Here is a 63055-nt window from a genome sequence, read left to right on the forward strand (position 1 = left end):
GTCCGTGAGTTCGAGCCCCGCATCAGGCTCTGGGCTGATGGCTCGGAGCCTGGAGCCTGTTTCCGATTCTGTGTCTCCCTCTCTCTCTGCCCCTCCCCCGTTCATGCTCTGTCTCTCTCTGTCCCAAAAATAAATAAAAAACGTTGAAAAAAATTAAAAAAAAAAATGTTTAAAAAAAAAAAAAGAATCAATCAGATAAAGAACTTAATAACTAAAATTAAAATTACACTAGATGGAATAAATTGTGGAGTAGAGAAAGAAAAGGATAGAGTGGAAACCAATTGACAATAAATTTCATAAAAAATAAATAAATAAATAACTTATACTAAAAAAATAAAAAGAAAAGGGTGGAGAAAATTTATGTGAAGAAATAATAGCTGAAAACTTCCTGAATCTGCAGAAGGAAACAAACCCAGATCCAGAAGGTATAGAAAGCCTCCAAGAAAATCAACCCAAGGAGGTCAACACCCAGGCACATGGCAATTAAAATTGCAAAAAGTAGTTACAGAGAGAATTTTAAAAGCATCAAGATAAAAGAAAACAGTTACATAAAAAAGAAACCCCATAGGGCGATCAGCTGATTTTTCAGCAGAAACTGCAGACCAGAAGCAGGTGGCATGATATATTTAAAGTGCTGAAAGAAAAAGACCTGCAGTCAAGAATACTACACCCAACAAGGCTATCATTCAGAACAGAGAGATAAAGAGTTTCCCAGATAAGCAAAAGTTAAAGAAATTCATCATCACTAAACCAATGCTACAAAGAAAAACCATAAGTAGAAATTAAAAAAAAAAAAAAGGAAGCACAAAAGCAATAAAAATAATTGTATCTATAAAAACAAGTCAAAGGATTTACAAAATAAAAGAATGTTGGGGCACCTGGGTGGCTCAGTCAGTTGAGCATCTGAGTCTTGATTATGGCCCAGGTCATTACCCCAGGGTCATGGAATTGAGCCCCATGTCAGGCTTCACGAAGTGTGGAGACTGCTTAAGATTCTCTCCCTCTTGCACTCTGCCCCTCTCTCCCCACTCATGCTCACTCTCTTTAAAATAAAAAAAAAAAAAAAATTAAGGATGTAAAGTATGTCACAATATACCTAAAACAAGGGGTGGGGGAGAGGAGTAAAGAATGGCTTCAAACTTACATGACCACCAACTTAATATAGACTGCTACATGCAGAAGATGTTATATACAAACCTAAAGGTAAACACAAATCAAAAACCAGTAATAGATATGCAAAAAATAAAGAGAAAGGAATCCAAGTGTACCAAAGAAAGCCAACAAACAATGAGAGAAGAGAGCAAGAGGAAGAAAGGAATAAGAACTACTAAAACAACTATAAAATAAAAAACAAAATGGCAATAAATATATACCCATCAATAATTAGCTTGCATGTAAATGTATTAAATATTCTAATCAAAAGACACAGGGTGATAGAATGGATAAAAAAGCAAGACCCATCTATATGCTGCCTACAAAAGACTCATTTCAGAGCTAAAAACACATGCAGATTGAAAGCGAAGGGATAGAAAAGCACTCAGCATGCAAGTGGAAGTGAAAAGAAAATTGGGGTAGCAATACCCTGAGACTTCGGCTCAGGTCATGGTCTCATGGTTCATGAGTTTGAGTCCTGCTTCAGGTGAGCTCGAGCCCCACCTCGGCTTCAGGTGAATATGAGCCCTGCTTCAGGTAAAAACAGGATCCCTGCTTCGGGTGAGCCCCACTTCTCTCTCTGTCCCTCTCTCTGCCCCTCGCTCACTGTGCCCTCTCTCTAAAATATAAAAATAAAAATAAAAAAATAATAAAACAAAGACTGTAACAAGAGACAAAGGACACTATATAATCATAAAGGGAATACTCCAACAAGAAGATATAACAATTATAAATATTTATGTACCCAGCATGGGAGCACCCAAATAAATAAAGCAGCTAATAACAAAAATAAAGGAAGTAATCAATAGTAATATAATAATAGTAGGGGACTTTAACACTCCACTTACATCAATGCGTAGATCATCCAATAACAAAAAATCAACAAGGAAACAGTGACTTTGAATGATACATTAGACCAAATGGATCTCACATATATTCAGAACATTGCATCCTAAAACATCAGAATACACATTCTTTTCAAGTACATGTGAAACATTCTCCAGAATAGATAACATATTAGGCCATAAAACAAGTCTCAACAAATTCAAAAAGATCAAAGTCATACCATGCATCTTTTCTGACCACAACACTATGTAACTAGGAATTAACCACAAGAAAAAATCTGAAAAGAACACAAATACATGGAGGTTAACGAATGGGTCATCTAAAAAAATCAAAGAGAAAATAAAAACATACATAGAGACTAATGAAAATAAAAACACAACAGTCCAAAGACACCTGAGTGGCTCAGTCGGTTGAGTGTCTGACTTCAGCTCAGGTCATGATCACATGGTTTGTGAGTTCAAGCCCCACATTGGGCTCACTGCTGTCAACGCAGAACCTGCTTCAGTTCCTCTGTCCCCCTTTCGCTGCCCCTCCCCCAGTCGTGTGCACACTCTTTCTCTCTCTCTTTCAAAAATAAATAAACATCAAAACACACACACGCACACACACACATACACACACACACACACACAATAGTCCAAAATCTTGGGATGTAGCAAAAGCCATTCTAAGAGAGAAGCTTATAGCAATGCAGGCCTACCTCAGAAGCAAGAAAATTCCTTTTTTTTTTTTAAGTTTATTTATCTATCTTGAGATAGAACACACAAGCAGGTGAGGGGCAAAGAGAAGGAGAGACAGAAACCAAGCAGGCTCCATGCCTTCGGCACAAAGCCCAACAAGGGGCTCGAATTGACGAACTGTGAGATCATGACCTGAGTCAAGATGAAGAGTTGGATGCCTAAATGACTGTGCCACTTAGTTGCCCAAGAAGCAAGAAAAGTCTTAAATAAATCACTCAGGAAAGAAATTGAAGATGACACAAATGGAAAGATATACCACACTCATATAATGGGAGGACAAATATTGTTAAAATGTCCATACTGACCAAAGCAATCTACAGATTTAATGCAACCCCTATCAAAATACCAATAGCATTTTTCACAGAACTAGAACAATCCTAAAATTTGTTTGGAACTACAAAAGATTCTGAATAGCCAAAGCATTCTTGAAAACGAAGAACAAAACCGGAGGTATCACAATTTCCAGTTTCAAAATGTACTACAAAGTTGTAGTAATCCAGACCATATGGTACTGGTACAAAAACAGACACATAGATCAACAGAATAGAATAGAAAGTGCAGAAATAAACCCACGATTATATGGTCAATTAACGGAACCAAGAATATGCAATGGAGCAAAAAGAGTCTCTTCAGCAAATGGTGTTGGGAAAACAGGACAACTACAGACAAAAGAATGAAACTGGACCACTTTCTTACACCACACACAATAATAAACTCAAAATGTATTGAAGATCTAAATGTGAGACCTGAAACCATAAAAATCCTAGAAAAGAACATATATATATATATATCTCCATCCTTTGAGGATGGCATTTCCAGATACAGAGTATTGTATTACAAGCACAAAATGAGCATCATGCTCAAAATAAAAAGAATATTCAACTGCCTCATTTGTCAGGTATAAACTTATTCTGACTGTCAATGAACAATCAATGTCTTAAGAGAGGAATTTTCAAAAAAGAAAATAAAATTAATGAAAAGACAAAATTTTCAACTTCAAAAAAGGTAAATCAGAATAACAATAAAGAACATTTTATTAATAAAAGATAGTTATTGGTGACAGGTTGTTTTAGCCTTTCTGCTATGTTACGTCAACACACAACTTTTTCTTTGAAGAACTGTCCCTTCCCTATTCCAGTGATCTTGGTAAGATTGACAGTCACAGTTGTCCTGTGACCCTCCATCCTTGGATGAGCATGTGATATGGGTTGGATCAGCCAGAGTCCTTCCCTAGCACTGACATTTGAAAAAAGTGAAAATGCTCTCTTCCCATATTTTTCAATGACATTGAAGAAACATAGGCCTGGAGATGCTTACTGGCCAACCTCTCCAGCTGTATGAAAGAATTCATTTCAGTAGAATAGAAGAGGCCAAGTTGGGCAACGCACAGGAGAGATAGTATAAAGGAGAGAGAAGGAAAAAGAAGGAAGAAAGAGATCTAACCTCAGAATATCATTGATGCTGCTTAGTAAATTCTGAAGCTTAGTTCAACTCCTGTTTTTCCCTTGGTATATGAATCAGTAAATTCCCTTTTATTGTTTAAACTAGTTTAGGTTAGTTTTTGTTATTTGTAATCAAGAGTACTAATACAGTGCCCTCCCCCCAATTTGAGTGACAATACCCATTATTTTGGAGAAATAATTATGCACAAATATTATTAGATTTTCTTTTGGTTTTATGTAACAGAAATATGACTACAGTTTCTTAACTAAATATGGATTAATTTAATCACATAAACAAAAATTCCAGAGGAAGGAGTCCAGAGCTGGTGCAGGAATTCAAGAAAGTCACAAGCTCCTAGCTTCCTATTCTACAAATTTTAACTTGTAGCTTTCATCCTCAAATTTTCAAGAAGTCTAATTTTAGTCAGGAAGAAGAAAGGAAGAAGAAAGAAGAAAAGGTGTGTGCCAACTGGTGCCTTTTAATTAGTAAAACAAAAATATTTCTAGCTCAGTGAAGCAATCTTAATACACCAGAACACAGTCATACGAACATACCTATCTGCAAGGGAGTCTGAAAAGTGAGGTTTTTATAACAGTACAGATTCAGATTCCTACCAAAGAAAGTCTTTTATTAATAAAAACGAGACTCAGTATTGAATAGGTACAAGTATGATTTATTTCAGAGGCCTTATAAGTTGATACAGCATTTGTGGAAAGCAATTTAGACTAACTGTAAAAATATTCATACCTGCTGATCTATACTACCACTTATGGAAATTTATTCAGAAATAATTCAAAATATGAAAAAGCTTTAATTACAAAGATACTTATATTGATGATTTTAAAAATTGGAGAAAAATCTGAATAACAATCTCAATATTCAAAAATAAAGCCATGATTGCAAAAATTATAGTAAGTTTGCAAATTACATATTGAACAGGCATTAAAAATTATAGTTCTTAAAATTATGAAGTAATATAGGGAAATATTTATGACATAATGTTAAGGAATAAAATTGACTACCTGATTTTAGATGCATTAAAATTTATATATACTATAAAAATTATTGAAAAAATACATCAAAATGCTAACAGTAGTTGTATCAGATGGGCTATTGGGGTTATAATTTAGTTTTCTTACCTCCAAGTTAAAATTTTAATTGTTTCTTTTACTTTAATAAATAAATAAAGTAGAACATTAGTTTCTAAATCTATTAGTTTTATCAGCTATATAACTACCCTTTTTGAAGTGACTCTCAGGTTTATAAGAATTCTCTGCAAATTGATGCTATTCTAGTACTTCTCCCATTGTTCAGGATAATATTAGGATCAAAATGGTACCAAACAGATATTTGTTCATAGATTATTAGATGTTTGTTCTTAGTATTAACAGTGTATAGGCAGAGGTCTCCAGGGAAAGAGAACCAATAGGATATATCTATAGAAAGAGAAAGAGATTTAGTATAAGGAATTGGCTCATACAGTTATGGAGGCTGGCAAATCCAAAATCTCCAGGGCTGATGCCCCAGTTCTAGTCAAAAGCTATCAGACAGAATTCTCTCTTACTCGAGGGAGGGTCAGCCTTTTGTTCTAGTCACACCTTCAACTGATTGGCTGAGACCCATCCACATTATGGACAGCAATCTGCTTTACTCTGTCTACTGATTTAACTGTTAAATCAGTTAGAATCTCTTTCAGAAACACCTCATAGAAACTTGCAGACTATTTGAGTGAATATCTGGGCACCCCCTGACCAAATCAAGTTGATAAATAAAATCAACTATCAGGTATAGTCTAAACCAATCATATTTCACATGTTGGACTAGATTTATGCCTTTTTAGATTATCTGTCCTTTTCTCTGTTTTATGTTTGTGTGTTTATACATTTTGCATTTGTTCAGCAAGACTTTACCTCCATACCTTTGCTCATTCTGCTCTCTGCACCTAGAATGCTTTTCCTGTAATTGCCACATTTCTAAATTCTAAATATCTTCAGGTCCTGCTCAAATGCCACATCTTTCAGAAAGCCTCCTCTGATTCCTTCTGTCTGACCACCCCCCACTGACCCATTAAACTAGGAGTAACTTTTCTTTCCCAACACCCATAGTGCCCTGATTCTGCTCCTCTAATGGTGTGTCCAACAACTACATTATTTTATAGATTTTATGTACAGGTTTTGTAGACTATAAATTTATTGAGAAAAGAATTCATGTCCAAGTCAGTCTTAAATCTCCTGATTACCATACATGGAGTAGATGTTCAACATTTATTAAATTAATAGATTTTTTTATTATTTTCTGTGCAGTAAGAGTCCATAATTTCTTGGACAACAAATAATTCAAAGGCATTTTCTAATGAAGTAAGTTGTCTCTTGATAAATCTACATATTGATTAGTTTGAGATAACCACACCTTTAGCTGATTAGATTTTCACTTTATAACAGCTATGTTCTTCTTCATATTTCAGTGTAATTTTAAGTATTAATTGTCAAATTCACTTAATGTAAAGTATAGAGAAATTGCTTTGGTTATTATAGTATTTTTCCTTTACTGCCACTTTTCTCCCCCGTGAAGCCTGAAGCTAATCCTTTTATCATTCATCCTTAAATATGTTTCTTTATTGCACTTACTCTTTCGGTTTAAAGGCACAAATTGCACAAAACTGTAATTTAGCTGATCAACCACAGAATATGTAGTTCATCATGCTTTAAAGAAGCCACATGATCTTTCTGTTACCTTATTTCTATAGGATCCCATAGAATTTGCAGATGTCCAACAACCAACAGTATCTGTTAATGCCTTCCTTGAATCCTTGTTCGCTACAATTAGCACATTTTACTACTGACATCTAACTAATCTCTCAGATTCATCAAAATTTTCAAAGCTTTTCTTGTTTCTCCCTCTAGTGGTCAATAACATTCATTGAAATGGAAACCCAGACTAGGGTGATCTTAAAGATGGGTGAAAGGCGGAAATGAATATTCAATTCTGTTGTAAACAAATGTGAAATGTATTCAAATCTATGTCTCATAATCTGAAAAGAGGTTTATTTGAGATACAATCTCTTTAGATACCACTGATACTCTCTATATTTATTCTTTGAATAATATATATTTCATACTAATAATTTTTAGACATTCTGTATAATTTCTTTTTCATAAAATGTGATTTTCATCTGATTTCTGAAATCATTTGATTTCACCAAATTATCTGATAAATTTGAGCAAAAAGCACATCATTAATTTTAATTTTTTTCTTTAATAAGATAATCCTTTTCCCTCTTCCCTTGCTTGTCATTGACTCTCTGCTAGTATGTATCTTCTTCCTTTCAAATTCTAATTTCTTGCTTATAACATGTTATGAAAATTTTGATTAGAAATAAATTTTAAAATTCATGATACTTCTCTGAAATAATGAGATGGTAGAATGTGAGATAAAGAGAATATATGTGTGTAATAACCTCTGATTTGAGAGATGGAACTATGGTCAAGTACTTCTAAACAGGAAAGCTTATTTTTTAAAATTTAATTTAATAAGATTAGTAAATAGTAAACCATCTTAAAAGGAACACTGTCAAACATAATGATATAAAAATTGGCCTGTTTTGCCAAGGTTCACAAAACCATACTCTTAAGAATGAGAAAGACCATTTTATTAAAGATAGTGTGACCACACAAGTTATCATTCAAATCAGGATGCTTTTGAGACTGAAAAGAACACTATTAATAACATGAGACAACAGGTATAAACCAGGATCATCCCAGGCAAACTAGAATTAGGTCACTCTAATGATCTCCAATTTATTAAAAACATAAATTAATTGATTTATTAAAAATGTGAAGGAAATTGTAGTAGTCCTTCCACTAAGAAGGTTATGATGAGTGAGTCACACAGTTTTATTTGCTTTAGATTAAAGGTTTTTTTTCTTCTAAGACCACTTAAGGACCCAGGATCCCAGTTCTATCCAAATCTTTATAGGGTAACCAACTCATAGAAGTTTCCCCAGGACTTTCCTAGTTTTAGAAGTGAAAGTACCTCGGGGCACCTGGGTGGTTCAGGCAGTTAGCGGTCTGACTCCGGCTCAGGTCATGATCTCACCATTCGTGGGCTCAAGCCCCACAACAAGCTCTGTACTGACAGCTTGGAACCTGGAGTCTGCTTCAGATTCTGGGTCTCCCGATCTGTCTCTCTCTGCCCCTCCCCCACTCACACTCTGTCTCTCACTCTCCAAAATAAAGAAACATTTAAAAAAATAATAATAAATAAAGAACTGAATGTTCCTCACCTCAGAAAGCTGTCTGACCAAGGCAAACCAGGCACATTAGTCACCCTAAATCCTTACAGCTGCCTTTTAGCAAGGCTGTATCTCCTCTTTAGCCCTTGAACTAATGTGGGGAAGGGCACTCAAGAAAATCTTCTATTACCAGGACTGACCCAGCTCTTTCCTGGTCTCTGACTTAGCTCCAGCCTGCTTCCAGCTGCCCCAAAGTTCAGCCTTCATTTCAAGGATACCACTAACTGTGACCATGGTGCCAAAGCTCACTGCCTCTTGACACTGCCTTTCTGTTCCCCATCTACCACTAACACACCCTTGCTCCCACTGAGGGGCCATCAAATCCCCACAAAGCTGTACTGCCTGGGACTGTATGTTGCCACTAAAAAGGCTCTCTGTTCTACCATCTACATCAGAGTTTTACAGACCTCATTTTTAGTGCAAGACTTCATCCTTTCCTAAGTTCTGGCATGCAGGAAGGAAATGAAAAGATTTGTTTTATCCTCAAGAAGAGGCTTTAACATTAGGCAATTTCCTTAAGCATGTTAAGTCACAAGTCAAACTAAGAAAAATTGTTAAAAGAAATATTCCACAATATTGACTATAAGAAGCTACCAAACCCTAGTCTAGCAAACTTTGAGAATAAATTTCTAAGGATGTCAAGAGCACATTTTTGAAGAAGGCTACAGACTTTTCCTTAGAAAGTAAATTAAGGGCCAGGTAAGAGCAACTTTGTCTATTATAGATGTTTGTATATATGATAATCAGCTCTGCCCGTTACAAAGGCTGATTCCTTCTCCAGTAAACAATCTACTCATTATCTCCACCTGATGACTGACAGGCACCTCAAATTCAACATGAGAAGAACGAAACCCATCCTCTTCCCCAGAAACCACTGTTCTATTTCTCCACTGTTCTTTATCAAAATAAAGTGAATCACTATCTAGCCAGATGCAAAAACCAGAAACGTAGGAGTCATCTTTGACTCCTCCCTCTCTATAACCCTCACTCAGATCTCATCAATCCCCCACCAAAATCCTTCTCAGACCCGTTGCCCTTGCTTTATCTTCACAACACACACCCTCATCAGGCCACCATCGTTTTTCTCAATAGACTCCTATGGGTATTCACTATTGCCCTTCACCAATCTATTTTCCACAATACAGGCACGTTAATAGTGACACAATAGGGCTGAATTGTGTCCCCCCCAAGATTCACATGTTGAAGTCCAAACACCTCAGAATGTAACTGCATTTGGAGATAAGGCCTTTAAAGAGGCAATTCAGTTAAAATGTGGCTATATGGAAGGCCCTAATCCAATCTGGCGGTATTCTTATAAGAAGTGGAAATTTCTATACATAAAGAGACCCTGGGGGCATACACACACAAAGGAATATCATATAAAGAGGCAGCAAAAGGGCAAAGACCATCTGCAAGCTAAAGAGGGAGGCCTTAGAGAAACTGATTCTTACAGCACCTTGATCTTGGACTTCCATCCTCAAGGACTGTGAGAAAATAAATTTCTGTTGTTTAAGCCATCCAGTCTGTGGTATTTTGCTATTGTAGCCCTAACAAACTCATACATATGGTATCTTCCCTCTTCCCACTACCCTTAAATAAAATGCAGTGTAATATGCATGGCCTATATAGCCCTATATGATTTGGCCCTATGCATATCTCCTGCCTCATCTCTCTCCCTAGCTCTTAGCCCTCTAGCCTTACTGCACTTTTCTCAGTTCTTTTTTTGTTAGGTTTCTTTATTTATTTTGAGAGAGAGAGATTCACAGAGAAAGAGAAGAGGAGAGAGAATCCCAAGCAGGCTTCGTACTATCAGCAGTATGGAGCCCAAAGCAGGGCTTAAAACTACCAACCAGGAGATCATGACACAAGTCAAAACAAGAGTCAGACATTTAACCAACTGAGCCACCCAAGGTGTCTCTTTTCTCGATTCTCAAACACACCTGGGACTTCTCACAAGATGTTTCCTTTGCTGGAAGTGCCAGTCCCCCACCCTCATTACCCATCTAAACTCAAGTCTCAGTTCAAATGTCACTTCCTCAGGGAAATCTCCTTGAATTCTGGTCTAGGTCAAGTTTCCCTAAACACCGTTGCCATTATTTGCTTCATATCACCTGTTTTTTACACTCATTCAGAAGGTCCACAAGAATTGAACTATTCCCATTTGTTTACTTCTCTATCTATGGTGCCAGCACAGCACCTGACAAATAGGAGGCCTTCAATAAATATTAGTTAACCATATAACAGGTTCTCTCTTTAAATATTCACAACCACCTCTGTTGAGGAATTGAGACATCAGCTAGCTTAGTTGGAGAAGCCATCAGGACAGCACCATAAGATGTCAATATGCAGCCCGTCTTCCCAGCAGTCTCTATTTTCACCAGCATTCATAGCTCAGAGTATCCTCCTCAAGAGATGTAATATATAGGAGGAACAGCTAGCAATAGACCTCAGAGTTCTTCTCGTAGATCCAGCCCTATGTGACTTAGGAGACATCATGGAGCTCAGCCCATAGGATCTGTGTCAATCCCAGAGCATCTGAGACTACTTCTATAAAATGGTACTCAGAGGAGAACTATGAACTAGTCTGGCGAATGTTACATACAGTGTTATGAATTGCAGCCAAGATCATTTACAAAAATAATTCTTGGAATGTTAAAGAGAGAATTTTAAAACTAGAAATGTAGTAGGAGGAACACACATTTTCAAATAGAAACCTGAAGTGTTCCTCATGTTCTGATAATCTTCCTTAAGGGGAAGGTCATTAACTGAGTTTTGTTTCACAAGGAAGGGAAAAAATACTTCCAGGGTGCTGGAAATAAAGGACTTCACAGAAATGAAAATTAACTTTCTGTTCTGAGAAATGATCTCTGAGAAAACCTCTGAGGGTCTGCTGGCCTTCCAGGTCTAGAACCAGTTATAATACATATTTTTGTTCTCGAAAAAGCATCAATATTATTCCATTATCTACCATCAGACATACAAATATCTCTTATGCAGGTCCCTGAACTACCTTCATTCTGATGCCTATGGTAATGTCTGAAACACATGAATCCTGGTCCTGACATAGGAAGCAATTCTGTGTGGAGGTATTGCTTTAAGGGGGCTGGAGACCACCTGCACTATGGTGGCTGGCTAGCAAATGTCAATCACCAGGCTAATTATATGAAATCTGAATTTCAATAACATTTATATCCTGTAGTTGCTTTTAAATTATTATATGACAGTTATATGCACATATTTTATCACATTTAAACCTCAAAATCATTTGAAATGGAATATTACATGATGATACAGATGTATATTTATTAACATAGTAGTTTATTCATATGGCAAACATTTATAACATATTATTAAATGGGAACACAGCAACAAATCTAGTGAGTTATATACTTGATTTTTATTTTTTATTTATTTATTTATTTATGTATTTATTTTTTGAGAGAGAGAGCATGCACAGGAGGGGGGTTGGGTGCAGAGGCAGAGAAAGTATAGGAGAGAAAAGGGAGGGGCAGAGAGAAAGGGGAAAGGGCAGAGAGGCTGGGAGGGGCAGAAAGGCTGGGAGGGGCAGGGGATCTTAAGCAGGCTCTGCACTGACAGCAGAGAACCCAATGTGGGCCTCAAACTCATGAACCATGAGATCATGACCTGAGCTGAAGTCAGACACTTAACTGACTGAGCCACCCAGGCACCCCTGAATTATACACTTTTTTAAAAGCTCTTTAAGATAAACAGGGGACATCTCCAACTTAGAGAATCTAAGTAATAATACTGAGGCCATATCTTATAAAAAGTAAAGCCAGGATTTGAATCCAGGTGTATCTGAAGCCAAAGATCCAAAGCTTTTTTTTAATGCTTTCTTAGGTTACTTCCTTGGTCACCCTTTATTTATTTTATTTTTTTTATTTATTTATTTATTTATTTATTTATTTATTTATTTTATTTTATTTTATTTTTGAGAGAGACAGAGATGGTGCAAGTGGGGAAGGGGCAGAGAGAGAGGGAGAGAGAGAACCCCAGGCAGGCTATGTGCTACCAGCACAGAGCCCAATGCAGGGCTCAAATGCACGAAGCTATGTGATCAAGACCTGAGCCAAAATCAAGAGTCAGAGACTTAACAAACCCAGGTGCCACCAGCCACCCTTTAAGTGGTGGCCCAGGCTTTTCAGGGGAATCCTTCATTTATAAAACAAGGAAGTCTATTCCATACTCCCTAAAGAGTTCATAAAAATGAGATTTTGGTAATTAGTAAACTTATCATCTCCAAATTGGGTATGGCTTATGTTGATTAAGCTACCATAGGCCCGAGTTGCCTTAGTTTTTATACTGTCTACATGTACAAATTGGGAGAAAAACATAAATGAGCCACATTTGACCTTGGCTTTCATAAAAGTATCTTAAAGGATGCAATTATGTAAGTGTAAGTACATTAAAATATTTAATTCCTTGGAGTGCCTAGGTGGCCCAGTTGGTTGAGCTCAGGTCATGATCTCACGGTTCATGATTTCAAGCTCCAAGGTGGGCTCTGCACAGGCAGCAATCCATAAACCATGGAGAAAAGTTGAAAAATCATGAGCCAAAGATTCCAATAAATGGAGATACACAATTAGAAGAGCAAGAGCAGATAAGAAATAGAACGGAGCCAATATGGAACTGACAGACATGGGCAAGACGTAAAGTAGGTCCAAGGTAATGCTCTTCCTCTTTTGTGGGAGGGTGAGGGGGGGCAGAGGGAGTTAGATGGTAATTTTTTTTTATTTTAATTCCAGTTAGTTAAAATACAGTTTCATATTAGTTTTGGGTATACAATACAGTGACTCAACAATTCCATATTATCACCCAGTGCTCATCACAACAAGTGCACTCCTTAATCCCCATCACCTATCTCACCCATCCCCCCACTCTCACCCCTCTGCTAACCACCAGTTTGTTCTCTTTAGTTAAGAGTCTGTTTCTTGGTTTGTTTCCCCCTCACACACTTCTCTTTTTTCCCCATTGCTCATTTATTTGTTAAATTTCACATGAGTGAAATCATATGGTAATTGTCTTTCTCTAACTGACTTATTTTGCTCAGCATTATACTCTCTAGCTCCATCCATGTTGTTGCAAGATTTCATTCTTTTTATGGCTGAATAATATTCTGTATTCATAGATAGACAGATAGAAAGATAGATGTCACACCTTCTTTATCCATTCATCAATAGATGGACACTTAGGCTGTTTCCATATCTTGATTACTATAAATAATGTTGCTATAAACATGGGAGTGCATGAATCCCTTTGAATTAGTGTTGTTATATTTCTTAGAATGGTAAATTTTTAATGCTTTTTGATGGTTCAACATTTGAAGCCAAGAATCAAATACATTAAGTATTTGACAAATACTAGATAAATGAATTAAGTTTCAGGCATACTCTGCATTTTCTTTAAAGACCTCCAAGTGATTCTGACATCAGCCAGAATGGAAACCACTGGGCTAATACCTACACTGTTGCTCCCCTTTACTGTCCCTTTACTGGGACATAAAGGGTGGTGAGAAATGATCTTGAAAAATGTAAAACCAGGCCAACAAATGAAGATTGTTGTCTTTTGCTAAGCCTTTTACCACACTTGTTCCAAAGCCTAGCGTTTGTTTTCCTCAACATTCCTAAGCTAGTCAGTTCAGGAATCATCTTTTTTAGTAACTATAAACACTGAAGACAATTATTTTGAATTATTTACTTTGTTTCCCAGTCTCAAACACTTTGGCATGTATTAGATACTCAATAAATATTCTTTTATTTTTAAAGTTTATATATTTATTTTGAGACAGGAAGAGACACAGCGTGAGAGAAGAAGAGAAGGAGAGAAAGAGAATCCCAAGCAGGCTCCACACTATTTGCCCAGAGCCTGATGCAGGGCTCAAACTCAGGAACCGTGAGATCATGACCTGAGCCCAAATCAAGAATCCGGTGTTTAATCGACTGAGCCACCCAGGCGCCCCCTCAATAAATATTTCTTGAATTGCACTGCTCAGAGATTTTTCTTCAGCCCGATGGGCTTGCTACAACTTACATATTAATACTAGTTATCATTAATTTGATACTTACCATTTGCCAGGAACTGTGCCAAGCCCTTACCTATAATATCTCATTTACTCCTCAAAAGAATACTTCAAAAGAGAGGTGCTTTCTTTCTTTTTTTTTTTTTTTCACATTTACAAATGAGAAAACAGAGGCAGAGAGGTTATACATATGTAAGTAGCAGAGTTATATCTAGGAGGGTTTTTTTTCTATCCTATCCTTTATTGTGTAGTCATATACACATCAGTATTTTTAGTGTACATTATTTCTGCCTCAACTCATTTATTAACTAATAATGAGATCTAGGACAAGCTCTCGAATACCTGTATGGGTCTTAGTCTCTTCACCTATAGGATCAGGAATTAGATGAAATTTACCTCTTGGACTATTCCAGCTCTAAAAATCAGATGCAAACATGAGTTCCTAGACTTTTGAGCATTTGATTTTGCAACACTATCTGCTTCTGCATTTCTATATATTTCATACTGTGATTATATCAAATCTGCATAAAACAGTTTCCATTTCCCTGAGTTTCCCTGGTTTCTTGAAACCACCTCACTTAATTTGAAATGAAAAGTAAAATGAATGCAGCCACATCAACAAAGCCACAAAAGAGAAAATACTTCCTCAAAAGCAGTGTGCATATTGCCCAAAGGAGTTAATGTCATTGGTTTAATTACCTATTTGAAGAAAATGCTCACTAATGAGAGTATTTCTGAGAACAGTTAAGAAAGAGTCAAATTTTAGGCTATCTAATGGTGGTACTAGTCCTTGTGCATTTGGTGAGAGGGGTGTTAACACTCGTCCTTGATATATTTGTTATTTATGAATTTTACTAATTGTAAAATTTAAAAATACAGAGTGAAAGGAAGAGGAGCAAGAACCTAATCCACACACATCCCCCTTTTTTAATTAATGAAATAGCATAGGACAGTGGAAAGAGCTCTCTCATTCTTTTGTTGCTGAAAACCTCTTCTGAGTCACTTAACTCTGCATCTCAGTTTGCTAATCTTCAAAATTAGCAGGTTTGAACTGAATAGTAGCTCAGGTTCCTTCTAGATGTGTGAATTAACCCAAAGGGCATGAAAACCTAGCAAGAAATCACTCTTAAAATGCAGTAGCAAGTTTGAAAACTTATCCTGAAGCAAAGATCAGTTCTTAGGTTGAAGGTCACAGTCCCAAAGAATTAAGAACTAAATTTAAGCCTATTTCTAATAAGTTTACAGTAGCAATGAAAGCTTTAAAATTCTAACGCAAACTGGATAACTGATTCCCAAGCTTCAGCACTGAAGCCACACACAGGTTTTGATGTATTTTTCTCTACTGGCAGTGCAGAGATCAAGAGGAAACCAAGCAGGAAAGAAATCAGGACACTGAGGTCAGCACAGAAGCTGATCCTAAAAAATGTCAGATAGGGACTGGAGAGAGGCAAATAGAAAATGTAAGATTCAGTTCATAAATACATGATCTGTGTTCAGGATTTTCTTATAATGAGATCGTCTTCCAGGATATGGTACCCAACTCTGTGTTCTTTCCAACCATTCTCAACGATTGTACAGATGTAAATGAAAGATAAAAGTCTTCATCTTCCCAAACTAAATAATATTAATCTTTGGTCTGTACTCATACATTTCATTTTAATGTGAAACTCAGTGTTTGCTTTTCTTCCTGACCATCTTCACTCTAAGGGGATTAGATTGCTAATTTCCAGATTCAGTTTTTTCCAAGCTTGGTATTTACCCAGTCTCTCTATGTACCCAACAGCATGCTCCATATGCTAATGAATGTGCTACACTCGAGGCAGAGTGGGTGCTTAGTGGGATGACCATATACAGAAGATAATTTTTAATCAGCATTTTAACACCTGAAATGAGCTTATCAACCTTAAATAGAATGGCTTTGTTTATGGAATTTTTTAAATCTCCTCTTAAAATGGAGAAATGATTTGAAGAAGTACTTAATTTTCTATCTCCACCTCTTTATCATACATTACACAGAAAAAGGAACTGGAAAAGAGCAAGAAGACCTCACGGAATATTTAAATAGTAGCTTCAAAGTTGGGGAATACCATCGGCCAGAAGAAAGGCAGATGAAATGAAGTCAAAGTGTCACTGATTTTTGCCTGTCCATGGAGAGAAGATTGCTGATTTAGAGTCACTCTGGCCTACCTAAGACTATCTGACATGGGAATATAACTCCAAGGTAAGGATCCCGGGGCCAGCAGGTTTATCCTGGTGCTATTATCTGAATAAAGCCTCCAGGCATGCTCCACAGCAGCTTTCCAACCCCAGAAACTACACAGGTGGCATCTCTTAATGATTCACTGAATCACATGAATCACTTGATGATTAAAACTGAATCACTTGCTGTAAGGAAATTTGGGGAAATGAGTGTGCAGCATTCTAGTCCCTGTAGCGGGCAGTGAGGAGCAGATTGTAAATGGCTGTGCTATTTGCCAGGGAACAGTGTCCGCCAGAGCAAGTAACTGAACAGAAAATTCAGATGTATGGCCTAGAGACCCTGCGACCTCCAACATGTATCAAAAACCTCCAGATGTGAGTATCCTAAAGGAAAAGTATCATTTGGGGGAAGGCCAGTGCTTTATGTTTTAATTAAATGCTGTTACATTATATGGGACAGACCATTGCTAATGATGAACAAACTGTTGAGGGAATATCACATGAATCTGTTTAATTCTGGGGAAAGTTTTTAGAGCTTTAGTGGAAAGGTTAGAAAAGAACATACCAATTAATGTTACTTCTGTACTACTACATTACAATAAAGTATCTAAATTAACACAGATCAGTTTCTGGAGGTTCTCATGCCTACCCTCCCATAGAAGCACAGTGTTCCTAAGCAAAGGCGGCATCTATCTGAAAGCCACTATGCCAAAGGTGTCACTAGCAAGGCCTCAAAATAACTCTAAATCTGAGAACTTCTGTCCCAATAGATGAACACTTGGATTTTTTTAGAAATCACTGGTAGTACTCTAGAATTCAATAGGGAGGCTTTGAGGAGGAAGGAATGTGGACTGCAGTATTAAAAGGGGGAAAAGGAAGTACTTGCTAGCCTTAATATAACAAGTTGAGCAAAATAACAGGTAAAAAGTTACTGAGTGCTTAATATGTGCCATGAATGGAGCTAAATTATGTCATTTCATCCTCATAGAAGCTCATTGGGGTTTAGAAGGTAAAAGGGACTCAGAGTTAAGAGTCCACAGAGCTGGTAAGTGGTACAAATAGAATGGAAATCCAGTTCTGTGGGATGCCAGAGCCCAAGTTCTGCCCCACTAATTTATACTCATGTACTTTAAAACCATGCATGGAAAAAGATCTTTAAGAATGAAGAAATCTAAAAACAAAGATGAAGAAGAAATCCCCTGGTTATGTGCAATAAATCAAGGTTCCTAGGAAACTTAATATGCTATTCAGAACCACTACCCATGTTGATTTTGCTCAAGTCCCACATTACTTTCAGATGCCCTTCCAGATCTCAACCACACAATTGTTTAAAAAACCTCCCTAGGGGCGCCTGAGTGGCTTAGTCGGTTGAGCTTCCGACTTCGGCTCAGGTCATGATCTCGCAGCCAGTGAGCTCGAGCCCCGCATTGGGCTCTGTGCTGACAGCTCAGAGCCTGGAGCCTGTTTCAGATTCTGTGTGTCCCTCTCTCTCTGACCCTCCCCCGTTCATACTCTGTCTCTCTCTCTGTCTCAAAAATAAATAAACGTAAAAAAAAAAAAATCTAAAAAAATAAAATAATAAAATTAAAAAAATTAAAAACCTCCCTATAGGGGCACCTGGTGGCTCAGTCTGTTAAGCGACCTACTCTTGATTTCGGGACATTACACCACATCAAAGCATAGCACATGGATTAAAACTGAATATTAGAAATTCCTCATTTTAAACCCTCTCTGTCATTTCTGCTTTTCAGAATATCTCATTGAACTTTTCTCCTCTTCAAGCCTCCTAACCTCCCACATGTCTTTCCTGTGCCCTTCTCTCTGAAAACCATCCTCACTCCTCCTTCTTCTCATGGTCCCAGGACCCTCCCACAGCATCTTTCCCAGGTTCCCACTCTGTCATTCGCCATTGCCTCTCCATTCATTGTCCTTAGGCTTCACTTTTTATTCAAAGCAGACTAGTAAGGCATTTTCCTGAAGAGAGCCATTTTTCTACTTTGGAGAAAAAGTTTGCAACTCCCTTAGAAGGCAGAATTAACTTAAGGAAATTGTGGTCTTGATATAGCAATTATTTTATTTATTCTCTCTCTATATTCTTAGAATGTTTTTGCTTAGTGGAAAAAAATCATTAGTAATTTCTACTGCTATATCCAATTTATCAAAAACCAATTTGTTGATATGACTGTTATATATATTAGCTATTTCCAAAACATTCTCAGGTTCATATTTTCAATACTCTAGGAATCATTATCCAAGAAGTGGGATGTTTTGGATAATCAAATATTCTGATTCATGGAGCATTATCAAAACACTACACATGAATTACCAATTCTCAAAGAAGTAACACAACCACTGGTAGGGTTCCCCACCTGCCACAACGAGGGCATGGTGGGAAATGCTGATAAATAAGAAATTTAACTCCTGCAAACCTCACTTTCTCTTCTGTTTAAATATTTGTTTTGTGAGAAAAAAAGAAATTACTTTTATAGAAAGCTATTGGCATATAAAAAGTATTAGATAAATATCAATTCCTTGACTTCTCTGCCTCTTTTCCTTTCCCAGGTAAGAAAGAACTACCACTATATTCAACAATTCATGTTCCCCTTTGATGATTGTAAAGGCACCTCACAATCATACAGTGCCCTAGCCTAGGGTTCCCAAATGAATATTGGTTCTTATTACATGCTGACTTTAATACTAGCTAACAGCATTTACTGTATATAATTAGCTCATGGAAGAAATCTAATTATAGCTCCAAATTATTATTGATTTGCAGCAGTTGCTATTTTTGTTACTCAATTTCATTAACAACATTTGCTCTGATCAAGTCTTAGTCAAGCAAAACTGATCCTACAATGGCTTATTCAAGAAGTTATGACCATCAAGGAAGGTCAGACTTACGGCTCATGTCTAAATAGAAGATTTTTAGCTACCTAAATTAATACTTAAAGTCAAAATATTCCAAACTTCATTTCTCTTTCACATTAATTTCATCTGTAGTATTTCCATTTTTGATGCTCAAGTTAATCTGATCTTAATTCTTCATACCAAATAAAAATATGGACCTTAGGAAAATATCTGATTTGCATTTATTGTGGAAATATTATGCTTGCCATTTTACAATTTTCTTTTCTTTAAGTAGGCTCCATGCCCAATGTAGGTCTTGAACTCAAGACCCTGAACTCAAGAGTCACATGTCCTACTGAATGAGCCAGCCAGGTGGCCCTGATGTTTGCCATTTTTAAAATAGTGTCATTTTGGGGGCGCCTGGGTGGCGCAGTCGGTTAAGCGTCCGACTTCAGCCAGGTCACGATCTCGCGGTCCGTGAGTTCGAGCCCCGCATCAGGCTCTGGGCTGATGGCTCGGAGCCTGGAGCCTGTTTCCGATTCTGTGTCTCCCTCTCTCTTTGCCCCTCCCCCGTTCATGCTCTGTCTCTCTCTGTCCCAAAAATAAATAAAAACGTTGAAAAAAAAATTTTTAAATAGTGTCATTTTGACTTTTACTACGCACAAATTACTGTTCAAATTTCTATATTTAACCTTTTTTTTTTTTTGCTTCTTTTTTGTGATTATTTTCAGTTTCTCTCTCCACAGGTAATTATGGATCTGATCAACTTCACCAATTTGCTCAATGTCTCCACTCTAGTAAGAAACAGCACTCACTTTCCAGCTCCTGCCTCAAACGTGATCATTGCCCTTCTTCTGTACTTGTCAGTTATAATTGGTACCATCACCAACGGGCTCTACCTATGGGTGCTCTTTTTCAAGATGAAAAAGACTGTCAATACGCTCTTATTTTTTCATCTCATTTTCTCATATTTTATTTCAATATTGATTCTACCATTTATAGCTGCCTCTTACCTTCAGGACAATCACTGGAGCTTTGGAACTGCCATGTGCAAGGTCTTCAATGCCACTTTGTCTACAGGGATGTTCGCCTCTATTTTCTTCCTCTCAGCCATCAGTGTTGACCGTTACCTTCTCACTCTTCACCCAGTGTGGTCACAGCTGCACCGAACCCCACGCTGGGCTTCCAGGATCATCCTGGGAATCTGGATCTCTGCCACAGCCCTCGGCATGCCTTATTTGGTTTTCAGAGAGACACATGATGACCATAAAGGAAGAGTGACCTGCCAAAATAACTATGCTGTGTCTACTAACTGGGAAAGCAAAAAGATGCATACATTCAGGAAATGGATTCATGTAGCCTGTTTCATTGGCCGTTTTTTGCTAGGCTTCCTTCTGCCTTTCTTTACCATCACCCTTTGCTACAAAAGAGTAGCCAACAAGATGAAAGAGAGGGGCCTGTCTAGGTCCAATAAGCCCTTCAAAGTCATGATGACTGCCATTATCTCTTTCTTTGTGTGCTGGATGCCCTACCATGTGCACCAGGGCTTAATCCTCACTAAGAACCAATCAGTACTTTTACAGTTGACTCTGATACTTACAGTCATAACCATTTCTTTCAACGCTATTTTTTCTCCTACACTCTACTTGTTTACTGGGGAGGACTTCAAAAATGTTTTCAAGAAGTCCATTCTTGCTCTGTTTGAGTCAACGTTCAGTGAGGACTCTTTGATAGAAAGGATACAAAACCTAAATTCAGAAGCCTACATTTAAATTTTGGATCCCAGAGCAAACAATGGACTCTTAGTCAATTATACCACCAGAGATGTCCCCTCTGCTTTTATATAATATAGTCCCTATATTAGAGAGACATCTAAACTATACTATAGTTAGATCTATGAATATTAAAAGGGTTGTAAGAAACCAAGCAATGGGTGGTGTTCCAAAAGTAATTATTTTTACTTTGTTTTTATTGTGGTAAACTACATATAACATTATATTTGCCATCTTCACCATTTTAAAATGTACATTTCAGTAGCATTAACTACATTCACAGGGCTTTGCAACCATGACTATCTATTTCTAAAAGTTTGTACTACCCCAAAGAGAAGCTCTGCTCTGAGTAAGTAATAACTCCTCATTTCACCCTCCCTGCAACCCCTCATAACTTCCTATCTACTTTCTGTCTCTATGAATTTGTTATCCTAACTATTCCATGTAAGTGGAATCATACAACATTTCTTATTTTATGTCTGGCCTATGTCACTTAGCATAATGTTTTCAAGGTTCCTCCATGTTGTCAAATGTATCCGAACTTTACCCTCTGTGGCTAAAATAATATTTCATTGTATGTTTATTCCCTTGTGTGTTTTGTTTATCCATTCTTCTGTTAAGGGACATTTGGATTGTTTCTATCTTTGGCTATTGTGAACAATGCTACCATGAACACTGATATACAAGTATCTTTGGAGTCCTTGTTTCCAAATGTTTTTAATTATTTTGAATTACTGGGTCATATCGCAATTTTGTGTTTAACTTTTTGAGGAACCACCATACTTTCCCACCACAGCTGTACAATGTTACATTGCCACCAGCAAGGTGCAAAATGTCCACTTTCTTCATACCCTTCATACCCACCCTTATTATTTTCCTTTTTTTTTTAATTATACCCATCCTAATTGGTGCAAATGTGATTCTTAATCTTTGACTTTTGAGACTTTAGGAATATCAATTTCTAAATACGAATAGTGTCTATTGATCTGAATTTTCTGTCACAGAGTCTTCTGGCAAACAGACATTTGGACCAACATCCCTCTTAATTTACATAGCATCTAAATAATTTAATTGGTATAGACCCAATTTAGCATGGGGATGACAAGGCACTAATCTTCTCATATCTATGTTAAAATAATTTATGCTTTAACGTTTTCAGTGTAAAAAAGATATCTTAAATGTCTCTTTTCAATACCCATAGATTAAACTATCTCAGAAATATGTGACTAAGATAATTATAAATATTTAAGAATCTGCCCAGGTAATGTCATGATGTACTTGATTTTAGAATAGCCATAACAATATTAACTTATCTTCCCTGGTTTTCAAGTTTTGCTTTAAATTTTTGCAATACCTTAAAGCACCAAAATTATGTAGGACCACATAGTATCGCTGACCTATTACCTTTTATATATTTAATTCATTAGTTCTATCTATCACCCAGTAAATATCAATCGGTACATAGTTCTATCTATCTAGTTCAACTGATGCAGAATGCAGACATTTAGGCCACATCACACACAGTCCCTAAATATTCCAGCTAGCTTTGCACAAACTATTCCAAGCCACAGACATATATCCTACTCAGAAATCCCCAGAATGGATGATATTAATTACAAGGGGTTACAGAAATGAAGGGAAATTAACCTTCATTACTAACTTTTTTTTAGAAGGGAAATAATAGTAGTTTGATGCCCTAGAAATGCTGCTAATTGACTTGGCATCACTGCCTCCCTGGGCATTTAGGGGCTTAGTCTCTCTTTCTCTATGAGTATGAGGAACAAAAAGCTTTGGGTAGATGAAAACTTTCATTGTTGGCCCCTATTACAAGCTTTTGGAGCTGGAACAGTCTTCCCAGAGCAGGAGGAATAGGATTGATGACTAGGCTGTGGCTCCAAGTGTCCCTGCAGCAAGTAAGGGCCAGTGCCTCATCCCTCCCCACACTCCTCTGTCCTGACAAGCCCGCTGAAGTGTATAATGCAGGACTTAAGAAAGCTGTTAGATGGAACATATGATTCTTTGAAATGAGAAGAGCATTAGGGGCAACTGGGTGACTCAGGAGGTTAAGCATCCGACTCTTGATTTCAGCTCAGATCATGATCTTATGGTTTGTGAGTTCGGGCCCCACATCGGGCTCTGTGCATCAGGCTCAGGAAGCCTGCTTGGGATTCTCTCTCTCCCTTGCTCTCTGCTCCTCCACTTACATGCATGTGTTCTCTGTTTCACTTTCTCTCTGTCAAAATAAATAAATAAACTTAAAAAAAAAAAAAGAATAGCTTCGGATACCTAGAAGCTACAGAGAGAGCCTTTCGTCTCCAATAATAAACAAGAATGTGCTTTCCTGGTTTTTCAAAAATATTTTGTTCATCTCTCTATAGATTGTGAACTCCTCAAGAACAGAAAGAAGCCTATCAGTCCCACTATTTCTTTTCTCTGCTATTATACACAATTGTTGTTCAATAAAAGATACTCAATGAAAATTGTATATGGGTAATCACAATTGTATGCGATTTGCAAAATGACCTTAGGTATAAAATAATAAGATTGAACCAGAGTTTTATTTAACAAATACTTACATCACACTTATCTTGTGTGCAGGCATGATTCTGTGTGCTTTATAAATAGTAACTCACTGGGGCACCTGGGTGGCTCAGTCGGTTAGGCGTCTGACTCTTGGTTTCATCTCAGGTCATGATCGCACAATTTGTGGGTTCAAACCCCGTGTCAGGATCTGTGCTGGCAGTGCAGAGCCTGCTTGGGATTCTCTCTCTCTCTGCCCTTTCTCTTTGCCCCTCCCCTGCTCGTACTCTCTCTCTCTCTCTCAAAAGAAATAAATAAACATTAAAAACAAAAGCAAATAGTAACTCACTTAATCCTACAACAATTCTATGAATTAGGTCCCATTTATTACCCCTATGTAACAGACTATGAAACTGAAACACTTGTCCAAGGCCATATAGTAAGCAATTGGAAGAACCAGTACTGTAAGCCCAGGGAGTCTGGTGCTAGAATCCATGTTCTTTACCATTATACTCACTGCCTGACATCCCTGCTAGGGGCCAGTCAGGCTGGGCTTTAAGCCCAGATCCACCTAGGCTATTTATTTCAACAAAAAGCACCTTCTTGGCTATAAAAATGCTAAGTGAAATTAGTCAGTCAGAGAAAGACAAATATGATATGGCTTCACTCATATGAGGACTTTAAGAGACAAAACAGATGAACATAGGGAAGGGAAACAAAAATAATATAAAAACAGGGAGGGGGACAAAACATAAGAGACTCATAAATATGGAGAACAAACAGAGGGTTACTGGAGGGCTTGTGGGAGGGGGGATGGGCAAAGCGGGTAAGGGGCATTAAGGAATCTACTCTTGAAATCATAGTTGCACTATGTGCTAACTAATTTGGATGTAAATTTTAAAAAAATTAGTTAATTAAGTTAAAAATAAAAAAATCAAATAGAAATGCCTAGACAATGTCAGGATCCACACACAAAGTAAAAACCGAAAAATAGCATTGAACTTATAATCAGATTTGGGTGGTGGTCTGGCTTTGCCTCTAGCTTGGTGTTTTATATGAGGCAGTTATACAAATTTTCTGGGCCTTAGCTTCCTCATCTATAATATGGGGACGTCTCTTAATGAGATTGTGGATATGAAGCTACTTCTAATATGTAAAACACTATATAAATGTACTCTTAAAAGGGTTTTTTTAATTTGTCACTTTACATTTTAAGAAAATGGGATGTAAACTTAAGAAAATTCTCCCAAACTGTATTTTTTAACTTTCCATAAAACAATCATTAATATTTAGAAAACCTATTTGTTATAGTTGTATTGATCTCATCCACGTTCTCACTATTGTGAATTCTCGGGGCCCCCTTTATAAACAAAGAATTAGTGGCTTCGCTTTTGGAACTGGTGCTTGGAGACAATCTTACAAAACAATGTGCCTATTAGCATCCAATTATATAAACCTGCTTCATTATATCAGGATCAAACTGGCTCAAGAAAATACTATAGAGATGACTAGAGATATTTTTCAAATGCCAGCTTGAGTTCTTTCCTCAAGAAATGGCTCCTTGCTTTAATGAGATGATTGGGCTGCTCAGCGGATGACATGTGGGAGGCGGGGTAGGGTGTAAGGTAGGACTGTGTGTACACAAGAAGTCAAATCCATAGCCCTGAGACTAGGGCAACGATTTACTACCAGAGTTTATGTACCTGGCATGTGAGAATCTGAGCTCTCACTGAGAATACAACAGTGAAAAGACACAATCCCTGTCTTCAAGGAGCTTAAAGTGTTGTGTGCAGGATTTGAATGTGGCTTCACATAATAATCATCTCGAACACCTTCTTAAAATGCCAGTGTCCACGCCTTACTCAAATCGAGTAAACCACAATCTCTCAGGGCGCCCTGGTGGCTCAGTCCGTTAAGACCCTGACTTTGGCTCAGGTCATGATCTCACAGTTCATGTGTTGGAGCCTCTCCTAGGGCTCTGTGCTGACAGCTCAGAGCCTGGAGTCTGCTTCAGATTCTGTGTCTCCCTCTCTCTCTCTGCCCCTCCCCCGCTCACACTCTGCCTCTCTCTGTCTTTCAAAAATAATAAGCATTAAAAATTTAAAAAGAATCTCTAGTGACAGGACCCAGGAATCTGTCCTTTTTTTAAAATTCTTGGGCTGACTCTAAAGTAGAACCAGAACAGAAAAGCCCTGTTTAGTGGGAAAGAAAAAGAAGTTAAAGGTCATTATGGTACAAAGAATAAGTGCCATGTTTGGGGAAACAAATGAAAGCCCCAGCCCAGCTTTCACCAGTTTTCCCAGATGAATCCTGGAGAACAGAGTTAAACATATTAAGAAAGGGAAGGGTAGTACAACAGAGGAAGCCAAGGTGTAAAAGCCCAAGGGAAAGAGAGCACAGGGCCACAAAGCAGCACTTTCCAAACGTAAATATGCATGCGAATCCCATAATCATCTTGTTAAAATGCTGATTCTGTTTCACCAGTACAGAGTAGGGCTGAGATTCTGCATTTCTAACAGGATCCCATGGGATCCATTACTGCTGGCTCAGAGCAAGAGAAGAGTAAAAGTGGGGTATAGATGTGAGAAGCAAGATGAGTGGGAAGGGTCAACCAGAACTTGATCCTGAATGCCCCTGCTAAGGAGTTTGGATTTGATCCTAGACTTTATCCTGAGGGCATTAGGGAGCTGCTACCAGATCATAAGCCAAACAGCAATAGAATTCTATTTTCATTTTATTTTTATTTATGTTTTTTAAATGTTTACTTATTTTGAGGGAGAGGGAGGGACAGAGAGAGAGGAGAAGGGGAATCTCAGGCAGGCTCCAAGCTGTCAGCACAGAGCCCGATACGGGGCTCGAACCCACAAAACCATGAGATCATGACCTGAGCTGAGACACTTAACCAACTGAGCCACCGAGGTGCCACTCTATTTTCATTTTAGAAAGATCATTCTGGCTACTCTGATGAAGAGGTCAAAACTGGAGGTAAGGGGCGCCTGGGTGGCTCAGTCAGTTGAGCGTCCGACTTCAGCTCAGGCATGATCTCACAGCTCATGAGTTCGAGCCCCGCATCAGGCTCTGTGCTGACAGCTCAGAGCCTGGAGCCTGCTTCAGATTCTGTGTCTCCCTCTCTCTCTGCCCCTAACCCACTCACATTCTGTCTCTGTCTCTCTCCAAAATAAATAAACATTAAAAAAAAATTTTTTTTAATAAAAAACTGGGGGTGAGCAGTCAAACTGGACAGTGTTGGAGTAATCCAGGGAACAGATGATTGGCCTGAACTAAGATAGTGGGAGTGGGGACGGAGAAAACCAGAGAGTCTTGTCCGGTTAATTCTGCTGGTTGCAAAGTCAAACCAGAGGGCAAAAGTTGAAGGTGATGCCTGTATCAATTACTTGCAAACAGTAGATTTCATTCTGCTGGTTTGACCACAAACTGATTTATTAAAGGATATTAAGTAGCTCATAGAACTATTGGGGTGGCTGGGGAAACATTCAAGGCTAAGCTCCCAGGAACAGTGCCCAAAACTCGACCACAGAACCACCCAGAACAGGAACCTTTCACTGGTGTTCTGTATTTCACTATACAGTGCCAGCCTCTGCCACTGCGGCCACTGAGCCCCAAATACCAGCACTTGGTTTTATTACAACTGCTACTGACATCAATGCTGCGTCTGCATCAAATCTTGAACTGTCCTGTGCCTAAAAGCTCTGCCAACATGGCCGTCAGGTACATGGAAGCCCCATGCAGACACAGCCTGTTTTATTCACATTGCTCATTTCCGAATATAATCTTGCATGAAGGTATCTAATTGGCATGCCTGCATCCTAGCTGCAAAGGAGGCTGGGGAGCTGAGTTCCGCTTTCCACCTGGGAGGGAAAAGGATGCTTGTAACGTAGGAATTTCCCCAAACATAAAAGCTACTCGAAAGACAATGACGTCCATTAAATTTAACCTAAAAAGCTTTTTGAAATGATTAGCTTCAGAAAGAGACAAAATTGCACCATGCTGAGGAGTGTCTGAGAGGTGAGAATCCAGAGCCTTCCGAGAGGAGCAACTTTTTTAAACTTGGAGAATTAAGGAGTAATTCCACCTCCTGTTTCCCACAAAAAGTAATTCTCACACATTCTACCAATTAGAGATTAATTTGTGCTAAGGGACTGCTATTAAAATGCAAATATACCTTTTAAGAAGGTTAAGTTTCATTCACAAGTTAATGGGAATTACTTTAATCAGCTTCACACCCAGCAGAGTGTACCTAAACACAGTACTTAGAATATTAGACTTTGGATTGTGGCCTAAAGGAAGGAAAACTTTTGAGTTGAAGGTTAAGACTAGAGTGAACTTTGGAGACCCTGAAGACCGCATAATTCATGTATAGGGAAGTGTTATAAAAGAGAAAGAAGACAGAGAGGTATTCCTAAGAGAGAGTCAGTTGGTGACTAAGAAGTTGCCTAGGTATGATACAGCCCTGGGGTGCCTGTGTAGCTCAGTCAGTAAGGGACCAACTCTTGATTTTGGCTGTGGACATGATCTCATGGTTGTGAGATCAAGCTCCGTGTCAGGCTTCTCGCTGAGCATGTTATCTGCTTGGTAGTCTCTCTCTCTGACCCTCCCCCACTCAGGTTCTTTCTCTCTCCCTCTCTTGCTCTCAAAAATAAATAAATAAACATTAAAAAAGTGTTTCACTATTTTTTGTATATAAAATCAAATCTGGTCCTGAGTCCCTTCCCTCACAATCCAAAGGATTCCATGAAAGCGCTAAGGACTTTGGTCTTTTTTCTTTTTTAATTTTTAAAAAATGTTTATTTATTTTTGAGAGAGAGACAGAGTGTGAGTGGGAGAGGGACAGAGACAGAGGGAGACACAGAATCCAAAGCAGGTTCCAGGCTCTGAACTGTCAGCACAGAGCCTGACGTGGGGCTCAAGCCCACAAACCGTGAGATCATGACCTGAGCCGAAGTTGGACACTTAACTGACTGAGCCACACAGGTGCCCCAGGACACTGAAGTCTTTCATGGCCCCCTCTAACATGCCTTTTTTTTTTAAAATTTTTTTTTTAAAGTTTATTTGTTTTTGAGACAGAGAGAGACAGAGCATGAACGGGGGAGGGTCAGAGAGAGAGGGGACACAGAATCTGAAACAGGCTTCAGGCTCTGAGCTCTCAGCACAAAGCCTGACGCGGGGCTTGAACTCACAAACCGTGAGATCATGACCTGAGCCGAAGTCGGAAGCTTAACCGACTGAGCGACCCAGGCGCCCCTAACATGCCTTTTATTCAATTCTGCAACACCCCTTGGAGGCAGCAGCTCCATCTCTTCTCTTGGCATTTTCACCAAGGCTAGGATCCCAGCAACCTTTCTTTTCTGATGTCTTAGCCATACCTCCAATGGCAGAAAAAAGAGGGTGGTGGTGCAAGGACCTTGACTCATGTTATGCTGATAACTCACAAAGTCTAACTTCACCTCTCTCAACTTTTAGAGAAATTAAGGATTTCCATTAGAGATGTTAACTGCAGCTATCTCTGTCTCCCCAGCTGTTACCTTCCAACAAAAAGATGTTGGCCTTTAAAACCCCTTCAGTCCGTGTGCTTGGTGTCTTACTTGCCTTCCAGATTCACATTCAAGCATTCTCCACCCTGCCTTTGCCCTGGAGCCTGGGAGAGCAACAGGTCCCTTGCTTGCTAGCTTCTGGTAGGGTTTTGCCAATGAGGACCTCTGGCAGGAAATACAAGGAAGATAGAGTATGGGGCCAAGTATTTATTTCCTTAGCTCCCTCCCTAAAGGGTCAACTGGAGTTGGATGTGCTTCTTGACAGAATGTCAACTCCTTCTCTTAAGGGTCTACATAAGTCTCTACCTCTGGGTTCCAGACTCCCTCCCTTTTTCCTTTCATCCCAAGGGGCTGGTTACATATCAGCTGCTACTATGCCCTGAGATACTACACTACTCCTATAGTTCTCCTACACCCACAACTTTGTGAATAGTCCCTTTGTAAATAACACTTTCTCAGGTTATCCTATTTAGAACATATTTGATTGCTAATAGGACCCTGACTGATACAGTCAGTATGATAAAATAATTTATGTATTTTTTGACTATAAATAATTTTCAGTATCTTCTTTCCAAAAATAATATATTTGTATATGGCATTTACTCATGGTTGTCAAAGAACTGTATAAATGATAATTCCCACAACATTTCTTGGTAGGAGGATATGAGAGGATAATTTTTAAAAGAGTAAAATCACAACTGTCATACAAATATAAAATAGACATGTGTCAAAGATTTTCATTTCATTCATATTTAACTCAGTAAGGAAGAAACCAGTAATATATTACAACCAGTTCAAAAGAGAGCTCAAATGTCCTGTATGCAGAATTCCAAATAATTTATGCAGATACTCCCCACTTAAAAAGGTGGACAGTAACACCACCCCTTGAATTTGGGCTGTGTTTAGTGATTTGCTTCCAAAGAGAACATTGTGGAAGGGAGAAGAACGTGTAACTTAATACTGGAGAAACTTGGCAAACTCCACCTTAGCCAGGAGATCAAGGTTAAGATCATCAGCAAAAAGACATGTTGTCAGCATGTATCCTTGATATGATGTAATAAGAATGTCACTTCACTTCTGTGATGCTCATTCAAAAACCCATAACCGGGGCGCCTGGGTGGCGCAGTCGGTTAAGCGTCCGACTTCAACCAGGTCACGATCTCACGGTCCGTGAGTTCGAGCCCCGCGTCGGGCTCTGGGCTGATGGCTCAGAGCCTGGAGCCTGTTTCCGATTCTGTGTCTCCCTCTCTCTCTGCCCCTCACCCGTTCATGCTCTGTCTCTCTCTGTCCCAAAAATAAATAAACGTTGAAAAAAAAAAAAAAATCAAAAACCCATAACCTTGGTCCAATCATAAGAAAAATATAAAATTCAATATAGGAACATCGTACACTGTAGGTGACCAGTATTCCTCAAAACTGCTGAGGTCATCAAAAACAAGGAAAATCTGAGAAACAGCCACAGCCTGAAGAAACATCATGACTAAATGTAACATGGTATCCTGGAAGGATTCCAGAAAAAGGATTTAGTAAAAAGTATGGAGTTTAATTAATGTACCAGTGCTGGTTCCTTTAGTTGTAACAAACATACCATAGTCATTTGAGATGTTGATAAAAGGGGAAATTGGGTGAGGGGGTATATAAGAATTCTGTACTATTTCTGCATCTTTTCTATAAATCTAAATCTATTGTAAAATTTAAAGTTTATTTTCAAAAGAGAGAAAATTCAAGGTGCTATACATTTATAGTCAGATAAAGAATGCTAAAATGGATTTACAAGAGTATGCAAAACTGACAAAATCAGTCAATATCCATAGAGTAATAATCAAATTTTACATTTTTATGGACAGGAATGATTTATTTACTATTCATGTTTAACAAACCAACTCTATCTCTAAAGAGCTGTAAGACAGCCTAGACTAAGACAAATCCAAAATAGCCCGATAGGACCAAAGTAATCCCCAGAGGCTCCAGCATTCCTTGAAAAGGATATCTAGGAATCTCCTCTGCCCATTCAAAATCTTTCAGTTTTTTTTTTTTTTTCCTACAAAGAATGTAGGTGTCCAAATTATAAAAAGCCCTTACAACAGCCAGGCATGACTTGACAAAATGACTAACAGAAGTATACAAATATTCAAAAGGTTATACAATACTTTGCTAAGTTATCACATCACTACAGACTGAAAAATAACCCAAAGATCAAGATAATTTATCAGCCTACCAGGGGCTACAGATTGCCAGATATACATCATTGCCTTAGAGTTAAAAGCACTTGCAATATTAAGTTTCCTAGGCAACATACCAGCAAATGGTGCAGTAATAAAATAAGAATTTAAAAAAGCAAATTGAACAAAGGAACAATCAATACCAGGTTCCAAACTCCACCCCCTACCTGGCTATACAAACTACTCATGTTAAAGATAGACTCAGCTTTTAGGTGGGGAACTATCATTTTCCCAGTCCTCATATTTCCATATAGAGGAGCTTCAACTAGATTAACACTCCTGACCTCAGTTTCTGCCTGTGTAAGAAGAGGCTCCATGACAAAATATGTGATTGCAGTTTGGAGCATTTGCCTTTGGCCTTTTTGTTTCAGGCACTACTTAAATATGTTTGTTTCCTCTTTCCTCACAGTCTTAATGCATGTGGTAAGTGTCTTAAAGCCAGAATCCACATGGGTCTTTCAAACCTCAGTTTCCCATGCCCTGGTAGAAGAGTGACTATCTCTCATAGTAAATTAATAAAGAGACTTTTGAATATAACCTAGTATAAATGCTTGAACAAAAGGGAAAATGTGTTGATCATGCCCTATGTGAGAATTTCCACTCTATGTCACAGCAATATTTCTTATTATAAATGAATAAGTAAGTATTCTAGTTCTATCCCAATTCATGTGCATTTATTTTTGTATGAACCAATTTCTCAGAACTTGATCACCTCCCTAGCTACTGAAAAAAAATAAATCCCTGAACTTTCAAGTGGTGGGGGGCTAGATTTCTTCCAGCCTCTGTAAGATTAAAACACCTACCTCTTTCAGTTGCACTTCTCCTGATGAACATACGCCTAGGTAAAGAGGTAAGAGGCTCAGGTAAGAGGCTCATTCTAAAGCTGAATCTTAGGGAAAGCTCTGCTTATTTTGAGAACTATGAAACAGGTTACAGTTCCTCTCTCTTTCCTTTCCTCTTTCACATCAAGAAGCTTAGCATCAACTATAAAGGATCTTTGAGAAGTAGTTCTCAAATTTTTCATGTTTGTGAAATACTTTTGAATTTGGGGCAGCCAATGTGAATGAATCAAACAACTTAAAAAACTCTAAATCAATTCTTGTCACATCTCAGAGGGCCTAGAATGCATTCCTACATAACCCACTAACCATACAGTCCCCTTTTAGCACTACAACAGTTTGAGAACTATTCCTGCTCAGACAGTGATTTCTTGCATACTCACAGGCAAAGCTCTCTTGTGTTCCTATTCAACCACCATCCTCCTCTAGAGCCATCTTAATACCGCACTTCATCTTTTACTTCTAACCTCAAGGAAATCGTAAATGTGCTCTACCTCAACATTACATATGATAGTGTGAAAGAAAATTCCAAAGTTAAATAAACATTGCTAAGAGAGTCCTTCAAAAATAGGGTCAGGAGGATACTGGAGAAGCAAGGCCCATAGACCTCGGTTTCAATTTTTGGAACACCTTGGACTTTTGACTTTTGTCAATTGCACCTTCACTACCTTCCAGAATGCCTCCTTCTACTTGGGACTAAAATAGAGATAATGTAACATGTATCAGCTAAATAGCCAATTGTTTATTAGATAGTTTAACTGTCAGCACCAATCCTAATTCAATCAAAGAAGTCATATAAGCTTATGGGCTTTGCCTTTGTGAGCCTGTGCTTTCCACTTACAGTTCCGAACACGCTTTCAATTCCAGTCCACTCCGTCCCCAGGACTGTAATCCCTAATACCCCAAAATAAATACTTTGGCTGCTTTACAGCTTCTTCTTCTTGATTGACAATGGATATAATTGTTTTACAACAAAAAGTAATGTAGCTGTGAAAACTTTGCTGCTTACTGTATACTCTCAGCACTCTAGGCAAGGACCAGTGTGTTTACCTATTTGTTTTCAATTTCCCCTACTGGGACTTACTGATAAAAGTCTATTTTCCTTCCTCCAAGTGCTTTATGTTTATTCACATTTTGCTATTTTATTGTATGTATGTCTTTCCTTCTTGAATTCTTTGTAGAATGAGACTGGATGCAATACAGAAAGGAATAGTTTAGTGCCTACTCTCTACTGCCCTCTGCAGGTGTAAGGAGAGAATAAGGGAGTCACAACCTATTACTACCTGCAGCAGTGTCCAAGAGATTCTCACCTAACAGAAGGTTTAAAGCAACTGGTGATTCTTGAAAGGATAACCATTACCAACCAGACTCCACCTATTCACAGGAAGGATTTACCAATTTGCTAAAGTCCCTTCACCGCGGAAAGATCTCTGGGAGCCACATATCCTATTTTCAAGGGAACTTGCTATCTCCCATACTTACATACAAATCGACATCTTAGTCCTCTCTTACATCTGGGTCATGACTAAAGGCCTTTATGTTAAAGTTCCTTACAGTCCTGTAAAACTTGAGTCTGGGAGTGAAGAAAAAAGAGACTCAATAGTTATAACGACATAAAGGCAAAAACAATGCAACTTGTCTGCGCTTTGCAGACAAATGTCAACAAACACAGGAACCCCTGCAATGCAGCAGAGATCATGAGAGTTTTTGCTTTTTGTTTTTGCAAAAAGTGTAAAGCAGCCTGCTTTAGATAACCAGCAAACAGGCAGCTTCCATTTTGTGTAGAAAAGACCATTGATTATGCATGGATTATTTTCTTCAGTCATACTACTTTATATGGGTAGCAACACTGTCAGTGATGTCATCTTCTAAGACAACAGACCCGAATGTATAGGCATATTGTGCCAACTGAGCCCAAATCAATGACCTGAGTAATGCAATCATGGTAACACTATTATTCCTCATCTAAACCCTCCAAGCCCATAGAAAAATAATGCTAATCTGATGCATGTTCAAGAAATACGTTGTGTGGGAAAGAAGATCAAGCCTTTGTTTAATTTTATTTACATTCTAATTTGTACTTAGAGGAAACCCCCCAAAATTATCATTATGTGCATCGGACTATGTTGTTTTCTTTTTCAGGTTAAAATATTTATTAACAATGACACACTTTCTTGGATAAGAATAGTTTTAGTGAGGATATTTTCCAAAAAATTGAACTCCAAATGTGCATTCACATAGCATACCAACATCTTTCCATAACTACTGGATCAGAATGATTTACAGCATTCCTGATAAAGGAGGCATCGTTAGAATACGGGAAAATTTTAAAGACATGGCTTGTAGTTTCATCTCTGGTTGTTTTGTGATTCAGTTGGTTCACTCAATTTACCTACCTTTACAATGGGCATAACATAGACTTAAGCAGATTTAAAATTTCTCAGTGTCTGAAAACGTAAACTCTTTGAACTGAAAAATGTGTCTTTAAATGGTGCGTAGGGAAGAGGGCCAGTGAGTCTTCTCACACGTTTAAAGCATACACTGGGCGCTTTCTACAAAGTTGGAGAGGCTCAGCGTAGGAGTCAGGTCTTTGTCTTTGAATGCAGCACATCCGGGTCACCCTAGAGCCAGGCAGAGGCCCCGCCCCTCCAGGGGTGGCTCCACGGGCGATAAGGACGTCCCTCCGCCTTGATGCGCCACGTCCTCCCCGCGCGCTGGAGGAGAAGCTTGAGCGGCTCGGTGCCTGAACCTGTTGGACTGCCACGAGGGTTCGAACTATGGCTGACAGCGGCCGGATTCCTCAGGCCCGGGCACTTCTGCAGCAGTGCCTGCACGCCCGCCTGCAAATACGCCCAGCCGAAGGGGACACCGAGACTCAATGGGTGGAGGTAACGCCAGCCCCGCCACTTCCGTTACATTCCGGCGCGCAGGGGCGGTACTTCCCCCGTTTTCTTGGTGATCTGTCCCCGCTCTCTACGTTTCCTAGCGCGGGCGGTACGTGGCCCTGGCACGTGCTGTAGGCGGTGCCGATTTCCGCTCGGCCCGCCCATCTTTTCTCTCAGCAGCCTGCCAGGCTCCGTCTGTCTCCTTGGTTCTGGAGCTTTCTGCCTTAGACCGTTCGGCCAGCGGAAGAGTGTGTCCCCTGCTCAGGACCGCGAGAATTTGAACTTCCTCTCACCTTCTGCCTCCCTGAGCTCGGTGCACTTGAGGCCTAATTGTATCAGATCTCTTGCTTCCAAAGAGCCAGGACCTTGGCATGCCCTTCGCGTTGGTCGGGCTACTGTTGGCTAGTGCTGGTCTGGTTGGAGCTTGTAGATTAGATTATTTGCAGACTTTCAAGTCACTTGTACTCCATTTCCCGTGGAATACCATTTTATGTTGCCTGCAGCTAGGCCTCAGCATAGAAATAAGATTTCCCATGAAACAATTCTTTTTTCAGGAGACATAAAATTTTGACTTATTTCCAACTAGAAACAAACACTACTACTGCTAATGTAATGTGTTATTAAACACTGTTCCTCCAAAGAATTTAAACCATTTACACTGATAGGATTTCCTTTTACTTGAATATTTGCCTTTAAAAGATTTATAAGCATATATATTCCTGTATTTCCCCTTTCCCCATTTCTTTCTCAAAAATTCATGTTTCTTATTTTTGTTACCCCCCCCCCCTTTTTTGACGTCTTGATTTCTCTTCCATGTTGTGGAATTTTGTTCTTTCCATGTTTTCATATTTGCCAGCCTATCCAAATTGCTTTTTTTATGGCTAACTCCTGGGACTATAAATCCCAAACTTAATCATTTAGCTTTCTTCCATCTATTTTATCTTTTTATATCTTAATGCCGCATCTCCTTATGCAAAATCAGATATTTTATTGCAGCCTTCCAAACTACCAGTTGTGTTGATAAACTTTTAAAGCTATTACAAAGCTTTCCCTCCCACTCCCACACACAGCTAAATACTATGAAGAGCTGACAGGTAATTAGATAGTGAGAAAGTAAATTTTTTTCCTTTCTGGAGCATCCTCTTTTCCTATTCTATTAAAAGTTACAATTTAGGGGCGCCTGGGTGGCGCAGTCGGTTAAGCGTCCAACTTCAGCCAGGTCACGATCTCGCGGTCCGTGTTCGAGCCCCGCGTCAGGCTCTGGGCTGATGGCTCAGAGCCTGGAGCCTGTTTCCAATTCTGTGTCTCCCTCTCTCTCTGCCCCTCCCCCGTTCATGCTCTGTCTCTCCCTGTCCCAAAAATAAATAAACGTTCAAAAAAAGAAAATGTAAAAGTTACAATTTAAAGAAAATATTGTTTTAATTGTCAAAAGATTTGAAGATTAGTGTTCTCACTTTTATTCATTTAGACCTTTGCTGTCACAGGCTAATGTTCTTCTTCCTGAGAGCTGAACTTTTTAAAACTATGCTGAGAATTAACCTGTCATTTCCTACCTATTTAAAATGTTTTATACCACGGGATGCCTGGGTGGCTCAGTTGGTTGCACCTCAGACTTTGGCTCAGGTTGCAATTTCAAGGTTCACAAGTTCAAGCCCCATGCCAGGCTCTGTGCTGATAGCTCAGAGCCTGGAGCCTTCTTCAGATTCTGTGTCCCCCTCTCCTTGTGCCCCTCCCCCTCTCACACTCAGTCTCTCTCTCTCTCAAAAATAAATAAACATTTAAAAAGTTTTATACCAAAAGAAACTACAAGAAAAGTGGTTTCTGACTTGAAATGGGGGTTTTGTAGGTCACAACTTAAAATCTATTATTGGAATAAACTAAAAGAAAATACCTTAATGAGATAATGTGGTGTCTATTTCTGCATATAATTAGATACTTAATAGAACTGGTGTCTATTTTTGTATGTAATTAGATACTTAATTCTGACATCAGGAGTGTCCAAATATGAATATGCCTGAGATTTTGAGTAAATGTGCTTGAGATTTTGTCTGGTACTAAAATAATCCCAGTGTAGAGACCTCTGACAGTGATACAAGTATCTGTATTATTCATCCTGTCTGCTTCTAATTGTGGGTGTGCTTTGGAGACCTTTGCTTGTTCCAGAAGCACATTTGCACTTAAAAATTGCTGATTTTCCAGGAAATCAGGTATGAGTGCAAGCTGCATTTATGTTTATATAGAAGGCTATTTAGATAACACAGAGCCTGTAAGATACAATTGAACTTAAATGCAAACAACAGATAAATTGAGTCCCTATCGTGTACAAAATAGTCTGTAAAATGCTTTGGGAATTAAAATGTAAAATAAATTGTGCTTTAGCCTTTAAACTTATTTTTACTTACTCATTTAATAAACATTCATTTAGTTCTTACTGTGAAGTAGGCACCGTTTTAAGCACCTTACAAATATTAATTAGTCTTTATAATAGTTCTTGGAGTCAGCAAGGTTAAACTACAAAATAAACAATTTGATGATTCAGCGGCAAAATCAGGATCATTTATCAATTCTATTTTCTGCAAACTACAAGAGCTAATAAAGAAATATCCAAGTATTTATATAAAATTAAATTTTTAATATTCCTGATAACAGTGAGGACTTAATATCATAAATGCAGTTTCCAGTGCTTAATCACTATGTTGATTTAAAGCAATAACAATAACAAAAAAATAGTTGGACAGTTTCTTGGTAGTTTAATGAAGTAGCTTTAGATCCTCATTTTTATTAGCTGCAGGTAAATGGATTAGGAAGAATAAAGAGTGATGACGTCAAAAGGTATCAGTCATGCTGTTTATAAATCAGCCATATCTAATGTGAATTCATTTGTTGAATAAATGCGGCCCTGCAAACTAAACATTTCTAAGTGTCCCAACCTTAAGGGAGAGGAGACTGGGTCATAGTCATAATGACTTTGATTAGAAGTAAATGTTTGAGGGTACAACTTGTGGTCTTCACTGCTCTTGGATATATTTTTTAAACTTAATTTTTGAAAGAAATGATGATTGAGGTGATTGAATATTGGAAAAGATTTTGTTTTATCACATTTAAGAAATCAAATCTGTTGTAAAAACTTATTTCTCTTTCTTTGGGTTTAATCTCTATATAGCAGTTTTGAAATTTTATTCACTTACCTTTGTATCTCTGTGTAGAAGTTTTTTTCTAATCTAAGTTTTCTCTGCTGATTTTTCATAGGTTCAGAGGGGATTAGTGATCTATGTGTGTTTTTTCAAGGGAGCTAATAAAGAACTTCTTCCCAAAATGGGTACGTATTTGATGTTTGTTTTTTAAGAGTGAAAATGAATAGTGATAGATGAGCCAGAAGGGGCAAAAAACACAACCTTAAACTGTACTGGTAAGTTATAAATGAGTTGACTCTATGGTTGTTGGCTTTTTTTTTTTGCCTTTATTATTAGGTTATTTTTGCCTTTTCCAAGTTTAAAGTAAGAAAATGTGGTGGAATTTTTTAAAAACCTCAGCACCATTTCAGATGGCTTATAGTTTGGTTTAGAAGAGTGTACATACACACACACACACACACACACACACACACACACACACACACAATACACTTGAGTTTCAGCCAGGGATACAAAAGCTTGTTAAAAGCAGGGTGGCCACATAGGAAGAAGCAGATGCTTGTTTCTTAACATAGTTTCCTTATCTCCCAGAGTCCCTGACAGGGGCATGTAGGTGACACTGTATGTGTAAGATGTGGTTCCCATCAAATCTGGACAGCTAGGACTTGCATCATTCTTATGGAAAAATTTAAATTAACCATTTATGTACTTTTTTAAATAAAAAATGTATTTATAAATGTAAGGTTTTTCTGATCTTGAACAAAGCTCCGTGTCATCACAACCACACCTTCTCCAGGGACAGGAAAGCAAGGTCAGTGTTCAGGTACCTCTGAACAGGTATTTACCTGCCTGCAGTTTTCCAGTGTCCTGGATAGCCCATAGCACTGGACATTCCTTGTGATAATTACATAGGTTCAGATACATCACATCAAATCTTAAGACAGTATTTGATAAAATAATAACGTACCCAAAAAAGCCTGAACTAATGAAGCTATCCCTAAGGTCGGGGACAGGTTATATTCTCTTCATTAGTAAAGGACAGTACCCAGTTTGGATTAATAAGAAATATAAAGTATACAAATGGAAGTTGCAGCATGCAGAAATTAACCTGGAAGAGCTTCAAGTAGTGAAACTCAAGAGTAAATAGCCCAGTGAGGAACAACTTAGGCAAAAGGCTGAAAGTTCCTAGAGGTAATTTTATACTGAGACATCAAACATGTTTGACAACTTTGTCAGAGGGTGAAAACTAGACTTAAAGTGAGGATGGAAAGCCAATAACTGATAGTTTGAAATTTGAATCTGGAAGGTAATAGGGAGCTTTGCAGGGGTTAAAGAAAATGCAGGGTATCTGGCTTAGTCAGTCAGTGGAGCATGCAACTCTTGATCTCGGGGTGGTGAGTTCGAGGCTCATGTTGGATGTAGAGATTACCTTAAAAAAAAGAGAGAGAGAAAATGAATTGAGGGCTCCTGTTACAGAGTAATTTTCTAGGACCTATGGCATGGGTATTGGACATGCTGTCCATTTTCCTGAGTTAATATATTGCCTGGAATTAAATCTTGATTAACTATAAGGAGTATAGTAGAAATATGTAAAAACAGGAAGAGAATTTTTGTCATTGTAACTTAAGATTGACTCCTAAAGTTGTTTCATACTTTCTTAAGTGACTTTTAATCATAATAAGATGAAATGAACCAACCAAATCCAAGCACATTTTGGGTTTTTGTGTTTTTTTTAAATGTTTATTTATTTTTGAGAGAGAGAGTGTGTGCACACAAGCAGGGGAGGGGTGGGGGTGGGCGGGGGCAGAGGATCTGAAACCGGTTCTGTGCTGACAGCAGCAAGCCTGATGCAGAGATCGAACCCACAGACTGTGAGATCACGACCTGAGCCAAAGTTGTATGCTTAACCAACTGAGCCACACAGGAAACCCACATTCTGTTTTATAGTCAGTAAATCCTATGTGCTTCCATATACCTCTGAGTTCTCTCTGAATACGTGGATAAGGTTGTAGTAAATTAAAAACACTGAGGGAGGTCCACCTTAACTCTTTTAGTGGACAGTCTAAAACAAAACTTCATATATCATGATTCTCAGTAAAGAACTGTGAATCTAAGAATCACATTCTGCTGGTGTGAGTGATGAGCAAAAAGAGTCCATCTATTATTGATAGCATTAGCCTGTACTTCCCTCTATTCCAGGAGGCAAAGTAAGCCAATGTGATGGGATTCTCTTAAACCCCACCTCATACTTATTACATGGATTCAGATCTTTCTAATCAAATCATGTACCCCTTGGGAACATAACCAGTTATATCCACAGATTCTGAAATATGTGGCTAACATAGAGATGTGCAGAATCTTTCTCAATTCATCTTCAGTATAATTGAACTGAGATCCAGGGACCTGTCAAAGCTTAACTTCCCATATACATCGTTAGAGATACTTGATTGATAACCTGTCTTTGGATCTTAGAGTTTCCAACATGCCATTAATTCATTGTCTCATTTTAATTCTACATACTGACATTCGTATTTGCATTATAATTACTTGTACATACTGATATTTGTATACCAACAGCATTAATTGAATTCTTAGTTATCGCCAGTAGAGGGAGGTGTGTGGAAGTATAATAAATTGTACTTACCTCTCTGGCCTGTTATTCCAAAATTGTCTACTTAGTCTATCAGTAGCCTGAGGCCTGGATAACTGGGTAGAGATTTCCCTTGGAATGAAGTGCTCTCAAGAGTTAGTTTCCTTAGAAGCAATCAATAACGACCACTGTCCGTAGAGCAAAGTCCTATTCATAATAGAGAAAATTAGATGTATTTTAAAATAGCTGTTAGTTGAAAATGGATAGTGCTTCTTGCATTGCTTAGGAATTCATTTGGGAATTCATCTTGGCAGGATTCTACCAGGTTAATTCCCTAATTCGTAGAGTGGGGCAACCATTCTGAATCCTTACTGATACTTACTACAAACCCTCCAAGACTTAAAACCATGGATACCCTATTAGAAAGCATACCTTTTCAAGCCTAATTACTGGGCAGGACTGTGAGATTTATATAGTTTCTTTTACCGTTCATCGTTTCTTTTACTGTTTATCGTCTGAGAAAGATTCTTTTTTTTTTAAATGTTTATTTTTTGAGAGAGAGCAAGTAAGAGAGGGGCAGAGAGAGAGGGAGTCAGAGAATCCCAAGCAGGCTTCTCCAAGGTCAACACAGAGCCTCATGTGGGACTCGAACTCACAAACCATGAGATCATGACCTGAGCTGAAATGAAGAGTCAGACGCTTAACCAACAGAACCACTCAGGCACCCCAGGAATATTCTTTATAAGCAGAAGTTATTTATACCTTTTATAGAGTCAAGAAGACCCTTAGGGGGCGCCTGGGTGGCGCAGTCGGTTAAGCGTCCGACTTCAGCCAGGTCACGATCTCGCGGTCCGTGAGTTCGAGCCCCGCGTCAGGCTCTGGGCCGATGGCTCGGAGCCTGGAGCCTGTTTCCGATTCTGTGTCTCCCTCTCTCTCTGCCCCTCCCCCGTTCATGCTCTGTCTCTCTCTGTCCCAAAAATAAATAAACGTTGAAAAAAAAAAATTTAAAAAAAAAAAAAAAAAAAAAAAAAAAGAAGACCCTTAGGCTATTTCTATTAGGTATTTCTTTTATTTATTGTTTTGAGAATGGCTAATGTTGAGATGAAAAGGTTTTCTAAGATTAGATTTTTAGCTACTTATAGATATTTATGGCATTTGTTTGGCAGTTCTTACTCACTATAAGAAGAATATAATTTCATAATGCCATAAAAATAATACCATGTTTTCTTGTGTATGTATGAACTTAATGCCAATACACCTTTTGATTTACTTTTTCAATTGTGATAGTGAATTACTGATGATTCTTGCCTTCACCTTTATGGTTACATGGGTTACATTTGTCAAATGATTAGACATGATAATAGTGCTTTGGAGGTTATGAAACTGCAAAATTATCTGGTTTATGATGAGAATAAACTGGAACCTTTGTCTCAGCTTAGAACTCTAGGCAATTAAGTTACACTAAGATTTCTATTTAATATTATTTGTTGTAAAACAGAATTTTATGTGAGGAGGATTTATCGTGACCTTTTCCAATGAGATTTACTTATGGAATATAAAGGAACAAAAAGGTAAAATCTGCTCATGTATCCCCCTGGGGCAACAATATTTAAGGTTTCAGTATACAGTTAATTTTTAGTCTTTTCTGCCTGAATTTATCATTTAGATCTTGACTGCCCAGTTGGATTTAGAACATCATGCCATTTTTTGCCTGAAATTTGCCTTGTTTTTCATGCTTAGATCATTTAGCTTAGGGAAGCAGTTTTTTAAATCTGGATAGAGACTTTGGGTAAAAAAGCATGAGCCGACAAACTGGGTTTTAAACATGAGATGTGCTGACTGGATGATTGTTGGTTTTCTTCATGTTTGTTTCTCACTTCAAGATGTTTTCCCTTTCTTCCCCACCCAGTTAATACTCTGTTAAATGTGAAATTAAGTGAAACAGAAAATGGCAAGCACGTGTCTATATTGGATCTACCTGGCAATGTTCTTATCATCCCTCAAGCCACTCTTGGAGGGAGAGTAAAAGGAAGAAACATGCAGTATCACTCTAACTCTGGAAAAGAAGAAGGGTTAGAACTTTATTCCCGATTTGTGACTCTGTGTGAGAAAGAATTAGCTGCTAACAGCAAGTGTGCTGAAGCTGGGGTTGTGGTGGAACATGGTACTTACGGGAACAGGCAGGTGTTAAAGCTGGATACCAATGGACCATACACACACCTAATTGAATTTTGAAAAATTAAAAGTCAGTTTCTCTAGTTGTTTTCTAGTATAAAATGATTTTGACTATATTTAGATTTTCTTCCTCTTCTTGAATACACAATCTGCAGCATTTTTAGACAAGAAAATCCTGGTTCCCACTCATAACTATGCAGCCTGATAATGGAACGACCTTGCCAAGTCACAAACTCGATCTCAGTCACCTTTCATTCTGCTTTCCCCTACACTTCCACGTGAAAACTTGAAAAATGCTTTCTATTCATTTCATAGTCATTGTGGAAATGTTCTTAGAGAGCTGTATTTAAAAGCATTTTGTAGTGAAGAATATTGTGTAATCTAGTAAGATATATTTCTTGTACCTTTAAATGTATGTAGTGTGTAATAAAAATAATTATTTTTATTAAAATTAGGTGAAATCCCACACAAACTAATTACAATTTTGTCAGTTAGGTTTTACTATTTCAGTTTTCCATATTTTGAATGGAACAATATGCCAGTGACTATTCCTTTTAATAATATCTATGAAAGTGTAATATAGAAATGTTATTGTGCATTATGTTACTTTCTAAGGACATCTAAGTGCTTTAAATCATTTTAAGACTCTTTAGTTGATACAAGAAAGTGTGAGGTTTAAAAATTGTTTTTATTTAATATACGTATGGGTTAATACTTCAGTTTCTGTTTTTTACCAAAATAATGTATGTCTTATTTTCTGTCTTTGGTTTTTAAAAGTTACTGCTTTGTGAAATTAACGTTCATAAGAAGTCCTTTCTTATTTAATTATATTGCTTTAAAAGGAAGAAGAAGAAAAAGGGAAGCTTTCTACTGGAATTATTTGGAAACAAGTCAACTTGTTCCTTTCCATATTACTTACCTGACGATTTGGAGCCACTGTCATTTTTTCTGTTAGTGAATGTTTGTGCCCATCACCCCCCATTCATATGTTGAAGTCCCCCAACATGATGGTTTTGAAGATGGGGCTTTGGGAAGTAATTAGGGTTAATAGAGAAAATAAATTTCTGTTATTCAAGCCACTCAGTCTATGGTATTTTGTTAGGACATGAGCTGAGAAAGACAGTGATAAAAGATAGACAGGTAATAAGGTAGATTTTTCAGTCAAGAGAGAAAGATATATAAGAAACTCAAAGAATAAATGGATCAGTAAAATATAATATTCAGGTTTTTCAAATGCCTCTGACTTGATTTAAAAAGGTATTTTAAAGAGCAAACACCAAATAATATTTCTAATTACCAAAAGATGAAATTAACTTGAATAAACATCTTAAGTAGCTTCTGAAGATCCCTTTATGTCATAATTCCTTTAGGTCTACCTTCCTAAGATACTTAAAGTTTTTGTTATCACAAAAAAACCTATTTCTCTATATCCTTCCTGTACTATTCTATTTTGGAACTTAAGAATCAATAATTGGCTTGGTAATGAGCTCATTGTCCTTAACTTTTGCTTTATTGATTCATGATACACTTATTGAAATGTAATAAACTATTCATAAACTTTCGAACTCCAATTTTCTCAGAGTTTCTCCAAGGAGGTATATATGTCTTTTGAAAAATTATGTGTTACCTATTTTAAATCATTTTGATTTTGTATGTAGGTGAAATGCTGACTCATAGCTCTAGATTGCTGTTTTATAGTTCAGGCAGTTTTGATTTTTTTTTTTTTTTTAATTTCCTTGAGGTACTTGTGGAGAAGAGCAAATTCAACTACATGAAGGGTTATTAACCAAAAAGTGATGGCCAACTTTCATTTCCAAGGAGGCTAGAACCAGAGAGTAAAGGCAGAAGAGAATAGTGGATTTAAAAGTAACTACACCTTGGCTTTCTGTAGCTCTTCTAGCCCAGGGTGTTCAAAGAACCTTCAATAGGTACCTCCTTTTCTCTTCCCAGTATATAACGACGATAGTGTTATAGAAAATAAGACAGTGCTGGGGCGCCTGGGTGGCGCAGTCGGTTAGGCGTCCGACTTCAGCCAGGTCACGATCTCGCGGTCCGTGAGTTCGAGCCCCGCGTCGGGCTCTGGGCTGATCGCTCAGAGCCTGGAGCCTGTTTCCGATTCTGTGTCTCCCTCTCTCTCTGCCCCTCTCCCGTTCATGCTCTGTCTCTCTCTGTCCCAAAAATAAATAAACGTTGAAAAAAAAAAAAAAAAGAAAAGAAGACAGTGCTTAAATAATTTACCCAAGATCACACAATAAGGGGGAATAATTTCCATCTTCCTAACTTCCTGTAGTAAGAATTATTTAAAAACTGAAATTGATAAAGGATTAGCATCTTCCACTGTGGATCATTTGAGAAAGAACAGCCAGTAAATTGGTTTACTTACTAAATTTGATGGTGGTAGGTTTGCACCTAATTTATATGCCTTCTGCCTGTTTTTTGAAGATTCTAAAATGTCTCAGAATGTCATTTCTAAGTGTTATTTTGTGTGCCCATTTAGAAACGTCATGGGTTCAGTTATAGAAAATACTGTATATAAGACACAGATGATCAATGAATGTGGTTTTAATATCTTAAATATACAAAGTAAAATGAAGCACACTTACTCAAGTAAAAAAAAGACATGCCATTTATGAACCATATCTGTATTGGTGATGATTTATTGACTCCATAACGAAAGAGCTGAATTTAACAAGTATAAGGATCAAATACAGTAGAGTCCTATGCCACTTGTTTTGGAGAATAAGAATTCACATTGGTGTTTTAAGACAACAGTAACCTCTTGGCACAAAAACAGACACTCCAATCAATGAAACAGAATAGAGAACCCAGAAATGGACCCACAAACATATGGCCAACTAATCTTTGACAAAGCAGGAAAGAATATCCAATGGAATAAAGACAGTGTCTTCAGCAAATGGTGCTGGGAAAACTGGACAGCGACATACAGAAAAATGAACCTGGACCACTTTCTTACTCCATACACAAAAATAAATGGATGAAAATGGATGAAAAACCTAAATGTAAGACTGGAAACCATCAAAATACTTGAGAAAGCAGGCAAAAATCTCTTTGACTTTGGCTGCAGCAACTTTTTTTTTTTAATGTTTATTTATTTTTGAGAGACAGAGTACAAGTGGGGGAGAGCAGAGAGATAGGGAGGGAGAGAGAGACAGAATCCAAAGCAGGCTCCAGGCTCTGAGCTGTCAGCACAGAGCCCGATGTGCGGCTTGAACTCAAGAACAGTGAGATTGTGACCTGAGCCGAAGTCGGATTGTTAACCGACTGAGCCAACCAGGCGCCCCTGGCTGCAGCAACTTCTTACTCAACACGTCTCCAGAGGCAAGGGAAGCAAAAGTAAAAATGAACTATTGGGATCTTATCAAAGTAAAAACCTTCTGCACAGGGAAGGCAACAATCAGCAAAACTAAAAGGCAACCAACAGAAAGGGAGAAGATATTTGTTAACAATGTATCAGATAAAGGGTTAGTATCTAAGATTTATAGAGAACGTACCAAACTCAACACCCAAAAAGCAAATAATCCCGTAAAGAAATGGGCAAAAGACATGAATAGATACTTCTCCAAAGAAGACATCCAGATGGTCAACAGGCACATGAAAAAATACTCAACATCACTCATCATCTGGGAAAAACAAATCAAAACCACAATGAGATACCACCTTACACCTGTCAGAATGGCTAACATTAACAACTCAGGCAACAACAGATGTTGGTGAGGATGCTTTTTTTGCACTGCTGGTGGGAATGCAAACTGATGCAGCTACTTTGGAAAACAGTATGGAGGTTCCTCAAAAAATTAAAAATAGAACTACCCTATAACCCAACAATTGCACTACTAGGTATTTATCCAAGGGAACAGGTATGCTGTTTCGAAGGGGCACATGCACCCGAATGTTTATAGCAACACTGTCGACGATAGCCAAAGTGTAGAAAGAGTCCAAATGTCCATTGATGGATGAATGGATAAAGAAGGTGTGGTATATATATCCAGTGGAGTATTATTTGGCAATCAAAAAGAATGAAATCTTGCCATTTGCAACTACGTGGATGGAACTGGAGGGCATTATGTTAAGCGAAATTAGTCAATCAGAGAGAGACAAATATCCTATGACTTCACTCATATGAGGACTTTAAGTTACAAAACAGATGAACCTAAGGGAAGGGAAGCAAAAATAATATAACAACAGGGAAGGGGACAAAACAGAAGAGACTCTTAAATATAGAGAACAAACAGAGGGTTGCTGGAGGGATTGTGGGAGGGGGGATGGGCTAAATGGGTAAGGGGCATTAAGGAATCTAATCCTAAAATCATGGTGGCACCATATGCTAACTAACTTGGATGTAAATTAAAAAATAAACTATTAAAAAAAAAAAAGAACAGAGAAGAATAGTAATGAACCAGAAACAGTTCCTGCCTTCAAAAGGGTATGTGCCCACAAATAGGTAAAGGAAAAAAAAAAAAAGACAACAGTGACCTGGGGCGCCTGGTGGCTCAGTCGGTTAAGCATCTGACTTTGGCTCAGGCAGGTCATGCTCTCATGGTTCTCAAGTTTGAGCCCTGCATCAGGCTCTCTGCTGTCAGCAGAGTCTACTTCAGATGCTCCACCCCTCTCTCTCTGCCCTTTTCTGCTCACCCCCTGCTTGTGCACGCGCCAACACACAATCTCTCTCAAAAATAAACAAACATTAAAAAAAAAAAAATGACCTGTCCTCTTTTTACTATGTATGGGTAACATTACAGAAAGCTTGACTTGTTATACTTAAATGTATTTATTGGTAAGTTTACATTCCCCAACTTACTGAAATTAAAAAAAACAACTAGAAATGTCTTACACATTAATTTATTGAAATACTAGTTTCTGAAAGGAAAGATCCACGAGAAAAGTAACCTTTTCATCCAGAAGCCACACCTTGGTGACAACTTTAAATGTTTGATAGCCTCCTAGTTATTCTCCCTTCTTTCTATTTCTCCTATTTCTAATCCTTGTTTGCAGACCATCTCCCAAGTTGATGATCCTAGAGCATTCTTTTCTCCATGATATTCCACAGTTCAGAAACTTTTTTTTTAATAACATTTATTTAATGTTTTTTTTTGAGAGAGAGAGACACAGTGTGAGCAGGGAAGGGTCAGAGAGAGAGGGAGACACAGAATCTGAAGCAGGCTCCAGACTCCAAGCTGTCAGCACAGATCCTGACATGGGGCTTGAACTCACGAACTGTGAGATCATGACCTGTGTTGAATCAACACTTAACCAACTGAGACACCCAGGCACCCCAGAAACTTTTTAATTGTTTATTTTAACCCCAGGATAGTTAATATACAGTGTTATATTACCATTCAGAAACTTTTATAACCTTTTATCTACAGATCAAAGTCTAAACTTCTGGAGCGGGAATGTTCTCCATACTTGAAAGGGGTGAATGAAATCAGGCAAGGAGAACTGTAGAGAGGACCAATGTCGGAATCTTGGGGAAACATAAAGAGCAAACAAATGAGAGGCTAGAGGACACTACAGAGGTCAGAAATGCAGAGAGAACCCCAAAGACGTTAATAGAAAATAATTTTCAAGATGTAAACAGTGACAAAGTCAGTACTACATACTAAGAAAGTGGATAATGTAAAGACTGAGGAAAGACCTCTAGGCCTAGCAGTTAGGTGTTTTCAAGCTTCTGGGAAATTGAAGTAAATCTTACAAGAGTTAGTAGAAATAGAAAAAGATTCTTAAACTTTTTCCTTGGGCAGAGTATCTCAAACTGTACCAGTGTTCCAGGAATCACCTGGAGCCTATGATTTTAACAAAATGCAGTTTTCTAGGACCATGCCAAACATCCTGAATTAGAGGAGTTAGAATCTATCTACTCACCAGTATCCCCCAGGGGATTCTTGTGTACCCTGGTATCCCAGAACCACCGTTGCTCAGAGTGAAGCCCAGACTTCCAAGGCTGCTTTCACAGATTTGTACTCTGGCTCCCTTTCTCCCACAACTCCTGACAGAAATTTTCCAGTTAACTCTGTATTTTTCTTAGATCATGCCCGTACCTAAGTTGCTCTCTGCTCTCCTAAATCTGTCATCGTTCAATATTTAGTTGAAGGCAATCTCTTCTGACCCCAGAGTAATTTGCCCTGCCTCTACCTTCCTCAGCATTTGTGGTTGTCTCGTTCTTGACATTCGTGATGTGTCTTAAGAGACTGAGTACTTTGGCCTTAAATTTTTTATATTTCATGTGTTTTAACGGCAAGAGTATAAATAACATTGGGCAGAGACAATATAATAGTGAGCACACATAATATAGTATAATTTTTTTAATCTCCCACAGTATTTCCACAGCACTGTATATGTTGTCCATGCTCATAAGTCTCAGTAAATATTATATAAATTAACATGAAGATATGTCAGTGGCCAGAATACCCTTGATTTTGGATCAGTAATACCAGTACATCAGACATAGATTTCTTTGCTACTGAGGAATAAAAAGAGGTTGGAATGTACAGGAAGTGAGTTTAATATAGCTACGCCTTGCTTCAATACAATAGATAACACCATTAGAAAAGGTAGAGACAAACTGAAACAGATTGAGATTCAATACAATTGTGAGAATTGCTGTTTCTATTTTATTACTTTATTACATCAGAGCGGTCACTTTATGTTTTCTTAAGGTTCTCTATGGATAGTGTAACTATTTACATAATAGCCCTGTATCTAAAAAACATGTGCAAAAATCAAGCCTGTCTAAAAACACAGAAGGGGAAAACTATTTCATTTAGGAAAACCTGTATTTGAGTCCTTCGTAAAACAAATTTCTTGTGAAGCAAAAAAATATCTTTACTTTTATAAATATGAATTTCGAAGCATCAAGCTGTATTACAACCCTTCTATATTACAAAATAAAGCAGTTCTGTGGGATGCATCACAAATAGCCAACTTTGTGATAAATATGACCCTAATTCTTTTTACTGGACTTTTCCATAGGAATGAATTCTTTTGCACTGGGTTAGCTGCATTTTTTCTCTTAAGAAGCTTAATAAAGTTTGACCTATTACATCAGCTTTTCTTCCAAATGTGAGAAGAATTTATGTAGAGAATTCACCACACCCTATGTAACAGTGTCTGAGAACCATTAGCTATAAACAGTGGGGTTGGCAAAGAAATTGTGGACTTTTTTTAAGGGGAGGGGGAATTAGAGTTTTTTAGGGAACATCTGACCATGCTAGCAAAAATGCCATCCTTGGCTCCAACTTAGATTATTTACTTAGCTTTGTTCTCCCATAGATAAACTAAAGTACACTTTCTTTTTCTTTTTCTTTTTTAAATTTGTTTATTTTGAGAGAGACAGAGAGCACAAGATGGGGAGAGGCAGAGAGAGAGAGAGGGAGAATCCCAAGCACGTTACACACCCGAACCGTCAGTGCACAGAGCGTGACTTCGGGGCTCAAACTCAAGGAACCATGAGATCGCAACCTGAGCCGAAATCAAGAGTCAGATGCTTTACTTACTGAGCCATCCAGGCTCCCCAGGTACATTTTCTACTCAAGACATTCTTTTGATTCACTTTGCAGCCAAGATAAGTATCCTTATGAGTGGATATGATTATCTTCAAAGTTTAGTTTGCTCAGTGCCTGGATTAATTTATTTCCTCATTACATTCAAGTGTTCCTCATGGCTTTGATTTCTTTTCATAGTGTGCATACTTGCCTTTTTGAAGCCAGCTGTTGAAAAGTTTCTGTTAACATTTGCTTAATTAATATTGCATCATGGATAGTTGCTCTCCACTTAAAGGTTGTAGTCTTTAGAATCTGTGGGCCAGTAGTTGAGCTGAGAGCTGTGTGAAATATAAATTGTTTAAGATATGACCCTTAATCCCAAGGAATTTACCACATAGTAAGGGACATGACAAACACAGATATACTCAGATATAAACACATGGTACACACAGATATGTGATCAGTGATATCTGGACGATGCTATCTATGAACTGTGGAATGCCAGCAGATAGAGGAGAAACTTCTGGCTGGAGTGGTGAATCTCTGTTGTTAAAAAAGGCATGGCAACTTGAGCTATCCCTTGAAGAATGGGTAGAATTTCTATAGGCACAAGGGGTGGAGGAGTGAGCATTTCAAACTCTGTCCAGACTAAAAGATAATAAACTTCCATTGGAGGCTTTTAAAGAGGAGTGACATAATTAAAACAATTTTTAATTTTTTTTAGGTTTATATATTTATTCTGGGAGAGAGAGCACCTGAGCAGAGGAGAGACAGAGACAGAGAGAGAGAGAATCCCAAGAAGGCTCTGCAATGACAGTGCATAGCCCAGTGCGGGACTCAAGCTCACAACCCCATGAGATCATGACCTGAGTTGAGATCAAGAGTCAGACACTCTACCGACTGGGCCACCCAAGTGCCCCCATAATTAAAACAATTTTAAGGAAGATAAACCTGGCAGTGGTACATAAGGATTTCAAAGAGAAGAAAATTTGGTGCCAGAAAGACTTTTTTTTTTTTTTTTTTTTAGTAAGGAGACAGGAGATTAGGGCTCACTTATAACACGATAGTGGCTGTAAATGTGGAAATAAACATAACTGGAGATATTGAAAGGTGTTTGAAAACAAACACATTTCAAGGCAGCTGACTAGTCGTGGCAGGGCTAAAGAGAGGAATCAAAAATTACTCTAAAATCTCATGTGTGAGTTACTAGAGAATATGAATTCGGATTTTGATATGTTGAGTTTGGGACACCTGAAGTTTATCCAAGTGGAAATGCCAAACAGATTTCTTTCTTAGGGCAGAGAGAGTACAGATTTGGAAGTCTTATTTATGAAAGTGATAGTTGAAGCCCCAGAAATAGACAAAATTTAATCATCCAATATTCACTGAGTGCCTACTCTGGTAAGTATAAAAAGTACATTAAAACAGAAAAGGGTAATTTCAATCCTTATGGAGATTATAACAACTGATGTGTTAAGATAGTTCACTGGAACACAGAGGAACTGGAGGTGCTAAAAGAGAGAGATAAAAACAGTGTTGTGGAAGTTTGGAGATGGAAGAGATTTCATCTAGTTAGGGGAGCACTAACATTTCAGTGTAATTTTTCAAGATTAAGAGATATGAGAGTGAGGATGTAGAGAATAACCAAGAACCTGAGTTTCAACCAGAATTAGGGCAACAGATGGAAAAGGAAAAATTGACAAAGGAAAGAAACATCAGACTGTTATAGGTAGGTGTACAAAGTGGGAAAAATAAGTGGAAACACCAGTATCCTGGAAGTTAAGGTTTCAAGAATTGGGGAAGTGGGTACAAACATGTGGAAAGTTTAAAGTATTATATAATTAACACCCATATGCCCACCACCTAGATTCTGCAGTTAGCATCTTGCTATGTTAGCTTTAATACCTATCTATCCATACATCCATTTTTTTTTTTTTTTTTGCCAAGGGTTTATTTCTTTTCTTTCCTCACTTTTTGCCTCTACTTGTTAGCTTCTCCCCTCAGAAGCCCAGGTTGAGTGTGAGCATGCTATATGCCTAAATTCACTATATTTACTTTATGGCAAAACCTCTTCTGTCTTTAAAGAAAGATCCCAAATGATGGTTCATGGGAGAAATTATATTCCCACCCTTCAAGTTAGTTTAGCTAGATATCCCTGGAAGTCCTCCTGAGAATAGAGTAGCTATTTCTAAATGACTCCAGGATTTGTCTAACTTTCTAGCAGTTTATCAAAAAAATGGTTTGAGGAAGACCTTAATTAGAATTGCTAGGAAAACTTGTTAAAAATGCAAATTCCTGCATCTCACCTTGGAACTACTGAACCAGGATTTCTAATATGAGGCCTGGGAATCTGCATTTTAACAGTCACTTTGACCCACCTGTGACTCTTATACAGACTAGCACCTGAGAATTTTTTAGTGGTAATATCTCCAAACCAAGAGCCAAGAGGCTTTTCCGTTGCAGTCTCAGCTTTCCCACGGACTGTATGTGTTACACTACCCTAGGGTAACTCAATCCCTCTAGGACTTATCATGAAAGGGAAGGAATTGGTCTTGATCTAAGATTCTTGATCTCTTGATCCTAAGATTCTGTTCAGCACTACCATTTTGTGGAACTCTTAAAACTGAATCTTGTAAATTAGAAGCTGTTGGTGAAACTTTAATCGGATGAACCGGAAAAAAAAAATGTTCACATTTATATTCATTTGAGCCATCGTTGTTTCCTTTAATTCAAAGTATGTGAGTTACTCACCAAAATAACTAAATTCTTCTTGCATCTCATGAGTTTTCATTTGGTTTTTAAAAGCTGAGCCATTTAATGAACTTCAAGCGTTTCGGGAAACATAGCTCCATGTTTCCTTGGTGATTCCAGTGTTCATAGTCTGCCAGGTCCACTCTGAAATGTTGCCACTCTGCATTCCTTTTACATTGTTGATAGTAACCTTCTTCCCCTTCCATGAAGAAAGTGACTTACTTTCTCAGGGTCCTGAATTGGCTGAAGTTAATGCAAGTTTTAAAGCTGTATTTAGTAGAGAAAGAGAAAATGTCTGATTGTCTTAAGCAACAATTAAATTTTGTGCCCTCAATCACCCTCGTGTTGGGTAGGATTTTTTTTTTTCCATTATACATCTGGACCGAATTTTAGTTTCAAGATGATTTCAGAATATTAATTTATTTTTTTTCAACGTTTATTTATTTTTGGGACAGAGAGAGACAGAGCATGAACGGGGGAGGGGCAGAGAGAGAGGGAGACACAGAATCGGAAACAGGCTCCAGGCTCTGAGCCATCAGCCCAGAGCCCGATGCGGGGCTCGAACTCACGGACCGCGAGATCGTGACCTGGCTGAAGTCGGACGCTTAACCGACTGCGCCACCCAGGCGCCCCCAGAATATTAATTTAAATGTTACTCAGTGTTCCTGCTATCATCTCATAAATAATAATGGTGAGTGTCCATACCCTCCAACAACGTTTTAAAAAACTTAAAAAAAAAAATCTTTTTCTTTTCAGTGGTATTACAAATTTGCTCTTTGCTAAACTTTTCCAAAAATCTTATTGGCAGATTCTTATTTACTGAGATCATGTAACCAGAATAAAGTCCACCCAGTATATAGCCCACATTACGTTTACCCTAATATATGTGTAGGAATTGAGTAATGGCATATTAATTCCCATATTTTCTCCTCTTTTTTTCTTGATCTCTTTATTTAGAAATAAGAAATTATGCAAGTATTTTAATACTGAGCCACTATTCTCAGTTTGATTAATATTTGAGATTATTTAATTAACCAGATACTACTTAGTATGTGACAAGCAGTGGTAGACATAAGCATACCGATACGTGTATTGCAAGATACCTAACCATTAAGTTTACAACAGTGATTCATCCTGAATTACATAGTAATCAGTGGAAAGAATATTGGACTTTAGTTCTCCTAGGAGTTCTTCATTAGATACGCTCAGAATTCAAAAGGCATAGTCTTTTAAATATTTATTTTTTGAGAGAGAGAGAGAGAGAGAGCAAACAGGGGAGGGGCAGAAAGAGAGGGAGACAGGAGACAGAATCTCAAGCAGGCTCCACGCTGTCAGCACAGAGTGCAATGTGGGGCTTGAACTCGGCAAGATCATGACCTGAGCCAAAATCAAGAGTCAGATGCTTAACCAACTGAGCCACCCAGGCGCCCCAAAAGGCATAGTCTTTTAAATAAGAATTTAGTTAGACTTGCTACATACACAGTTTTGGGTAACAAATATAAAATTTGAGTATACTTAAACCACTGAACTATAAACTTAAAAAAAATTCACTGAAATGGAGGACATTGTCTAAGAGTGTGTACAAAAGATGTCAAGAGGGCACCTGGGTGGCTCAGTCTGTTAAGCATCTGACTTCAGCTTAGGTCATGATCTCATGGTTTGTGAATTTGAGTCCTGCTTTGGGTGAGCCCTGCTTCCTCTCTCTCTCTCTCTCGCTCTCTCTCTCGCTCTCTCTAGCCCTCGTGGGATTCTCTGTCTCCCTCTTTCTCCACCCTGGCTCACTTGTGCCCTCTCTCTCTCTTAAAAAAAAAAAAGAAAAGAAAAAAGAAAAAAAAATATGTCAAGAAATAGTAGTAAGCTGTATATTTAAGTAACAGGCAGATTAAGATGCCACCAAGAGGCTAACAAAGGGTGCGAAGAAAGGAAGCAGAAAAACTAAGAGTATAATATCATGGAATCCATGAGAAGGAAGAAGTTCTATTCAAGTAGGTTGTAGTAAACAATATCCAATCCACAAGTGAGGACAAATAGGAAAGAACTTTTAAAAAGCTGTTGGAATTGACAATTAGGAGGTTAGAGAACATTACTGAATACAGATTCCTTGGAATTATGTAAGCCAAATATCTGGAGGATTGAATAGGAATTTGGAAAATAAAAGTATAGACAACTCTTTCAAGGAAGTTACGGATAAAAGAAATCAGAACTATAGTTTTGTATGAAGACAGTATTAAGGGATTTTTTTAAGATGCAGAAAATCTGAGCATGTGTTTGGAGGAAGTAGGAAGAGAAATTGAAGGAAAAAAGGGAGGCTTATGGAGCAAAATCCCATATCAAAAGCATAGGTAGAAAGATGTTTTTGGAAAACTTCATACATCCTCTGAGGTAAGAGGAAAAATCTGTGGAGTGGAGGAGTTCTAATCATGCCCTCTACTTTTGCTATAAAATATAAAGCTGATTATCTGGGAGAGAGGAAGATGGTGTGGGGTAGTGGCTGAAGAACCGCAGTGAGTGTTTGACATAGCCACTTTAGGAATTGGGTAAGTGAGCCAACTAGTTGAGCCTAGAAATCATAAATAATGCAGCAAACTAGAAAGCAGAGTTATATAGCTCTTGTGGCGGTCCAAGAGCAGATTGGAAAAAGCAGATGGTTGGGTTGACCCTCATTTAGGGATTGGCAGGAGAGATACAGTGTATTATGGTCATGGAGAGGAAGGAATTGGGAGTGCAAGTAGGAAAATAGTTGAAACAACTGACCTCATAAACCAGAGAGCACACGGAAAAGATTAAATAATAATAATAAAATCAGCAAGGAGTTAACAGATTAGATGAGGGAAGAGATCGAGAAGACTAGAAGGGAAAGAAATTAGCAGGGAAAGTTCAAAGAGAGTTAGGGAGATGTGGAAGGATTAGAGACTGGTCACAGCATGAGACCTTTGAGGTAGAGCCATTATGAGTGAAAAAAGATCTGGGATGAGACCATGGGAATGTGTAGTTGCAGTGGAGGTGTCAAGGAATTTAAAAGGTAGTGTATTGGATGACTACCTCGTCTGGACAATAAAGGTAACCAGAATGTTAAAACTCAGAACAGAGAGAAATGCCCTTAACCCTGTGCCCAAATCTTTAATCACTGTGAGAGTGTAATGTGAAGGTCAGCAAAAGACAGAGTTGAGTATGGGGAAAGAGTAATGTTTCAAAAGAATGTGAACTTCACAGGAGGAGCATAGGAGAACTAGTCTGAACACCCTGATATAGCCAGGGAAATGTCAGCTCCATTTTCTGGTCTTGAAATAGGAATCACTTTCACTTAAAAGGAGCTGTGTGGTCCAGAGGAAGTTGGGTTTCCATTATGGCAAAGAAATCACAACATTGTTAGGGACAGGTTAACAGTACAGAAAAGTTTATTAGCAATTAGGATGGTACTTTAGAAGATAAAGTGGGATCAATAGGGGCATAAGCAAGCTAAGTTGTATGGGAAAGAGAGCAGATAAAAGAAAAGTGGCTAGAGGGACTCACATAATGAAGGGACAGGGCATTGGGAAGTACACAAGAGTTGCAGGGAGGTGAGAGAAAAAATGAGAATGGAATTATAGTGCTAATTTTACGCTGAATATTTTGTCAGAGATAAAGCAAAAGAAATGGAGAGAGGGAAGGGATGTTAATACAACAAAAACACTAATTATGCCTCAATATTGTCCAGGAGAGATGAAGCAAAATGGAGATGATCTAGAAGCACTATTTACTATTAGTGTAGCATCTCCTTTAAAGTTTTAGATTTCAGGGACACCTGGGTGGCTCAGTCGGTTAAGCTTCGGGCTTTGGCTCAGGTCATGATCTCAGGTCATGAGTTCGAGCCCCTGGTTGGTCTCTGTTCTGACAGCCCAGAGCCTGGAACCTGCTCCAAATTCTGTGTCTCCCTCTCTCTCTGCCCCTCCCCACTTGTGATCTGCCTCTCTCTCTCTCTCAAAAATGAACATTAAAAAAATAATAATAAAATAAAAATATTTTTAAAAAAAGTTTTAGATTTCAAGTTTAAACATTTTGTTTTGGGGAAAAAACATTTAGGCATCTTCTCCAACCCCAACTTTTCCCAAGTATTTATTTATCTTTCAGGATTGGAAATACATTGAATGCCTGATCTGCAATGAGCATAATTCAATTCCAGTTCACCCCATTATCCTAGCCTGATTATTTGTTTGTTTGTTTATGTATGTATCTATTACTGATATGTAATTCACATGCTATAAAACTCACCACTTTAAAGTATCTATTCAATGGGTTTTAGAATATTCACAATATTGTTCAATATTGCATATTGCAATAGTTGTGTATCATCACTATCTAATTCCAGAATATTTTAATTTTTTTAAAAGTTTATCTATTTAAGTAATCTCTACATCCAACATGGGGTTCAAACCCACAACGTTAGATCAAGAGTCGCATGCTCTTCTGACTGAGCCAGCCAGGTGGCCCCCAGAATATCTTCATTTTAAAAAGATGTTTTGTACCCATTAAATTCACTCCCCATTTCACTCTACCACAAACCCTTGGCAAACACCAACTACTTTTAGTCTCTATGGATTTGCCTATTCTTGAAATTTCTTATAAATGGAATCATAATATTTCACCTATTATGTCTGGTGTCTTTCACTAAGCATAATGTTTTCAAGGTTCATCCATGTTGCAGCATGTATCAGAACTTCATTCCTTTCTATGACTAAATAATGTTCCATTGTATGGGTATACCACATTTTTGTTTATCCATTTACCCAATGGATAGCCATTTGCCTTGTTCTACTTAGCTATTATGAGTAATGCTGCTATAAACACTGAAGTACAAGTTTTTGTGTGGACATATATTTTCAATCATCTTGAATGTATACCTAGGTGTGGAATTGCTGAATCATACAGTAACTATAACTTTTTGAGAAACTGCCTAACTGTTTTCCAAAGCAGCTGCACAATTTTACATTCCCACTAGCAATATATGAGGGCTCTCCACTTTCTCACCAACATCTGCTATTTTCTTTTTTTTTTTTTTTTATAGCCATCCTAGTGCCTGTGAAGTGGTATGTCATTTTGGTTTTCCTAATTTCCCTAATGACCAATTTTGAGTGTATTTATAGGTGCTGATTCCTCTTTTGTATATCATCTTTGGAGAGATGCCCGTTCAAATTATTTTTCCACGTTTTAGTTGGGTTGTCTTTTTATTGTTGATTATAAGAGTTCTTTATATATTCTGGATAGTAGACCTTAATCAGTAAATGATTTGCAAATATTTTTTCCCATTTTCTGGGTTTTCTTCTTATTTCCTTGATAATGTCCTTTGAATAACAAAGGTTTTTAATTTTGATGAAGTCCAATCTATCTTTTTCTTTGCTTGCTTGTATTTTAGGTGCCATGTATAAGAACCCAGTGTATTTATAAATAGCTATGCTTTTCACTCTCAAAAGTGTCCTGGTAGACAACAAATTATATGGACAATCTACAAATGACAACCTCAAGGATAGGTAATTAGAAGCCCCTGAGCAGGTGGTTGAGTAAATACTGATTTATTTTATGCTTACCTCAACATATCCAGTGCCATCACTTGGCATCTCTTAAAGGAAATATGCCAGCAATTGTAGTTGCCATTTTGTATACTTACCCATCTAATGTATGTTGAGCACATAATATGTGTCAGGTACCTTTTCAAAGGGGGGAAAGTAGCAACAGGAAATTACAAAGAGAAAACTTTCCAAAAATGCTTTTCTTGGGGCACGTTGGTGGCACAGTCAGTTAAGCGTCTGTCTGACTTTGGCTCAGGTCATGATCTTGCAGTTCCTGAGTTTGAGTCCCGCATTTGGGCTCTGTGCTGACAGCTCGGAGCCTGGAGCCTGCTTCGGATTCTGTCTCCCTCTGTCTCTGCCCCTCCCCTGCTTGTGCTCTGTCTCTTTCTCAAAAATAAATAAAAAATATTTTTTAAAAAATGCTTTTCTTTCCTTCTTTCTTTCTTTCTTTCTTTTTTTGTAAAAGCAAAACAAGCAATTACAAATATTGAAGAGATTAAAAGCCCTGTAATCTCATTGTTCAAATACACTAATTTTTATTTATTCCCTTATAATCTTTGTTCATAACCACACACATATTTTAACATGGTTCAGTTATAAAGGGCTTTTATATTTTGCTTTTGCTTTTTTTAAGGCTTAATATTTTATCATAAATATATAAGAAATTGTTTTTTTATTTTGATCTCAGGGAGTGTAAGGGAGAGGAAGCAGACAAAAGGAGAAAATGTGTAAGTCAATAAAATATTATTAAGATGAGCAAGTATAGTCTATAAATGGATTTGTGCTCTGGTCTGTGAATGCCGGTAGGTTGGCAAATTGAGTTCAAGAGTATATAATTGTATTCCATATTATTAACATTTTTCTTTTTCTTCCTGATCTATGACTCTGGCTCCACTGATTACCATAATCATATTATATGGTTAATTTAATTTTGAGTTATTGTTCATACTGGTCAGTTAAATATTTGCATCTAGATAATGTTCTCTCTTCTAAGTTTATAGCTAAACAAGAAGTTTGACATATAAACTAATTTTTATTAGAAGTTATTTCAAGAATAAGGTGTCCCGGGGCGCCTGGGTGGCGCAGTCGGTTAAGCGTCCGACTTCAGCCAGGTCACGATCTCGCGGTCCGTGGGTTCGAGCCCCGCGTCGGGCTCTGGGCTGATGGCTCAGAGCCTGGAGCCTGTTTCCGATTCTGTGTCTCCCTCTCTCTCTGCCCCTCCCCCGTTCATGCTCTGTCTCTCTCTGTCCCAAAAATAAATAAACGTTGAAAAAAAAAAAAAAAAGAATAAGGTGTCCCAAAGAAGTTAATAATAGACTTGTATTCATAAACACAGTAACTGATATGAACTTTCGTAAGTATGTTTTATAATATTGTATATAGTTTTTCCTCATATGTGATAATTCAGTAAGAATACTGTTAATCAACCAGGTGGAGTTTTGTCCTTTTACTGGGTAGGTTCAATTTCTTGAGTTACACAAATAATCTTAGATTATGAATTTTACAACAACTCTTTGGATCTTAATATTATCATGTTATCTTTTATGATTATTCCAATATATTTCATTGTTAAGTAGATAATTATCCATCATGAGTTCTTACATTCATATGTCTCTAATTTATGAATAAGGTTTGGTGGGATGCCTTCTATGCTATTTATATAGGCTGAAATCCCCCTAAATTAAAGGACTTAAGGGACCCCTGGGTGGCTCAGTCCGTTAAGCCTCCGACTCTTGACTTCAGCTCAGGTCATGATCTCACAGTTTGTTAGTTCAAGTGCTGAGTCCGGCTCTGCACTGATAGTGCAGAGCCTGCTTCGGATTCTCCCTCTTTCTCTGCCCCTCCCCAGCTCATGTACTCGCATTCTCTCTCTCTCTCTCTCGCTCCCTCTCTCTGTCTCTCAAAATGAATAAATAAACTTTAAAAAATTAAAGCACTAAATTCTCTTAAGGTACATATCTATAGGTAAACAGTTTACTTGACTAAAGTGCTTGCAGCTGAAGTCTATAGTTTATGTAATATTTAGTATAATAGCCCTCCTTTCAGTCCTAGCTCTGGCTTGACCTATCCAATTCCTTGGGTTTTGGCTCATTTTTAGAACCAAGCTGCTAATGACATTAAATTTTGTTCCTTCACCTTGATAGATTAACTTCATGATTAATTTGGCTTATGATGGTGCTTCCTGTGGTTCCCATCAGGAACTTTCTGGCAGGGAAAAATTGACAAGCTGACCAAAAACTCTCATCTAATTCCTCTCAGCCCCATTTTTATTGATTCCCCACAGACACCTCCTCCCCTCTTCCTGGAATCTGCTCTAGATCCCATCATCCAGAACCTTCCTTCCCTGGCTACTGTAGGTTTATTGCTGCCCAATCCTCCCCCTCACCATAGTAAACCTTCCTGTCCTTATGCTCATTCCTTCAGGGTCACAGTCTCCCCATGTTCCAAGGTGAAACTGTATTGAAGGAATATGCCAGAAGAGATCTCCAGGATTCTCTCTCCCAACCCAGGTAAGAGCATGTTAACCTTGACTTCCTGAAGTCCCTTCCTTATGTTATGAAAGCCAGAAGAATGATTCTAATCATTCTAAAGCCAGATTCTAAATCATTCTAAAGCCAGAAACGAGGGAAAAGGAGTATAATAGCAAACTACAGAGTCATTTTGGGCCCTCTTCACTCCTTGCCAATTACACCTACCTACAAGTAGGAGATGGTAGTTTTTCCCTCTCCTCTCAGGTCCATGTGACTAAATGCTAGCAATGTTATAACCAGGAACTGATATTTATATGGCCATTAGTAATGAAATGACTATGAATACAAATTCGATGTTCCATATGATATGGCTTTGCCTAGACATGTGAGTAACCAAATAAATGAAAACCAAATAAATGAAAATGACTCTCATGTGGAGGTAGTGGGGTTATGTTTTTGTTTCCTTGAGTTTTAAAAGTCATATTTTTAAGCTAATATTTAATGATGTTAATAATAATATTTTAAAATAAATATGACTACATATGTGTAAAAGAAAAACTTTTAAAAGTGCTGTTAATTTGATAATTTTGTACAATTCTGAATATGTATGGTACTGTGATAATATGAAAAAGATATCAAAGATCCAGAAGGCCTGGCATTTATTTAATTAAGTTTATTTATTTATTTTGAGAGAGAGAGAGAGAGAACACCAGAGCTTGAGCAGGGGAATGGCAGAGAGAAAGGGAGAGAGAGAATCCCAAGCAGGTTCCATGCTGCTGTAAGCACAAACTGTGAGCCAAAATTAAGAGTTGGAGCCAAGGGGCGCCTGAATGGCTCAGTCAGTTAAGAGTCTGATGTCAGTGCAGGTTATGATCTCGTGGTTTGTGAGTTCAAGCCCTGTGTTGGGCTCTGTGCTGACAGCTTGGAGCCTGGAGCCTGCTTCGGATTCCCTGTCTCCCTCTCTCTTTCTGTCCCTCCCTCACTCATGCTCTGTCTCTCAAGAATAAATAAACATTAAAAAAAAAAAAAAGGAGTTGGAGCCAAAATTAAGAGTTGGACACTTAACCAACTGAGCCACGCAGATGCCCCAGAAGGCCTAGTTTTAAAATCTTATTTCTAGGGGCACCTGGGTGGCTCATTCGGTTAAGTGTCCAACTCTTAGTTTTGGCTCAGGTCATGATCTCACAATGGGATCGAGCCCTGAGTCTTCCCCCATGCTGTCAGAATGGAGCCTGCTTAGGATTCTCTCTTTCTTCCTCTTTCTCTCTCTCTCTCTGCCCCTCCTTCCTCTCACGCTTGTATGGTCTCTCTTAAAATAAATAAATAAACTTAAAAAATAAAATAAAATAAAACCTTACTTCTGGAATCTTGTTCCAAACATGGACAAATTACCTAACTATTCTGGGCTTTGGTTTCTACTCCTTCCAAATAATAGCTATTCTATTTACCTTGAAGGGGTTTTTGTAAAAATAACAATATTTGAATTTTAAAACTGGAAGAGATCTTAGAGACTTTCTAATATACATGCTCATTTTCCA

At 38.0% G+C, this 63055-nt stretch overlaps 2 protein-coding genes across 2 annotated transcripts; both read left to right on the forward strand.

Moving 5' to 3' along the window:
• The first annotated feature begins 20292 nt into the window (after nt 1-20292).
• On the forward strand, nt 20293-22027 carry GPR33 (G protein-coupled receptor 33). The gene has a single exon (XM_025919903.2). The coding sequence runs from the start codon at nt 20311-20313 to the stop codon at nt 21328-21330; it is 1020 nt and encodes a 339-aa protein (XP_025775688.1). The 5' UTR covers nt 20293-20310; the 3' UTR covers nt 21331-22027.
• A 13101-nt stretch (nt 22028-35128) lies between these two features.
• DTD2 (D-aminoacyl-tRNA deacylase 2) lies at nt 35129-44326 on the forward strand. Its single transcript, XM_025919664.2, has 3 exons — nt 35129-35351; nt 38598-38667; nt 42982-44326. Exons 1-3 carry the CDS (start codon nt 35241-35243, stop codon nt 43305-43307), a joined length of 507 nt encoding a protein of 168 aa, XP_025775449.1. The 5' UTR covers nt 35129-35240; the 3' UTR covers nt 43308-44326.
• Nucleotides 44327-63055: the final 18729 nt, after the last annotated feature.

This window comes from Puma concolor, chromosome B3 (genome assembly GCF_028749965.1).
Source record: "Puma concolor isolate L17-30 chromosome B3, mPumCon1.1.hap2, whole genome shotgun sequence".
Classification (NCBI taxonomy): domain Eukaryota; kingdom Metazoa; phylum Chordata; class Mammalia; order Carnivora; family Felidae; genus Puma; species Puma concolor.

Excerpts from the sequence above, each read along its gene's own strand:
- GPR33 (XM_025919903.2), top strand. The coding sequence starts at position 20,311 with ATGGATCTGATCAACTTCACCAATTTGCTCAATGTCTCCACTCTAGTA.
- DTD2 (XM_025919664.2), top strand. The coding sequence starts at position 35,241 with ATGGCTGACAGCGGCCGGATTCCTCAGGCCCGGGCACTTCTGCAGCAG. Across the intron at positions 35,352-38,597 it reads CCGAGACTCAATGGGTGGAG|GTTCAGAGGGGATTAGTGAT; the intron begins GTAACGCCAGCC and ends GATTTTTCATAG. Across the intron at positions 38,668-42,981 it reads AGAACTTCTTCCCAAAATGG|TTAATACTCTGTTAAATGTG; the intron begins GTACGTATTTGA and ends TTCCCCACCCAG.